Source organism: Ooceraea biroi, chromosome 13, assembly GCF_003672135.1.
Source record: "Ooceraea biroi isolate clonal line C1 chromosome 13, Obir_v5.4, whole genome shotgun sequence".
NCBI lineage: Eukaryota > Metazoa > Arthropoda > Insecta > Hymenoptera > Formicidae > Ooceraea > Ooceraea biroi.
Genome location: NC_039518.1, coordinates 3,113,714 through 3,176,290, shown reverse-complemented (window position 1 = coordinate 3,176,290; position 62,577 = coordinate 3,113,714). Strand labels below are relative to the sequence as shown.

The 62,577-nt window shown below is 44.9% G+C and overlaps 4 protein-coding genes across 4 annotated transcripts; 1 reads left to right on the top strand and 3 right to left on the bottom strand.

Annotated features, from left to right (window-relative positions):
- Positions 1–39,486: 39,486 nt before the first annotated feature.
- On the bottom strand, positions 39,487–41,216 carry LOC113563211. The gene has a single exon (XM_026974562.1). It carries the CDS (start codon positions 40,794–40,796, stop codon positions 40,188–40,190), a length of 609 nt encoding a protein of 202 aa, XP_026830363.1. The 5' UTR covers positions 40,797–41,216; the 3' UTR covers positions 39,487–40,187.
- Positions 41,217–46,977: 5,761 nt separating this feature from the next.
- Positions 46,978–49,597, bottom strand: LOC113563284 (metabotropic glutamate receptor-like). The gene is made up of 2 exons (XM_026974695.1): positions 49,347–49,597; positions 46,978–47,128 (listed from the first exon to the last, which is right to left on the bottom strand). Exons 1-2 carry the CDS (start codon positions 49,595–49,597, stop codon positions 46,978–46,980), a joined length of 402 nt encoding a protein of 133 aa, XP_026830496.1.
- Positions 49,598–49,599: 2 nt separating this feature from the next.
- LOC113563283 lies at positions 49,600–49,965 on the bottom strand. The gene has a single exon (XM_026974694.1). It carries the CDS (start codon positions 49,963–49,965, stop codon positions 49,600–49,602), a length of 366 nt encoding a protein of 121 aa, XP_026830495.1.
- A 6,118-nt stretch (positions 49,966–56,083) lies between these two features.
- On the top strand, positions 56,084–57,843 carry LOC113563212. Its single transcript, XM_026974563.1, has one exon. It carries the CDS (start codon positions 56,534–56,536, stop codon positions 57,140–57,142), a length of 609 nt encoding a protein of 202 aa, XP_026830364.1. The 5' UTR covers positions 56,084–56,533; the 3' UTR covers positions 57,143–57,843.
- Positions 57,844–62,577: the final 4,734 nt, after the last annotated feature.

The following is a 62,577-nucleotide window of genomic DNA, read 5'->3' as shown; positions in this document are numbered from 1 at the left end:
AAATAATTTTATCTTTAAACATTACTAATAAATGCATCGAAGTTGTATAATGATCCGCTGTATAGTTTTCTCCAAAAACAATTCGTAAAATTATACCTTATTTTCAGCGTTCTAAATGTAAGGTCGTCAAGTTAGGTGACTCACCCTGTATGATTCCAACGTCGTGGGTTCTACGTTCGCGTTAAGGGGGAGCCTGCTTTAGAACGTTGAAAATAAGGTATAATTTTACGAATTTTTTGGAGAAACTATACAGCGGATCATTATAAACTCTGATGCATTTATTAGTACATGTTTAAAGATAAAAAAATTATTTTTTATTTGAATATATCGCCTGTAGAGGTCGTCCTGGAGGCATCTTAGTGCAGCCGGCATTGTAAATTGGTGAGCATTCTCCCGCCTCCAAATTTCATCCAAACTGAAAAATTGAAATATTTTCTCGTTATTTATGAATTCCCATCGTCGATGAACCTTTAATATTCATAAAAACATTAAGTTAAACAATTATTTTTGCATGAAAAAGTTCAAAAACTTTGCCTAAAAATCGTACTTTTGTGTTCTAAGCTCCACCATTTTGGCACTTTTCAACTTTTTTCTTCTCTCTTTGGTTCATCGACGATGGGAATTCATAAATAACGAGAACATATTTCAATTTTTCAGTTTAGACGAAATTTGGAGGCAGGAGAATGCTCACCAATTTGCAATGCCGGCGACGCGGCTGCACTAAGATTTCTCCAGGACGACCTCTACAAGCGATATATTCAAATCAAAAAATAATTTTTTTATCTTTAAACATGTACTAATAAATGCATCAAAGTTGTATAATGATCCGCTGTATAGTTTCTCCAAAAACAATTCGTAAAATATACCTTATTTTCAGCGTTCTAAATGTAAGGTCGTCAAGTTAGGTGACTCACCCTGTATGATTCCAACGTCGTGGGTTCTACGTTCGCGTTAAGGGGGGAGCCTGCTTTAGAACGTTGAAAATAAGGTATAATTTTACGAATTTTTTTGGAGAAACTATACAGCGGATCATTATAAAACTTTGATGCATTTATTAGTACATGTTTAAAGATAAAAAAATTATTTTTTGATTTGAATATATCGCCTGTAGAGGTCGTCCTGGAGGCATCTTAGTGCAGCCGGCATTGTAAATTGGTGAGCATTCTCCCGCCTCCAAATTTCATCCAAACTGAAAAATTGAAATATTTTCTCGTTATTTATGAATTCCCATCGTCGATGAACCTTTAATATTCATAAAAACATTAAGTTAAACAATTATTTTTGCATGAAAAAGTTCAAAAACTTTGCCTAAAAATCGTACTTTTGTGTTCTAAGCTCCACCATTTTGGCACTTTTCAACTTTTTTCTTCTCTCTTTGGTTCATCGACGATGGGAATTCATAAATAACGAGAACATATTTCAATTTTTCAGTTTAGACGAAATTCGGAGGCAGGAGAATGCTCACCAATTTGCAATGCCGGCGACGCGGCTGCACTAAGATTTCTCCAGGACGACCTCTACAAGCGATATATTCAAATCAAAAAATAATTTTTTTATCTTTAAACATGTACTAATAAATGCATCAAAGTTGTATAATGATCCGCTGTATAGTTTCTCCAAAATCAATTCGTAAAATATACCTTATTTTCAGCGTTCTAAATGTAAGGTCGTCAAGTTAGGTGACTCACCCTGTATGATTCCAACGTCGTGGGTTCTACGTTCGCGTTAAGGGGGGAGCCTGCTTTAGAACGTTGAAAATAAGGTATAATTTTACGAATTTTTTTGGAGAAACTATACAGCGGATCATTATAAAACTTTGATGCATTTATTAGTACATGTTTAAAGATAAAAAAATTATTTTTTGATTTGAATATATCGCCTGTAGAGGTCGTCCTGGAGGCATCTTAGTGCAGCCGGCATTGTAAATTGGTGAGCATTCTCCCGCCTCCAAATTTCATCCAAACTGAAAAATTGAAATATTTTCTCGGTATTTATGAATTCCCATCGTCGATGAACCTTTAATATTAATAAAAACATTAAGACAATTATTTTTGCATGAAAAAGTTCAAAAACTTTGCCTAAAAATCGTACTTTTGTGTTCTAAGCTCCACCATTTTGGCACTTTTCAACTTTTTTCTTCTCTCTTTGGTTCATCGACGATGGGAATTCATAAATAACGAGAACATATTTCAATTTTTCAGTTTAGACGAAATTCGGAGGCAGGAGAATGCTCACCAATTTGCAATGCCGGCGACGCGGCTGCACTGAGATTTCTCCAGGACGACCTCTACAAGCGATATATTCAAATCAAAAAATAATTTTTTTATCTTTAAACATGTACTAATAAATGCATCGAAGTTGTATAATGATCCGCTGTATAGTTTCTCCAAAAACAATTCGTAAAATATACCTTATTTTCAGCGTTCTAAATGTAAGGTCGTCAAGTTAGGTGACTCACCCTGTATGATTCCAACGTCGTGGGTTCTACGTTCGCGTTAAGGGGGGAGCCTGCTTTAGAACGTTGAAAATAAGGTATAATTTTACGAATTTTTTTGGAGAAACTATACAGCGGATCATTATAAAACTTTGATGCATTTATTAGTACATGTTTAAAGATAAAAAAATTATTTTTTGATTTGAATATATCGCCTGTAGAGGTCGTCCTGGAGGCATCTTAGTGCAGCCGGCATTGTAAATTGGTGAGCATTCTCCCGCCTCCAAATTTCATCCAAACTGAAAAATTGAAATATTTTCTCGTTATTTATGAATTCCCATCGTCGATGAACCTTTAATATTAATAAAAACATTAAGACAATTATTTTTGCATGAAAAAGTTCAAAAACTTTGCCTAAAAATCGTACTTTTGTGTTCTAAGCTCCACCATTTTGGCACTTTTCAACTTTTTTCTTCTCTCTTTGGTTCATCGACGATGGGAATTCATAAATAACGAGAACATATTTCAATTTTTCAGTTTAGACGAAATTCGGAGGCAGGAGAATGCTCACCAATTTGCAATGCCGGCGACGCGGCTGCACTAAGATTTCTCCAGGACGACCTCTACAAGCGATATATTCAAATCAAAAAATAATTTTTTTATCTTTAAACATGTACTAATAAATGCATCAAAGTTGTATAATGATCCGCTGTATAGTTTCTCCAAAATCAATTCGTAAAATATACCTTATTTTCAGCGTTCTAAATGTAAGGTCGTCAAGTTAGGTGACTCACCCTGTATGATTCCAACGTCGTGGGTTCTACGTTCGCGTTAAGGGGGGAGCCTGCTTTAGAACGTTGAAAATAAGGTATAATTTTACGAATTTTTTTGGAGAAACTATACAGCGGATCATTATAAAACTTTGATGCATTTATTAGTACATGTTTAAAGATAAAAAAATTATTTTTTGATTTGAATATATCGCCTGTAGAGGTCGTCCTGGAGGCATCTTAGTGCAGCCGGCATTGTAAATTGGTGAGCATTCTCCCGCCTCCAAATTTCATCCAAACTGAAAAATTGAAATATTTTCTCGTTATTTATGAATTCCCATCGTCGATGAACCTTTAATATTAATAAAAACATTAAGACAATTATTTTTGCATGAAAAAGTTCAAAAACTTTGCCTAAAAATCGTACTTTTGTGTTCTAAGCTCCACCATTTTGGCACTTTTCAACTTTTTTCTTCTCTCTTTGGTTCATCGACGATGGGAATTCATAAATAACGAGAACATATTTCAATTTTTCAGTTTAGACGAAATTCGGACGCAGGAGAATGCTCACCAATTTGCAATGCCGGCGACGCGGCTGCACTGAGATTTCTCCAGGACGACCTCTACAAGCGATATATTCAAATCAAAAAATAATTTTTTTATCTTTAAACATGTACTAATAAATGCATCAAAGTTGTATAATGATCCGCTGTATAGTTTCTCCAAAATCAATTCGTAAAATATACCTTATTTTCAGCGTTCTAAATGTAAGGTCGTCAAGTTAGGTGACTCACCCTGTATGATTCCAACGTCGTGGGTTCTACGTTCGCGTTAAGGGGGGAGCCTGCTTTAGAACGTTGAAAATAAGGTACAATTTTACGAATTTTTTTGGAGAAACTATACAGCGGATCATTATAAAACTTTGATGCATTTATTAGTACATGTTTAAAGATAAAAAAATTATTTTTTGATTTGAATATATCGCCTGTAGAGGTCGTCCTGGAGGCATCTTAGTGCAGCCGGCATTGTAAATTGGTGAGCATTCTCCCGCCTCCAAATTTCATCCAAACTGAAAAATTGAAATATTTTCTCGTTATTTATGAATTCCCATCGTCGATGAACCTTTAATATTAATAAAAACATTAAGACAATTATTTTTGCATGAAAAAGTTCAAAAACTTTGCCTAAAAATCGTACTTTTGTGTTCTAAGCTCCACCATTTTGGCACTTTTCAACTTTTTTCTTCTCTCTTTGGTTCATCGACGATGGGAATTCATAAATAACGAGAACATATTTCAATTTTTCAGTTTAGACGAAATTCGGACGCAGGAGAATGCTCACCAATTTGCAATGCCGGCGACGCGGCTGCACTGAGATTTCTCCAGGACGACCTCTACAAGCGATATATTCAAATAAAAAAATAATTTTTTTTATCTTTAAACATGTACTAATAAATGCATCGAAGTTGTATAATGATCCGCTGTATAGTTTCTCCAAAATCAATTCGTAAAATATACCTTATTTTCAGCGTTCTAAAGCAGGCTCCCCCCTTAATCGCTCGCGTGCCAAGGCAGTTGATATCTGACAGGACACACGAATCTCTCTCTTTCGCGGCTTCCAATGAGCAATCTGGCAACATGATCGAGATAGTGCAAGGTTCCTCACGCCTCGCGATCATCTCCGCGGGAGTTCTTCGATCGAAAGCTACCGCGGGCTACCGTTTACGATGGTCAGATCGGAATTATCTCTCGTTTCCTCATTATTGTCTTCGAGCACGAACGAGCTCGAGCCGGTCGTTGGCCCGACGTAACTATACTCGTCGCTATTCGCGCCTTCGATCTTACCCTTTCTCCCAGTGCGATATGGCATTGCATTCCAGGCTCTTTTTCATACGCGCAGACACACGCGTGACAATTGCTCGCTCGCACGATGTCGAATTTCTGGTAACATGCATATGTAACAGGAAATATACGCGAGAAATATAATATCGCGACGTCACGAAGTAGACAACTAACGTTGTCTGATCCTGCGACACGTATGAACTATCCGAGAATTACATCGTTGCAGTATCCTCGGTACGTTCCTCTCACGACGTTCCTCATCTCCTCAGCTCATATTCATTCTTCTCGGCGTTTTATATATCGCGGAGAACTCGCGCGAGGAATGGCAGCTGACAGTATCCGCATAAATTTGATAGTCGGCACAATTTGGAAACGCGTGGAATTATTATTCGAATGCGCAATTTCGCTCTCCTATTACGATCGCCGCTCGTCTTTCTCATTATTCATTATTCTGCAAATTCTTCTGGCGGCATTCCGTTTTCGATAATAAATATTATCATTTCACGCTTGTTCATTACAAATAACATCGAGGCGCGGCGAAATTGAAGCGATGAAATGTGAAATTTCGAGGGGTATCTCGATAACCAGATTTAATTGAGTTTTCGGTCGCAATTAAGTAAATGTAATTAAAATAAAATGGTCAGATGAAAAACACGTTTTCTCTCCTTTTCCTGTTTTCATGACGATAGACGTTCTATATAACTATCTTTATCAAATTCCACGAGCGTACGCGTGAAAAAGAAGAGACGTTTTTCGACGTAGAAGCGGACGTCACGCAGTCTCCTGTTTCGTCTTTGTTGCATGACGGATTTTTTACCGGATGTAACCCCGCGGGACTAGCCATGCGACGAGAGAGGGAGGTTTTTTTAGATGGGAAGCTCTCCTTTTTTGATTCATTCCCGCTGCGCCGACAAAGGCGATTATCTTAAGAAACGATACTGTCACGGGAGAAAGAAATGAGTTTCTATTTAATCATTTCGAAACGAGTTACGAAGCCGGCGTCTTAAGGTACCCTTAAGATTCGTTCTTCTTGCATTAAAGATCGAGGAAATCGGAATATTTAAGCAGAATAAGCTGGATAAAGTAGAGATATATATTCGTAAGAATTTCATATAAAATTTCTCGCTTGTGATTAATGGCGTACTCAGTTTTATCCGTCCAAACTCGTATCACTTATGCGTATCATATGATTGAGGAAAGAAAGTAGCGAAAGTATAAGAAAGTACAAGAATATTTTTAGAAGAAAGAAAGAAACATAGTTCACGCAGATCTTTTACCGACGAAGATGCCGTACGGGAATGGATTTGACAAAGTGTTGTCGCAGAACATTCATTTTTAACAGATTTTATATTTGTAGCCGTTGTCAGATATTATTTATGTATTTTACGTGTTTTGAGAGTACCCGCGCTTGTTGTTTTAGTTTTGATTCATATTTCCAGAGGCGTATGCGTTTATGATATTTTATGGCTGCCGATAAAAATATGAGGTGCCTGCAGAAATATTGCATGTTTTGTTACGCTTTATTTATTGACGTTGCGCGGGTAGAGCGCGAATGAGCTTCTTTGTGATATTATCCCATAATGATTCCTCACTTTTGGATATATTCCGTTAGCGGTGTGAAATAAATTTTGCAAGTCACATTACACAAACGTGCAGAGTGAAATGCATCACGGCTGGTTTTTGCCATTTACGTGAAAAAGCAATACAGAAAAAACAGAATTTAAAGCCGACCTCCACTACGCAAGAGCGCAAAACAGAAGGGATATGTAGAACGGTATGTCTTGATCCAGACTGACGCAATGCAGACTATCCGTCGTAAATACGGGAACCGAATGCTTGGCAATATTAACGCTGCTAATCTGACTTGCCCAGTTAATATCAAAATTAAATTAGCGCCAATTCAGCCGCGCGCGCATCCCATCATAATAATTCCAAAGGTGAATTTCGACAGTTCCCCGAGAGTTCTGCTCGCGAAAGTGCCTTCTCTTGTATTTTGAGGGTCGGATTGATGCTCGGGACGTTCTGCATCGCAAAAGCAGCTCGAGCATTCAAGCTGCTATCGAAAACGCGAACGAAGCAGACTAGAAGTTCGGATCGCCGTCTTGAGCACAATAAGGAATTAAAGGTGATATCTTCCAACCCGGTTAGTAGTTCTGGTTTCAAGAAGTTAAAATTGGCAGTCGCGCATAAGGGGGCGGATTGTATTACTTATTGTTATTTTAAACGTCATGGAACTCTTCGGGGAACTTGAATTTTCAGTTTGAACTAATCGACTGCGAAATCGATGGCAGTAATAGTTGCAGAAATTGTACGATTGTGGAACTGCATTTAATTTCGTTCATAAAGTTTGGATAATCCTATTATAATTCTGTTGTCTCATAACGCATAATTTTGTCGAATAAACGGCAGCTGTTTAATAACTTTAATACACACAGTCGTTCGTGCAAGTTTATGCCGACGTGCATCAAATGCAGATTTAAATTATAATCAGGGTAATCGTACGATATTTAATATTCCCAACTGTTTTAAATAGATAATATGTAAATTATGTAACACCACCGTACATCGTACGCGTTGTAACATACACATACACATGCAGTGCTTGAATTTATACTTGAAAGTATCAAGAGCTCTCTCTCTCTCTCTCTTGTAAAATAAACGACAAGGTAAACGAAATCGACAAAGTAAATATTTGATTTATCGTTGCTCCATTCAAGTAAAAATGACGATCTTCCACCCACAGGCAGATTGTTCCGTAATTTCCCAGCAATTTTATAATTGTGACAGATTGTTGCCTTGTATACACAGCGCTTCGAAAAGCTGTAGCGAACCGCGCGGAACGCTCGAATCATCGTTGCGGAAAGTGGGCATCGCGAGGGAGAGCAGGTGGCCGTATTTTCGTGAATCTGATGGCGCTTACAGTAGAATCGTTCAAGTTTTCGATATTGACCACGCTGATAAAGGGAAGCGGCACAATGAGACGAGAAAGCCTACCGTGGCTCGGGGCGACGTACAAGACGCGTCGTCTCTAAGGTAGCTCTCCCAAGCGCGAAACGTTTCCCTTTTTCCCTTTTCGGTCGCAGAACTGCTGAGTGGACGGAGGAAACTAACGAGCTCTCTTTATTTAATTTTATTGAGTATGCCTTGGTCCCCTCTCTTTCTTCCGTCATCCGTCTCTTTCTTCCCTCTCTTCCATTTTTTTTCAGGCACATGGCATTTTACCCAAACTCATCGGTATTACGGGGACCCCGAATAAAATATACGCACATAACGAGCCGAATTCCTCCTCGCGGGAAACTCCGCGGGGAGCAGCTGTCCGATTTTTTACGATGCACACTATACAGGGTGTCCGAAACAAAGTGACTCAGACGGAAGGTACAGGTAGATAGGTAGGAGTAAACCGAGAAGAAAAGTCAAATACTATTTTTCGAAATTCGCAATATTAACGGAGTTATTAATTAATGAATATAAGTGAATGAGGGCGGTGCGTGCGGCGAGATAGGTCGGTAGGAGGGCCGCGCGCTCTTTGATACACCGCGAGCTGGGCGGGCGGCGCGCGGTGAGGGAGAATGGGTGTCTTAGATATTGACAATAACAAGGGGATATCGACAATATCTAAGCAACCATTCTTCCTCATCGCGCGCCGCCCGCCCAGCTCGCGGTGTATCAAAGAGCGCGCGGCCCTCCTACCGACCTATCTCGCCGCACGCACCGCCCTCATTCACTTATATTCATTAATTAATAACTCCGTTAATACTGCGAATTTCGAAAAATAGTATTTGACTTTTCTTCTCGGTTTACTCCTATCTACCTGTACCTTCCGTCTGAGTCACTTTGTTTCGGACACCCTGTATAAACGTGAAAACGCGCCCCGAAACTAGTCGTGGCCTGCCATCCTGAAATATGAAATGATATACCCGACGAAATATCGTGCGGTAGAGTAACGTGCGAAGGATCCAGAGGGTTGCGCGTGTAACCAATTCTCGTCGTCGTAATGTTCGACAGATCCGCGCGATTCCGCGCTTGATGTGCGTTCAACGACGTGCTCGGGGCACACGTCATCGTGCACCTTCGTGATGTGGGGCGGATTGCGTGCTCGTTTTATTAGGGGTGTGATTTAGTTTTGAGGGTTTTTTTGCTCAAAAACGCATGTATTTAAATATGATAATGAATGAATACCTTCATCAAAATATTTTCCTTCCTTTACTATAACTTTTTCCCATCTTTCTGGCAAGAGATGACGATAAAACGACTCTTCTTTTGAGTTGATCCATTCGTCGACGAATTTTCGCACTTCTTCGAAATTATGAAAGTGTGTATCCTCTAAAGCGTGTTGCATCGACCGGAACAAATAATAATCGCATGGAGCAATGTCCGGAGACTACGCGGGGTGCGGTAAGACTTCCCATTCGAGCTCTAATAGTGTTTGTTTCACTAATAACGCAACGTGAGGTCGAGCGTTGTCACGAAGAAGAATCACTTTCCGTCGTTTACTCGCAATTGGTGGTCGGTTTTGGTCCAATGCTTGCTTCAACTTGTACAATTGGTGTCGATAACGATCAGCCGTGACAGTCTCATGCGGATTTAACAGCTCGTAGTACACTATCCCACCAAATACAGAGCATTACTTTTGAACCGTGAATCTTGCGTCTCGGAGTGGATGTTGATGATCCACCCATGATTTTCTGCGTTTCGGATTATCAAAATAGATGCACTTTTCATCCCCAGTAACAATCCGAGACAAAAGACTCTTCTTTTTTTGCCTGGCGATCAACGAAATGCAAATGTTCAAATGGCACTTTCCGATAATTGATGTCGAACCCATTTCCCTTCCTTCTGAATTTTTCCCATTTCATGCAAATGTTTGGTAACTGTTGTACGATCGACATTTAATGCTCTGGCAAGTTCTGAATTGGATCGTGTTGGAGTTTCGTGCAATAATGCTTGCAAATCTGCATTTTCAAGCTTTCTTGGTTGTCCCGAGCGTTCTTTGTCCTTCACACGTCTTAATTGATGGGGCAGAATCACCATAAGTTTCCGCAAGAATTCTATAACCGTCAGTCGCAGTTTTCTTTTGATTAAAAAACAAAAGCAACGCATGTCGAAAATGCTAAAGAGCTTTCGGAATTTGCATTTTTACGATGATATAAACACGACTGTTATTGCATCTATTGCTATAATGCTGCTAAATGTCATGGATAATGTCAACACTGTAAGAAACAACAGTTATCGGAACAAACTGACACTACAGCCTTCTGTTGCAAAACCCTCAAAACTAAATCACACTCCTAATAATAAAGATTGAGGCACAGGAGAGAATCTCTGTACTTTGTTACACCTTTCTCTACGCTCTCCACGTTTCGCGTGTCTGTGTAGATTGTAGCCGCGGGTACTTCTCTTGTTATCATCAGCGCGAAACGCGGTTGGATGTGAACTTTTGGAATAAAATTTCACGGAGATTGGGCGGACTTGAATGTACTTCGCGTGGATGTGCGCGTTCCCAGCATGTCGTTTTCCCATCTTGACAGCGCGCCGGGAAACCTGTCGTCACGATACGATTCTGGTTTCGGCGGCAATTTTCCGCGTCAGCGTGTAAGATCAACCCGAACTATGATGAATCGCTCGCAGCTACGATGATTGTTCTCCAGGCGGACGCTTGCGTTACGATTGCGGCATTCCAATTACGGTTTTATTACAGTTTCACGATCGCGCGCAAATCGGCTTTGTTCTAATAATGCGCGGATTACACGCGCGCATTGTAACGTAACAGCGCGGAACGGCGCGAGTGACGTGAATTTTCAAATGCGCCATAAACACGCGACGCGATCGCTAAAACTTTCTGCCCGTTTTATTATCGATGGTCCTCGTGGCGACGTTTCACGTCGAACAATTTAATCGGTATTGTCCGCGTTTTAATCGCGACGCGTCGGTTTCGCGGCATTGTAACTTGCCAATTGGCGCGGACCGAACAATAACACCCGTGAAATGAGGCATATATTCCAAGCGCGATGTCACTTCACCGCTGGTAACCTCAATTTTTCTATTGCAATTTTATTGGTGGAAAAAACACACGTCGCGCTAGCCGGACGGCGAGCGAGCGAGCGAGCAAAATCGATTTTTGCTCGATATTTAACGAAACACTGTCAGCCGTCTCCCCGGGAGCACAATCGAAATTGTCCCCCGCGGGAATACGCGCCGTTTAATGCAAAGCGTCCGAAAATCTGGCAGCTGATATTTCTACAAATCGGACAACGTGCCTTTACGCGCGCGGAATGCGCGCCATATATTTTTTAATCGCCATACGCTTTGCCACTTTGTCGGCACCCTCGCCTCCCTCCTCCCTTTCCTACGGCCTGGGAAACGTTATTTTTTGCAATACCGTGCGCTCATGTAGATAACGCGCATATCTCACGAAGCGGAAGCAATTCCGCGGGCAACGAATAATTGCCGGGGCACGATGTTGGTGCGCGACGCGCGGGCTACAATTTCACCGCGTTCCTCTCAAATGAGCGCCCCGTTGGTAGACGAGTTTTTCCGGTTGCCGGGCGTTTGTTTATCGGATGCAACGCAACGCTGCGAAACAGAAAGACGGACAACTGCGAATTGAATCTGGATCCTAGATGCTTCTTCCGCGCGGAGACTCGCGCGAGATGAATACTCATGCATGTTGAAGCTTATTAATCCTTCAGTTGTATAATTATTTAATTAATTGGATCTGACATCATTTGCTGTATGTATATTAAATATTTTGTTTGCACTTTAATGTGTTTGAAGTTTAAACTTTTATTTCATATATTTTATGTATATGTGTACATATAATATTTGTGTGTGCGGAAGCGCGCTTGTATTCGGTGGGAATAAAGATTTCATCTCGTGGCTGCGAGCGAGTTGAAGCTTTCCTCTAGCTTTTGTCAAGGCTTTCCACGTTGCTGCTCTTAGATATTCTTTGTTTCATTGTTGAAATGTATAAAGAGAAAGTGCTACTTGTTATTTCCGACGACAGCGCGGTGCTGACAATTGACGCATTATATAAAGAACAATAATCAATGCATTAAAAGGCTAAAAAAAGGAGGGAAGAAAGCTGAGGCAATTCGGAAAAAAGAAAGATTCAGGGAAGAAATGAAGAGTTTTCCCGTTCATCGAGTAACTGCAATCCGCCATCACAAAGACGCCTTTTTTCATGAGACAACGAACGAAATCGTTTGCGTGACGCTCGCGCTTGTCTTAAGCCGTCAATTCGTTCGTCCGTTCTTTGTGCATCGCCTAGTCGAGGGAAATTAACCGGTGCGCAAAATGGAAAATTTTAATGAGCTCGAAGGCACTTGTGTTTCGCGCCGTTTAAAAACATTCAAAGGAAATTCATCTCGCGTCAAGTTCAGATATCATGTTTTCCACATCGCAGCCTTTATTAAAATTATCGCCCGCTCATTAATATCGATCATTGACAAATCGATAAAGAGGTGGTCACCTTACGTGGCACACACGCACACATTTTCGCGGAAGCTCAAAATAGCACCCGTACGTGATGGTCACGCACACGCGTGACCAAAAAAAGAAAATCGATCGCGCGTGCATACACGCGATGCATTACGACGAATTTAGCGTCTCCGTGTTCAATTAGAGCATTAACGAGAGACATGCAATCTGCATATTCATGTGTCGCTTTTGTAAGATCTGGAAAGATAGTCGAGACTGATAGGTCGTATAGAGGATCGGAATGAAAACAAGTTGATCACAACAGTAGGAGTATTGGCCGTACAGCCTAAGACCTAGGCGTGTGAACCAGGGATCCCAGAGAGTTCGAGTTCAAATCTAAGGCAGTCTCCTAGTTATTTTTCGCCTCTTACAATTCAGAAGTGGGATAAAATCCGCTACCCCTCGAAGACAGTTGAGATTCATCCGCTACCCCTCGGAGAGGAGGGAGTTGAGAAGCAGCTGGCCGGTAGTGAAGCCTGAACATGGAGGTCGGGACGGACTCAGAGGGGTGAACCCACATGGAGGTTGGGAGGGACTCAGAAGAGTGAACCAAAATGGATGTTGGGAGGACTCAGAAGAGTGAACAAAAATGGAGGTTGGGAGGGACTCAAGTGGAGTGAACCGACGATTTGGAGACATTCGGGGACGAATGTAATGTCAGGCTGGCCGAGCTGTAAGATCTGGAAAGATAGTCGCGACTGACAGGTCGTATAGAGGATCGGAATGAAAACAAGTTGATCACAACAGTAGGAGTATTGGCTGTACAGCCTAAGACCTAGGCGTGTGAACCAGGGATCCCGGAGAGTTCGAGTTCAAATCTAAGGCAGTCTCCTAGTTATTTTTCGCCTCTTACAATTCAGAAGTGGGATAAAATCCGCTACCCCTCGAAGACAGTTGAGATTCATCCGCTACCCCTCGGAGAGGAGGGAGTTGAGAAGCAGCTGGCGGTAGTGAAGCCTGAACATGGAGGTCGGGACGGACTCAGAGGAGTGAACCAACATGGAGATAGGGAAGGACTCAGAGGAGTGAACCAACATGGAGGTTGGGAGGACTCAGAGAGTGAACCAAAATGGAGGTTGGGAGGGACTCAGAGAGGAAAAAAAGAGTGAACCAAAAATGGAGGTTGGGAGGGACTCAAGTGGAGTGAACCGACGATTTGGAGACATTCGGGGACGAATGTAATGTCAGGCTGGCCGAGCTGTAAGATCTGGAAAGATAGTCGAGACTGACAGGTCGTATAGAGGATCGGAATGAAAACAAGTTGATCACAACAGTAGGAGTATTGGCCGTACAGCCTAAGACCTAGGCGTGTGAACCAGGGATCCGGAGAGTTCGAGTTCAAATCTAAGGCAGTCTCCTAGTTATTTTTCGCCTCTTACAATTCAGAAGTGGGATAAAATCCGCTACCCCTCGAAGACAGTTGAGATTCATCCGCTACCCCTCGGAGAGGAGGGAGTTGAGAAGCAGCTGGCCGGTAGTGAAGCCTGAACATGGAGGCAAGTTCTGAATTGGATCGTGTTGGATTTCGTGCAATAATGCTTGCAAATCTGCATTTTCAAGCTTTCTTGGTTGTCCCGAGCGTTCTTTGTCCTTCACACGTCTTAATTGATGGGGCAGAATCACCATAAGTTTCCGCAAGAATTCTATAATACCGTCAGCGCAGTTTTCTTTGATTAAAAAACAAAAGCAACGCATGTCGAAAATGCTAAAGAGCTTTCGAATTTGCATTTTTTACGATGATATAAACACGACTGTTATTGCATCTATTGCTATAATCTGCTAAATGTATGGATAATGTCAACACTGTAAGAAACAACAGTTATCGGAACAAACTGACACTACAGCCTTCTGTTGCAAAACCCTCAAAACTAAATCACACTCCTAATAATAAAGATTGAGGCACAGGAGAGAATCTCTGTACTTTGTTACACCTTTCTCTACGCTCTCCACGTTTCGCGGTTCTGTTAGATTGTAGCCGCGGGTACTTCTCTGTTATCATCAGCGCGAAACGCGGTTGGATGTGAACTTTTGGAATAAAATTTCACGGAGATTGGGCGACTTGAATGTACTTCGCGTGGATGTGCGCGTTCCCAGCATGTCGTTTTCCCATCTTGACAGCGCGCCGGGAACCTGTCGTCACGATACGATTCTGGTTTCGGCGGCATTTTCCGCGTCAGCGTGTAAGATCACCCGAACTAATGATGAAATCGCTCGCAGCTACGATGATTGTTCTCGCGGACGCTTTGCGTCGATGCGGCATTCCAATTACGGTTTTATTACAGTTTCACGATCGCGCGCAAATCGGCTTTGTTCTAATAATGCGCGGATTACACGCGCGCATTGTAACGTAACAGCGCGGAACGGCGCGAGTGACGTGAATTTTCAAATGCGCCATAAACACGCGACGCGATCGCTAAAACTTTCTGCCGCGTTTTATTATCGATGGTCCTCGTGGCGACGTTTCACGTCGAACAATTTAATCGTATTGTCCGCGTTTTAATCGCGACGCGTCGGTTTCGCGGCATTGTAACTTGCCAATTGGCGCGACCGAACAATAAACCCGTGAAATAAGGCATATATTCAAGCGCGATGTCACTTCACCGCTGGTAACTCCAATTTTTCTATTGCAATTTTATGGTGAAAAAACACACGTCGCGCTAGCCGGACGGCGAGCGAGCGAGCGAGCAAAATCGATTTTTGCTCGATATTTAACGAAACACTGTCAGCCGTCTCCCCGGGAGCACAATCGAAATTGTCCCCCCGCGGAATACGCGCCGTTTAATGCAGCGTCCGAAAAATCTGCAGCTGATATTTCTACAATCGGACAACGTGCCTTACGCGCGCGGAATGCGCGCCATATATTTTTTAATCGCCATACGCTTTGCCACTTTGTCGGCACCCTCGCCTCCCTCCTCCTTTCCTACGGCCTGGGAAACGTTATTTTTTGGCAAATCCGTGCGCTCATGTAGATAACGCGCATATTCTCACGAAGCGGAAGCAATTCCCGCGGGCAACGAATAATTGCCGGGGCACGATGTTGGTGCGGGTTTTTTTGCTCAAAAACGCATGTATTTAAATATGATAATGAATGAATACCTTCATCAAATTTTTCCTTCCTTTACTATAACTTTTTCCCATCTTTCTGGCAAGAGATGACGATAAAACGACTCTTCTTTTGAGTTGATCCATTCGTCGACGATTTTCGCACTTCTTCGAAATTATGAAAGTGTGTATCCTCTAAAGCGTGTTGCATCGACCGGAACAAATAATAATCGCATGGAGCAATGTCCGGAGACTACGCGGGTGCGGTAAGACTTCCCATTCGAGCTCTAATAGTGTTTGTTTCACTAATAACGCAACGCGAGGTCGAGCGTTGTCACGAAGAAGAATCACTTTCCGTCGTTTACTCGCAATTGGTGGTCGTTTTGGTCCAATGCTTGCTTCAACTTGTACAATTGGTGTCGATAACGATCAGTCGTGACAGTCTCATGCGGATTTAACAGCTCGTAGTACACTATCCCACCAAATACAGAGCATTACTTTTGAACCGTGAATCTTGCGTCTCGGAGTGGATGTTGATGATCCACCCATGATTTCTGCGTTCGGATTATCAAAATAGATGCACTTTTCATCCCCAGTAACAATCCGAGACAAAAGACTCTTCTTTTTTTGCCTGGCGATCAACGAAATGCAAATGTTCAAATGGCACTTTCCGATAATTGATGTCGAACCCATTTCCCTTCTTTCTGAATTTTTCCCATTTCATTCAAATGTTTGGTAACTGTTGTACGATCAACATTTAATGCTCTGGCAAGAGATGGATTCCACCACGATAAAACGACTCTTCTTTTGAGTTGATCCATTCGTCGACGAATTTTTGCACTTCTTCGAAAGTATGAAATTGTGTATCCTCTAAAGCGTGTTGCATCCACCGGAACAAATAATAATCGCATGGAGCAATGTCCGGAGAATACGCGGGGTGCGGTAAGACTTCCCATTCGAGCTCTAATAGTGTTTGTTTCACTGATGACGCAACGTGAGGTCGAGCGTTGTCACGAAGAAGAATCACTTTCCGTCGTTTACTCGCAATTGGTGTTCGATTTTGGTCCAATGCTTGCTTCAACTTGTACAATTGGTGTCGATAACGATCAGCCGTGACAGTCTCATGCGGATTTAACAGCTCGTAGTACACTATCCCACCAAATACAGAGCATTACTTTTGAACCGTGAATCTTGCGTCTCGGAGTGGATGTTGATGATCCACCCATGATTTTCTGCGTTTCGGATTATCAAAATAGATGCACTTTTCATCCCCAGTAACAATCCGAGACAAAAGACTCTTCTTTTTTTGCCTGGCGATCAACGAAATGCAAATGTTCAAATGGCACTTTCCGATAATTGATGTCGAACCCATTTCCCTTCTTTCTGAATTTTTCCCATTTCATGCAAATGTTTGGTAACTGTTGTACGATCAACATTTAATGCTCTGGCAAGAGATGGATTCCACCACGATAAAACGACTCTTCTTTTGAGTTGATCCATTCGTCGACGAATTTTCGCACTTCTTCGAAAGTATGAAATTGTGTATCCTCTAAAGCGTGTTGCATCCACCGGAACAAATAATAATCGCATGGAGCAATGTCCGGAGAATACGCGGGGTGCGGTAAGACTTGCCATTCGAGCTCTAATAGTGTTTGTTACACTGATGACGCAACGCGAGGTCGAGCGTTGTCACGAAGAAGAATCACTTTCCGTCGTTTACTCGCAATTGGTGGTCGTTTTTGGTCCAATGCTTGCTTCAACTTGTACAATTGGTGTCGATAACGATCAGTCGTGACAGTCTCATGCGGATTTAACAGCTCGTAGTACACTATCCCACCAAATACAGAGCATTACTTTTGAACCGTGAATCTTGCGTCTCGGAGTGGATGTTGATGATCCACCCATGATTTTCTGCGTTTCGGATTATCAAAATAGATGCACTTTTCATCCCCAGTAACAATCCGAGACAAAAGACTCTTCTTTTTTTGCCTGGCGATCAACGAAATGCAAATGTTCAAATGGCACTTTCCGATAATTGATGTCGAACCCATTTCCCTTCTTTCTGAATTTTTCCCATTTCATGCAAATGTTTGGTAACTGTTGTACGATCAACATTTAATGCTCTGGCAAGAGATGGATTCCACCACGATAAAACGACTCTTCTTTTGAGTTGATCCATTCGTCGACGAATTTTCGCACTTCTTCGAAAGTATGAAATTGTGTATCCTCTAAAGCGTGTTGCATCCACCGGAACAAATAATAATCGCATGGAGCAATGTCCGGAGAATACGCGGGGTGCGGTAAGACTTCCCATTCGAGTTCTAATATTGTTTGTTTCACTGATGACGCAACGTGAGGTCGAGCGTTGTCACGAAGAAGAATCACTTTCCGTCGTTTACTCGCAATTGGTGGTCGTTTTTGGTCCAATGCTTGCTTCAACTTGTACAATTGGTGTCGATAACGATCAGCTGTGACAGTCTCGTGCGGATTTAACAGCTCATAGTACACTATCCCACCAAATACAGAGCATTACTTTTGAACCGTGAATCTTGCGTCTCGGAGTGGATGTTGATGATCCACCCATGATTTTCTGCGTTTCGGATTATCAAAATAGATGCACTTTTCATCCCCAGTAACAATCCGAGACAAAAGACTCTTCTTTTTTTGCCTGGCGATCAACGAAATGCAAATGTTCAAATGGCACTTTCCGATAATTGATGTCGAACCCATTTCCCTTCTTTCTGAATTTTTCCCATTTCGTGTAAATGTTTGGTAACTGTTGTACGATCAACATTTAATGCTCTGGCAAGAGATGGATTCCACCACGATAAAATGACTCTTCTTTTCAGTTGATCCATTCGTCGACGAATTTTCGCACTTCTTCCAAATTATCAAAGTGTGTATCCTCTAAAGCGTGTTGCATCGACCGGAACAAATAATAATCGCATGGAGCAATGTCCGGAGAATACGCGGGGTGCGGTAAGACTTGCCATTCGAGTTCTAATAGTGTTTGTTTCACTGATGACGCAACGCGAGGTCGAGCGTTGTCACGAAGAAGAATCACTTTCCGTCGTTTACTCGCAATTGGTGGTCGTTTTTGGTCCAATGCTTGCTTCAACTTGTACAATTGGTGTCGATAACGATCAGTCGTGACAGTCTCATGCGGATTTAACAGCTCGTAGTACACTATCCCACCAAATACAGAGCATTACTTTTGAACCGTGAATCTTGCGTCTCGGAGTGGATGTTGATGATCCACCCATGATTTTCTGCGTTTCGGATTATCAAAATAGATGCACTTTTCATCCCCAGTAACAATCCGAGACAAAAGACTCTTCTTTTTTTGCCTGGCGATCAACGAAATGCAAATGTTCAAATGGCACTTTCCGATAATTGATGTCGAACCCATTTCCCTTCCTTCTGAATTTTTCCCATTTCATGCAAATGTTTGGTAACTGTTGTACGATCAACATTTAATGCTCTGGCAAGAGATGGATTCCACCACGATAAAACGACTCTTCTTTTCAGTTGATCCATTCGTCGACGAATTTTCGCACTTCTTCGAAAGTATGAAATTGTGTATCCTCTAAAGCGTGTTGCATCCACCGGAACAAATAATAATCGCATGGAGCAATGTCCGGAGAATACGCGGGGTGCGGTAAGACTTGCCATTCGAGCTCTAATAGTGTTTGTTACACTGATGACGCAACGCGAGGTCGAGCGTTGTCACGAAGAAGAATCACTTTCCGTCGTTTACTCGCAATTGGTGGTCGTTTTTGGTCCAATGCTTGCTTCAACTTGTACAATTGGTGTCGATAACGATCAGTCGTGACAGTCTCATGCGGATTTAACAGCTCGTAGTACACTATCCCACCAAATACAGAGCATTACTTTTGAACCGTGAATATTGCGTCTCGGAGTGGATGTTGATGATCCACCCATGATTTTCTGCGTTTCGGATTATCAAAATAGATCCACTTTTCATCCCCAGTAACAATCCGAGACAAAAGACTCTTCTTTTTTTGCCTGGCGATCAACGAAATGCAAATGTTCAAATGGCACTTTCCGATAATTGATGTCGAACCCATTTCCCTTCTTTCTGAATTTTTCCCATTTCGTGTAAATGTTGGGTAACTGTTGTACGATCGACATTTAATGCTCTGGCAAGTTCTGAATTGGATCGTGTTGGATTTTCGTGCAATAATGCTTGCAAATCTGCATTTTCAAGCTTTCTTGGTTGTCCCGAGCGTTCTTTGTCCTTCACACGTCTTAATTGATGGGGCAGAATCACCATAAGTTTCCGCAAGAATTCTATAACCGTCAGCCGCAGTTTTCTTTTGATTAAAAGACAAAAGCAACGCATGTCGAAAATGCTAAAGAGCTTTCGGAATTTGCATTTTTACGATGATATAAACACGACTGTTATTGCATCTATTGCTATAATGCTGCTAAATGTGATGGATAATGTCAACACTGTAAGAAACAACAGTTATCGGAACAAACTGACACTACAGCCATCTGTTGCAAAACCCTCAAAACTAAATCACACTCCTAATAATAAAGATTGAGGCACAGGAGAGAATCTCTGTACTTTGTTACACCTTTCTCTACGTCTCTCCACGTTTCGCGTGTCTGTGTAGATTGTAGCCGCGGGTACTTCTCTTGTTATCATCAGCGCGAAACGCGGTTGGATGTGAACTTTTGGAATAAAATTTCACGGAGATTGGGCGGACTTGAATGTACTTCGCGTGGATGTGCGCGTTCCCAGCATGTCGTTTTCCCATCTTGACAGCGCGCCGGGAAACCTGTCGTCACGATACGATTCTGGTTTCGGCGGCAATTTTCCGCGTCAGCGTGTAAGATCAACCCGAACTATGATGAATCGCTCGCAGCTACGATGATTGTTCTCTAGGCGGACGCTTGCGTTACGATTGCGGCATTCCAATTACGGTTTTATTACAGTTTCACGATCGCGCGCAAATCGGCTTTGTTCTAATAATGCGCGGATTACACGCGCGCATTGTAACGTAACAGCGCGGAACGGCGCGAGTGACGTGAATTTTCAAATGCGCCATAAACACGCGACGCGATCGCTAAAACTTTCTGCCCGTTTTATTATCGATGGTCCTCGTGGCGACGTTTCACGTCGAACAATTTAATCGGTATTGTCCGCGTTTTAATCGCGACGCGTCGGTTTCGCGGCATTGTAACTTGCCAATTGGCGCGGACCGAACAATAACACCCGTGAAATAAGGCATATATTCCAAGCGCGATGTCACTTCACCGCTGGTAACCTCAATTTTTCTATTGCAATTTTATTGGTGGAAAAAACACACGTCGCGCTAGCCGGACGGCGAGCGAGCGAGCGAGCAAAATCGATTTTTGCTCGATATTTAACGAAACACTGTCAGCCGTCTCCCCGGGAGCACAATCGAAATTGTCCCCCGCGGGAATACGCGCCGTTTAATGCAAAGCGTCCGAAAATCTGGCAGCTGATATTTCTACAAATCGGACAACGTGCCTTTACGCGCGCGGAATGCGCGCCATATATTTTTTAATCGCCATACGCTTTGCCACTTTGTCGGCACCCTCGCCTCCCTCCTCCCTTTCCTACGGCCTGGGAAACGTTATTTTTTGCAATACCGTGCGCTCATGTAGATAACGCGCATATCTCACGAAGCGGAAGCAATTCCGCGGGCAACGAATAATTGCCGGGGCACGATGTTGGTGCGCGACGCGCGGGCTACAATTTCACCGCGTTCCTCTCAAATGAGCGCCCCGTTGGTAGACGAGTTTTTCCGGTTGCCGGGCGTTTGTTTATCGGATGCAACGCAACGCTGCGAAACAGAAAGACGGACAACTGCGAATTGAATCTGGATCCTAGATGCTTCTTCCGCGCGGAGACTCGCGCGAGATGAATACTCATGCATGTTGAAGCTTATTAATCCTTCAGTTGTATAATTATTTAATTAATTGGATCTGACATCATTTGCTGTATGTATATTAAATATTTTGTTTGCACTTTAATGTGTTTGAAGTTTAAACTTTTATTTCATATATTTTATGTATATGTGTACATATAATATTTGTGTGTGCGGAAGCGCGCTTGTATTCGGTGGGAATAAAGATTTCATCTCGTGGCTGCGAGCGAGTTGAAGCTTTCCTCTAGCTTTTGTCAAGGCTTTCCACGTTGCTGCTCTTAGATATTCTTTGTTTCATTGTTGAAATGTATAAAGAGAAAGTGCTACTTGTTATTTCCGACGACAGCGCGGTGCTGACAATTGACGCATTATATAAAGAACAATAATCAATGCATTAAAAGGCTAAAAAAAGGAGGGAAGAAAGCTGAGGCAATTCGGAAAAAAGAAAGATTCAGGGAAGAAATGAAGAGTTTTCCCGTTCATCGAGTAACTGCAATCCGCCATCACAAGACGCCTTTTTCATGAGACAACGAACGAAATCGTTTGCGTGACGCTCGCGCTTGTCTTAAGCCGTCAATTCGTTCGTCCGTTCTTTGTGCATCGCCTAGTCGAGGGAAATTAACCGGTGCGCAAAATGGAAAATTTTAATGAGCTCGAAGGCACTTGTGTTTCGCGCCGTTTAAAAACATTCAAAGGAAATTCATCTCGCGTCAAGTTCAGATATCATGTTTTCCACATCGCAGCCTTTATTAAAATTATCGCCCGCTCATTAATATCGATCATTGACAAATCGATAAAGAGGTGGTCACCTTACGTGGCACACACGCACACATTTTCGCGGAAGCTCAAAATAGCACCCGTACGTGATGGTCACGCACACGCGTGACCAAAAAAAGAAAATCGATCGCGCGTGCATACACGCGATGCATTACGACGAATTTAGCGTCTCCGTGTTCAATTAGAGCATTAACGAGAGACATGCAATCTGCATATTCATGTGTCGCTTTTGTAAGATCTGGAAAGATAGTCGAGACTGATAGGTCGTATAGAGGATCGGAATGAAAACAAGTTGATCACAACAGTAGGAGTATTGGCCGTACAGCCTAAGACCTAGGCGTGTGAACCAGGGATCCCAGAGAGTTCGAGTTCAAATCTAAGGCAGTCTCCTAGTTATTTTTCGCCTCTTACAATTCAGAAGTGGGATAAAATCCGCTACCCCTCGAAGACAGTTGAGATTCATCCGCTACCCCTCGGAGAGGAGGGAGTTGAGAAGCAGCTGGCCGGTAGTGAAGCCTGAACATGGAGGTCGGGACGGACTCAGAGGGGTGAACCCACATGGAGGTTGGGAGGGACTCAGAAGAGTGAACCAAAAATGGATGTTGGGAGGACTCAGAAGAGTGAACCAAAAATGGAGGTTGGGAGGGACTCAAGTGGAGTGAACCGACGATTTGGAGACATTCGGGGACGAATGTAATGTCAGGCTGGCCGAGCTGTAAGATCTGGAAAGATAGTCGCGACTGACAGGTCGTATAGAGGATCGGAATGAAAACAAGTTGATCACAACAGTAGGAGTATTGGCTGTACAGCCTAAGACCTAGGCGTGTGAACCAGGGATCCCGGAGAGTTCGAGTTCAAATCTAAGGCAGTCTCCTAGTTATTTTTCGCCTCTTACAATTCAGAAGTGGGATAAAATCCGCTACCCCTCGAAGACAGTTGAGATTCATCCGCTACCCCTCGGAGAGGAGGGAGTTGAGAAGCAGCTGGCCGGTAGTGAAGCCTGAACATGGAGGTCGGGACGGACTCAGAGGAGTGAACCAACATGGAGATAGGGAAGGACTTAGAGGAGTGAACCAACATGGAGGTTGGGAGGGACTCAGAAGAGTGAACCAAAAATGGATGTTGGGAGGGACTCAGAAGAGTGAACAAAAAATGGAGGTTGGGAGGGACTCAAGTGGAGTGAACCGACGATTTGGCGACATTCGGGGACGAATGTAATGTCAGGCTGGCCGAGCTGTAAGATCTGGAAAGATAGTCGCGACTGACAGGTCGTATAGAGGATCGGAATGAAAACAAGTTGATCACAACAGTAGGAGTATTGGCTGTACAGCCTAAGACCTAGGCGTGTGAACCAGGGATCCCGGAGAGTTCGAGTTCAAATCTAAGGCAGTCTCCTAGTTATTTTTCGCCTCTTACAATTCAGAAGTTGGATAAAATCCGCTACCCCTCGAAGACAGTTGAGATTCATCCGCTACCCCTCGGAGAGGAGGGAGTTGAGAAGCAGCTGGCCGGTAGTGAAGCCTGAACATGGAGGTCGGGACGGACTCAGAGGAGTGAACCAACATGGAGATAGGGAAGGACTTAGAGGAGTGAACCAACATGGAGGTTGGGAGGGACTCAGAAGAGTGAACCAAAAATGGATGTTGGGAGGGACTCAGAAGAGTGAACAAAAAATGGAGGTTGGGAGGGACTCAAGTGGAGTGAACCGACGATTTGGCGACATTCGGGGACGAATGTAATGTCAGGCTGGCCGAGCTGTAAGATCTGGAAAGATAGTCGCGACTGACAGGTCGTATAGAGGATCGGAATGAAAACAAGTTGATCACAACAGTAGGAGTATTGGCCGTACAGCCTAAGACCTAGGCGTGTGAACCAGGGATCCCGGAGAGTTCGAGTTCAAATCTAAGGCAGTCTCCTAGTTATTTTTCGCCTCTTACAATTCAGAAGTGGGATAAAATCCGCTACCCCTCGAAGACAGTTGAGATTCATCCGCTACCCCTCGGAGAGGAGGGAGTTGAGAAGCAGCTGGCCGGTAGTGAAGCCTGAACATGGAGGTCGCGACGGACTCAGAGGAGTGAACCAACATGGAGATTGGGAAGGCCTCAGAGGAGTGAACCAACATGGAGGTTGGGAGGGACTCAAGTGGAGTGAACCGACGATTTGGCGACATTCGGGGACGAATGTAATGTCAGGCTGGCCGAGCTGTAAGATCTGGAAAGATAGTCGCGACTGACAGGTCGTATAGAGGATCGGAATGAAAACAAGTTGATCACAACAGTAGGAGTATTGGCTGTACAGCCTAAGACCTAGGCGTTTGAACCAGGGATCCCGGAGAGTTCGAGTTCAAATCTAAGGCAGTCTCCTAGTTATTTTTCGCCTCTTACAATTCAGAAGTGGGATAAAGCCGATACTCCTCGAAGACAGTTGAGATTCATCCGCTACCCCTCGGAGAGGAGGGAGTTGAGAAGCAGCTGGCCGGTAGTGAAGCCTGAACATGGAGGTCGGGACGGACTCAGAGGAGTGAATCAACATGGAGATTGGGAAGGACTCAGAGGAGTGAACCAACATGGAGGTTGGGAGGGACTCAGAGGAGTGAACCAACATGGAGGTTGGGAGGGACTCAGAAGAGTGAACCAAAAATGGATGTTGTAAGGGACTCAGAAGAGTGAACAAAAAATGGAGGTTGGGAGGGACTCAGAAGAGTGAACAAAAAATGGAGGTTGGGAGGGACTCAAGTGGAGTGAACCGACGATTTGGAGACATTCGGGGACGAATGTAATGCCAGGCTGGCCGAGCTGTAAGATCTGGAAAGATAGTCGAGACTGACAGGTCGTATAGAGGATTGGAATGAAAAGAAGTTGATCACAACAGTAGGAGTATTGGCCGTACAGCCTAAGACCTAGGCGTGTGAACCAGGGATCCCGGAGAGTTCGAGTTCAAATCTAAGGCAGTCGCCTAGTTATTTTTCGCCTCTTACACTTTTTTCTTCTCCTTCCTGCGGCGAGTATTATAGCCGTATCTGCTGATTCGGCTCTCCCGTGAACGTTCGCAAGATGAGTTAATCGCTCGGCGGCCTCTCACAGGCGAAATAGCGGGGCCACTCTTTCCGCGGTGCGGTCAGCTCCAACCCCCGGGGATTGGATTGATAAATTAGAGCGACAGCTCCCATCGGTGCTATCTTGGAATGTCCCCTGAAACTGCGGGCGTATTTCACCAACTGCGCTTTCCTGGGCTTCACCGAGAGAGTATCTCGATAAACGATGGTTGACGTAAACGCCGAAATCTCCGAAGTCTCCTCAACAAACTCTCCCCCATCTCTCTTCTCTTTCTCTGTTCTCTCTCTCTTTTTCTTGTAATCAAAGGTACTTTTATTATTCCGTCGCTGGATGCAGTCAGATAGAATTGAATAAACTTTCGCGAATGGGAAAAGACGATACGCCCCGTACAGGGGAAAGAGAAGCCCGCGGACGGAAGTCATGAAACGCGAACGGAATGCTCCCATTTTTATCGGAGTGTTATTTAAAGCGGAAGGGTGCCCTGGGATAACGATGTCAGCACCGTCGTAAAAGTATCACATTTCGCGTACATGTCCGTGGAATTTGCAAGCCGTTTTTACGTATAATCTCCCCTTTCCGAGTCGTTTAATGAAATTATGGAAGGTTATTTCTCTTTGTAACGGTGAAAATGGCTGTATTATCTCCGACAGCATTGCAAATAAAATTATGTGAAGGAGTGCGACGGAAGCGGTATCTCAATAGGTGACTGGCGGTATCCCGCGCGAGAGAGAGATGAAAGAGAGCACGACGTAAAGAGAATTATCGCGTGCACATGCTGTTTAAACTTACGTACAGTGGTGTGAATTAGACGAGTGCGGAAGGAAAATTGGCGAAATATAACTGCGACGCGCAAAAGAATCTCATTCGTTTCTTGATTAATTTATTACACCGTGCAGCACATATTGCGATCTATCGTTCGCGAGAAAATATGTTCGTTGCGTGTCATCATGGTGTTAGGCGAGTTAATTACGGCGGATATTATCCCGTTTTATCCTGCACATTAATGGACATGTAACAAAGTACTAATGTTGAGTCATTTGTTATCGCCGATTTCTCTCCATCTCGTTTGTCGACGCCTATCGTGATCATGGACCGTAATGCGGGTCGTCGAAATTTATGCGATCAAATATCTAACGTGAATGGATGTCAAAGGCGATCAAACACGTGCGGTCGCTGTCTTGTTCGGCGTAGATAAAAAAAGTGACAAATTTTGGTGACAAAGGATCCTATTTTTTACGCAGTGACTTTAGGCCGTTCGCGCGACTTTGAAATGCGATCCCATCCCTTACCTGTTTCAATTTCGCGGCTCTGCATTTATCTTTATTGATGATGAATATTCCGGATCCCGCGGACGCGCGTTGACAAAACTGTCGGGCCCGATAACGGAATGAATAGCAAGATAATAAATGAACGATAATAAATAACGTCGAACGCACACACGCGGAATTCTCTTCATATTTCAGTTAGCTGTTAATATAAAACATTACTTTTTCGTATAAAACAACTAAATATATTTATGATATTTTTGGTATTTATCATCAATTCTCTTTTAAATAGTAATGTAATAACAATATAATGTAATAAAAACATTGCATGCAACACGTTCGCGGTCGGCTCATAATTTTATTTTTGATTACCCCGACAAATTTCAATCTTCCAAGAGAATGCGTCGGAATTAGAAGAAAACTTCATGCTCGCTCACGACTATAAAGCACCCTGCAATTCCATGAAGAGCGGAACGAAGCGAGGACGTGCAAGTGTGCGACGTGGCGAACGCCACGAGAAATCTCAATTTAGACGGAAAGTTTGCTCCATCGCCCGCGATCCCGAGATCTACCCCGCCAGCAGTTGGCAGCTAAAAAGTTTCACATTTCTTCATATAAATAATTGGTGACAATGATTCGTTTTTCCCCGCGGCGTACAAAGCACGCGTGGAAACTCGAGAGTCTTGAGAAAGCATCGAGGAGGATTTTCGCGGTTCTCCAACGCGGTTATATTGCAGCGAAGGATGAAAGCGTCACGCGAAGGTGACGATTTCTTCGGCACGGCGAGTGTAGGGTTTCCTCCAAGCTACGAGGACTAGCCGTTACGACGACGGGTCCGCCCTAACTCGTGCTTACGTAATCCCGCAGCACCTTGAAATTTATACTGCTAATACGGCACGGGTACGCTTTCACCCCGTATTTATTAACGTCCAGATTATACCACCCGCATAATGGAGTCGCGCCAAGTCGTTTCAGTAACAGAATTTAATAACGGGATCGTGTGGGCACAACCCGGCCTGGACTCCGGCGATGGCGACTGCTTCTTCTCATTGCGAGAGAGGAAACGTTCAACCCTATTCACGTCTACATTTAGCTATGTGAAACTTTCGTGACACCGCTGCCCCTCGGAGCTGCCAGGCTAAGATTCTCCTATACAGGGTGATTCGTATAAAGTGACCGATTTAATTATTAGTGAAATTTGAAGACATGAAAAAAGAGTTTATACCGATATGTTCAGTACAAAGGGGGACATGAGTGGAGGCGTTGAGGACATTTCAAAGTCAACTTCTTTTTTTTAATGGGATGCTGTATTTATATTTTTATAGGATAGTAGCCCTTTTTAATATAAATTTAATGATACATTACTAAAAAAACATTCAAGGTCAATCAAGGCCAAAAATACATGATAAAACAAAATTCAAATGTATGATCTGTATTTCTGTTCTTCACAATAAATGTTCAAAGTTTTGACCTTGAACTCGACGACGCAGATGAATTGTCTTGCTCGTGATATAATCCGTAATATTGAACGGGCACTATGTCTATGTCGATCTGGATATCGTTCATTTAATACTCTTGCAGTTTCAGCTGCATTTTTTCCACGTTCACCAAAACTTATCAAAATGTCTACAATTTGTGAATTATTGTAATTAGCCATTACGTTCAGTGCTACGACTAATCTCATACTAAGGCTGCGTTCGCTTTGGCACTCACAACGTTTGTAAGCATCACTTGTCCTTACAATCTTCGTAATAATAACATTATGATAGCAGTTTCCAAAGAAAACACGGCTCATAAACATAGACCTAGACATACTGAGAGCCAAAGCGAACGACAGACGGATATACAGATCATACATTTGAATTTTATTTTATCATGTATTTTTGGCCTTGATTAACCTTGAATGCTTTTATGTAAAATGTATCATTAAATTTATAGTAAAAAGGGCTACTATCCTATAAAATAAAAAATACAGCATCCCATTAAAAAAAAGAAGTTGACTTTGAAATGTCCTCAACGCCTCCACTCATAAAATAATCGTATCCGTTATGTGGTGTCCCCCTTTGTACTGAACATATCGGTATAAACTCTTTTTTTCATATGTCTTCAAATTTCACTAATAATTAAATCGTCACTTTATACGAATCACCCTGTATACCTACTAGAGAAATGTGTTACTTGAATTACAATTAACGCACTAACGCGCGTAGGGTCATTCGTGATAAATTTCTCTCGAGTGAGATTCACTTGATCGCGCACGCACAAATAATTTGCAAGAGATTGTGCAACTTATATATTTTAAATTGATATTTGTGCGCGTTGAATCAGCAGTGATTAATTAATTCGCGGTTAATTCGCGCTCGGAATAAATGAGCTCGTCGGTAATTTCGCGATTGTTTATTATAGACGAACATACAAAGCTTCTTTGGGAAGAATCTGTCATGGTGTTGTCGGCTTCGGATTTGAATAATGCATACGTGTACACGTCGTGTTATCCACGACAGTGTGCACCACACTTTTGATCGCTTACGCGAATCGTAAGTAGTTGCGAAGTAAATTTGCTTTCCTGAATTAGCGTTTAAATTGATGCCAGACCGATGCGTAAACGTGCAGCATGGAGTTTCACACTTCACCGTTGCAGGTGGATCATATTTTCTTTTGTCTTTTTTTCCGAACAGCTATCCGTGTACAATAAACAATGCGAATTGCAATTGGTGAACGTGTGCTTTTGCGACTGTGCCGTGCGCGCGCCATGTGCTGCTTCGATATGAAACCGATACGAAGTGTCTGGATTTTCGATTAACACGAAAATAATCCAAAATGCTCCAAAATGGTGAAAGTAGCAATTGCAATCGCTGTCGCGCGTGGATAATTTCGCTGCTATTTTGGTTTCCCACTTTTCCTGTTTTCTTTTTATATTTTTTTTTCATGTGATCATGTACAATAGTTTACATGATCAAATTTCGCATGAGTGGATTAATTCGGCAAGTTTATCGAATAAAAAACAAATGCTATTCCCATTTTATTGGTGCAGGAAATACTCCAAAATTATCATAAAATTGTGTATAGAGGAGAATCCCCTATTATGAGATATGCTCCTAATATGAGATACTGGAGTTTCTGCTAAACTAGTGAGTACCATCTGTTAATTCCACCACAAACTTATTACTCTTGATGTAAAATATATTTAGTGAAAACTTCATTGTCCGTTATTGCGTTTAGCTTTTGCAAGAAAAGGTTTGTGAAATTGTGAACATGTCAAAGGAACTTGAGGTAAGTCTTTAAACCTTGTTTATTACATAATAAAGAAATGGTTGGCAATAAATTCAGTATGCAATGATAGAGTAGAATCGTAGTAACAGGAAAATACGCGATTTGTTGAATTGCTTAATTGTAGAGGTTAGATTTCATGATCGCGGAACCGCTAGGCGCGTGGCTCGTATAATGAGATATTCAGGGCACTCTTAATATGAGATAATTATTGCTCGAATATGAAGAGTATGTAGTGTAATAAAAAGAAAGAAAATACTACGTTAAGGTTAAAGAAAAGTTAATACGAATTTATATTACGAATTTTTGCGTATTTAATTTTTATAGAATCTGATTATGGAGGTTAGAGAAACGAGGAAGCGTTGACAGTGGAATCGTGAAGATTTGGCGAAGGCTGTGGCAGCAATATTTTTATAAAAATATCTAATAAAGTTTTGTACTTGCAATACTGATGTATTTTGCACTTTTAACACCGATTTCTCAAGGTATCTTATATTAGGAGCACACTTTCGCGATCTTGCGTAAAGCTCGTTTTTCAAATTTGTTTAATTTTCAGAAAAAATAATATTTAAATTAGATTTTTCATTTCACCAACCTAAAGCTTATTAAATTCTCTTCAAGAGAACGTATTACATTTTAAAATTCTGCCTATAGATTTCCTTACATTCGGCAAAATCGATATGGTATCTCATAATCGGGGACTTTCCTCTAGTAAAAAAATAGTTTTATACATATATTGGGTCATTAAGTATGAAACTTTACAAATATAAAAGCGCCATCTTTAACATTTGTTATCTCAAATTTGGCGCCAGACGTCAGTATCAGGTTAGGTTAGTGTGATAGATGTATGTTCGCTCTTCAAATGTCATATTTGTTTCTTCAAATATCTTCATTAGTTTTATTGGTGGATTCTTTTTTATAGAACTATGGAAAAGTCCAAAATTCGTGTGATTTATGAATATGAGTTCCGCCATGGAACCACAGGGTCGGAGACAGCTCGTAATATCAACGCTGTATTTGGTGAAGGTTCAACTACTAAAGCAACGGTGGACAATTGGTTCAAAAACTTCAGAGATGGAGATTTCAGCCTCGCCAATGAGCCACGTGGAAGACCAAAGACGAAGGTGGATAATGATCACTTGAGAGCCGTAGTAGAGTCCGATCCATCTCAAAGTACACGTGAATTGGCATCGATATTCAATGTTTCCATACCCACCATATTGGTTCATTTAGCTGCAATTGGTAAGATAAAGAAGTTGGACAAATGGGTCCCGCACGAATTGACCGATGCGCAGCAGGCGCAACGTCTAGAGGCTTCCCTTTCTTTGCTTTCCCGTCACAAAAATGAATCTTTTTTTAATCGAATTGTGACCTGCGATGAAAAGTGGATACTCTACGACAATCGTAAACGCTCACATCAGTGGTTGAACGCTGATGAACCACCGAGACATCACGCGAAACCCAACATTACACAGAAGAAGCTTATGGTGACTGTTTGGTGGTCCAGGTCAGGTGTTATCTACTACAACTTTATGAAACCTGGTACATCGATAACGGCTGAAGTATATTGCAAGCAACTGGACGAAATGATGCAACAACTTGCTATTAAACAACCGAAATTGGTCAATCGGTCAATGCCAATCCTGTTGCATGATAATGCTCGACCGCACACTGCACGACTGACCGTGGCAAAGCTACGGGAGTTGGAATTGGAAACTCTCCGTCATCCACCATATTCACCAGATCTATCACCCACCGACTATCACTTCTTCCGGAATTTGGACAACTTGTTGGTGGGAAAATTGTTCAATTCTCAACAGGCAGTCGAAACAGCCTTCCGCGACTTCATCGATTCCTGTACTCCTGGCTTCTATAGTAGAGGCATAGACCAACTACCACTAAAATGGCAGAATGGTAGATAACATGGGCGCATACTTCGATTGAAAATAAATCATGTCCATGTGCCAAAAAATGCAAAAGTTTATGTTCTATTTGTAAAGTTTCATACTTAATGACCCAATATGAATATGAGTTCCGCCGTGGAACCACAGGGTCGGAGACAGCTCGTAATATCAACGCTGTATTTGGTGAAGGTTCAACTACTAAAGCAACGGTGGACAATTGGTTCAAAAACTTCAGAGATGGAGATTTCAGCCTCGCCAATGAGCCACGTGGAAGACCAAAGACGAAGGTGGATAATGATCACTTGAGAGCCGTAGTAGAGTCCGATCCATCTCAAAGTACACGTGAATTGGCATCGATATTCAATTTTTCCATACCCACCATATTGGTTCATTTAGCTGCAATTGGTAAGATAAAGAAGTTGGACAAATGGGTCCCGCACGAATTGACCGATGCGCAGCAGGCGCAACGTCTAGAGGCTTCCCTTTCTTTGCTTTCCCGTCACAAAAATGAATCTTTTTTTAATCGAATTGTGACCTGCGATGAAAAGTGGATACTCTACGACAATCGTAAACGCTCACATCAGTGGTTGAACGCTGATGAACCACCGAGACATCACGCGAAACCCAACATTACACAGAAGAAGCTTATGGTGACTGTTTGGTGGTCCAGGTCAGGTGTTATCTACTACAACTTTATGAAACCTGGTACATCGATAACGGCTGAAGTATATTGCAAGCAACTGGACGAAATGATGCAACAACTTGCTATTAAACAACCGAAATTGGTCAATCGGTCAATACCAATCCTGTTGCATGATAATGCTCGACCGCACACTGCACGACTGACCGTGGCAAAGCTACAGGAGTTGGAATTGGAAACTCTCCGTCATCCACCATATTCACCAGATCTATCACCTACCGACGTATCACTTCTTCCGGAATTTGGACAACTTGTTGGTGGGAAAATTGTTCAATTCTCAACAGGCAGTCGAAACAGCCTTCCGCGACTTCATCGATTCCTGTACTCCTGGCTTCTATAGTAGAGGCATAGACCAACTACCACTAAAATGGCAGAATGGTAGATAACATGGGCGCATACTTCGATTGAAAATAAATCATGTCCATGTGCCAAAAAATGCAAAAGTTTATGTTCTATTTGTAAAGTTTCATACTTAATGACCCAATATGAATATGAGTTCCGCCGTGGAACCACAGGGTCGGAGACAGCTCGTAATATCAACGCTGTATTTGGTGAAGGTTCAACTACTAAAGCAACGGTGGGCAATTGGTTCAAACACTTCAGAGATGGAGATTTCAGCCTCGCTAATGAGCCACGTGGAAGACCAAAGACGAAGGTGGATAATGATCACTTGAGAGCCGTAGTAGAGTCCGATCCATCTCAAAGTACACGTGAATTGGCATCGATATTCAATTTTTCCATACCCACCATATTGGTTCATTTAGCTGCAATTGGTAAGATAAAGAAGTTGGACAAATGGGTCCCGCACGAATTGACCGATGCGCAGCAGGCGCAACGTCTAGAGGCTTCCCTTTCTTTGCTTTCCCGTCACAAAAATGAATCTTTTTTTAATCGAATTGTGACCTGCGATGAAAAGTGGATACTCTACGACAATCGTAAACGCTCACATCAGTGGTTGAACGCTGATGAACCACCGAGACATCACGCGAAACCCAACATTACACAGAAGAAGCTTATGGTGACTGGTGGTCCAGGTCAGGTGTTATCTACTACAACTTTATGAAACCTGGTACATCGATAACGGCTGAAGTATATTGCAAGCAACTGGACGAAATGATGCAACAACTTGCTATTAAACAACCGAAATTGGTCAATCGGTCAATACCAATCCTGTTGCATGATAATGCTCGACCGCACACTGCACGACTGACCGTGGCAAAGCTACGGGAGTTGGAATTGGAAACTCTCCGTCATCCACCATATTCACCAGATCTATCACCTACCGACTATCACTTCTTCCGGAATTTGGACAACTTGTTGGTGGGAAAATTGTTCAATTCTCAACAGGCAGTCGAAACAGCCTTCCGCGACTTCATCGATTCCCGTACTCCTGGCTTCTATAGTAGAGGCATAGACCAACTACCACTAAAATGGCAGAAGTGTGTAGATAACATGGGCGCATACTTCGATTGAAAATAAATCATGTCCATGTGCCAAAAATGCAAAAGTTTATGTTCTATTTGTAAAGTTTCATACTTAATGACCCAATATTAACGAATATTATATAAGTCGACACTTATTAAAGTCTCATTGTTAAAATATTACCCAAAATTATAAACTCACCATTTCAATAAAGCGTGATGTTACCGGCGGCTCTTGACAATTCTGTTTTGCAAGAAAAACTTTTATGAATCTCTTTAGCTTTTGGCATTATCGTAAGCATGTACGCAGTTACAGAGAGGAGACAAGATGTTCCTTTCTCTATTAAAGTTTCCGTTGCACCCTTTAGCAATAACCAGCAATGCAAGTTGGCGCAACACACTGCTGCAGACTTAACGACCAGAGGCACTAACGAGCAAATAGATTCGGGCAACTATAAAAAAATTCTCAGGCCTTGTCGTAAGACGATTCGTTAGTTGACGACATTTATTCTATTTTTTTATTTTCGCAGCTAAAAGTTAGAAAGGAAAGTTGGATAAAGGATAATTTACGGGATTAACTCACAACGGTGCCCGCCATAACTTGTGACTTATGAGCGACTGTGCAATGTGAAATTAATTAAAGTTATTATATATCTTCCGCACGTGACAAGTTTTCTTTTTGAGATATTTAAGACATATTTAAGATAACTTCACTACGTAAGAGAACATCGTACGCGAGATATGCAATATCAAGAACAAATTAATAACTCAAAAATTAATATTCCTCTAATTTCGTCTAACTTCCTTGCAAGATAATTATTTTCCCCTCAACAATCCAGAGACAAATTCTGCTCATAACTATTAAAGTTAGTTTTAATAAAGCCGACTTGGTGCTTTCGTTTCGTCTTTTGCCGCCTTCACGGATTGAAGGGAGAAAGGAACGACGAGCACGAAGACAAACCTGTAAAAGCGAATGTGCGACTTCCGCGCTTTTCCGGTAAAAGATCAACGGCAACAAGATTCCGAGTGTTTGATCACTCCGCTCGATGGAAAGTAGGACAAGCGCGGCGAAATTAAGAATGCGCGTCGCTGGCAGCAAAAAAAATTAACGTGCAGTTTGAGCGAGTTAATGCACACACGAGGCGCCGTGAAATAAGGCTAACGGCATACATCGCACGTTAAAGTTAAATAATGCCGGCCGTGTATTCTTTTAAACGGCTCTTTCGGGACGCACTTCTTGCCCGGCGCTCGAACGCGTGCAGCGACTATGAAAAACGCGTCCGCATTTGCCTTTTACAAATATCCGTATATCTTCCACGGGATCGGTTCGATATGTCATAAATGCGCGCGCGATCTTCCCCAGTGGAGAGACCAGACCTTCGAGCAATCCACTTTTATCGTTGTTAATAAAGTCGCCCGCGTTCACGTATCTCACGCGGGAGACGCGTCATTTTACCTTCCCGTAGTGCATTGAAATTCATAAGTCGAACCCTCCGTCGCCTTTGCCACTCCGCCACTTAAAGTCAACGGATGGGCCGTTGGTATTCTCTCCGCCTCGCGCACCCCCGCGCTTGATTTTTTAGCGGGAGCCCTTACATCATCCGGAAGTCACGTTCTCCCGCTTGTCTCCGCGCTCGCGGGAAGAGGGTAGACCAATCCGGTTCGGAACACCGCGGGCGTGGAATCTTCATTTAAATTCGTCCCGAAAAGAGAATTTTAAAAGAATCGCTCGCTACCGGTCTCGCGCGCGCGAAGGACCGCGCCGACTAAATATTCAGTACCTGCACTAAAGTAATTTCGCCCGGGGCGCCGTTAGCAGTAAGTAGAATATTCATACGATATGCAATGTCCATTTTTCCCGCGGCGCGGTATACGATATCGTACCGCGTACCGGGCGAAGGGGTAACGCGCAGTCTTAAGGGGTGGTGCGCGAACTCGCAGTCCAATTAGCGCACATTTTGCCAAACGCGACAACGGTCCCCGGTCCTTCTCGCGCTCTCATTCCGAAATTCACGGTAAACATAATAACCTTCGGTCGGCTATTAACACAATTCTCGGAAATAATTTCGTCTCGCGTTCATTACGTGCCGTGAGTGTACGGTTCGGTGGTTCCCTGAAAACGACAGTTTGCCGATTTAATTATAATTAATACTTGCAAATTCACAGTAGTGTCATTTGCATTTTATCCCGCGTGCGTATTTTTTTCCATCTATTTTCTCTCTAGTAATTTTCAAAGAACCGTGCTCATCTCTCGTGCGCAGACCATACAAAGGGATCATACAAAGTAGCGCTTAACGCGTCAGCTGCGATCGTGTCAGCGGGGGCGTGAATTTTCGTGCGAAACGTGCGAAACGTGCGTTGTACGACAAGTTTCCGCAGCGAATTATTCTATTCGGTTGGCCAAAAAGTAATTGCGTTTTTTTAATATAAATAAAAGGCGAATTTTTCATGGGAAACAAAAACTTTATTAAACAATATATTGTCCATTTTGTTTGATTATCTTTTGCCATTTTTCGGGCAACTTCATGATTCCGCGCTCAAAAAAGTTCTTATCTTTTTCAGCAAAAAACAATTCCAACAACGATTTGATATCCTCATCGGCAGTAAAGGTTTTACCATTCAAGGCGTTTTGCAAAGAACGAAACAAATGGTAATCTGATGGTGCCAGGTCTGGCGAATATGGTGGATGTGGTAACACATCCCATCCAAGCTGCAACAATTTTTCACGAGTGACCAAACTTGTACGTGGTCTAGCGTTATCATGGTGAAACGCAACACCTTTGCGATTCACCAATTCTCGACGTTTCTGTTTGATGGCATCATTTAATTTATCCAGTTGACGACAGTATACGTCTGAATTAATGGTTTGATTCCTTGCAAGCAGCTCAAAGTACACAATACCTTTAAAGTCCCACCAGACTGACAGCATAATCTTTCTTTGGTGAATATCTGCTTTTCAAGTGCTTTCAGCAGGTTCATCACGATCTTTTTCGTTTGACGTTGTTGTAGACGATCAATTTTTCGTCGCCTGTTATCATACGTTTCAAAAATGGATCATTTTCCTCACGTTTCAAAAGAGAATCGCAGATGTCAATACGCTCAGTGAGATGGATTTCTTTGAGCTCATGTGGTACCCAAATATCGAGCTTACTAATGTATCCAAGTCGTTTTAAATGGTTTTCAACACTCGATTTCGATATGTTAAGATTCTCAGCAATCTCTCGGGTCGTTAAACGCCGATTGGAATCCATCAGTGCCTTTATTTTGTCATCATCAATTTCGATTGGCCTTCCCGAGCGTGGTGCATCTTTCACATTAAAATCTGCAGATCGAAATTTAGTAAACCAATTTTGACACTGCCGCAGCTTTAAAGCATCTTCGCCATATATTGGGTTGGCCAAAAAGTAATTGCGTTTTTTTTATATAAATAAAAGGCGAATTTTTCATGGGAAACAAAAACTTTATTAAACAATATATTGTCCATTTTGTTTGATTATCTTTTGCCATTTTTCGGGCAACTTCATGATTCCGCGCTCAAAACAGTTCTTATCTTTTTCAGCAAAAAACAATTCCAACAACGATTTGATATCCTCATCAGCAGTAAAGGTTTTACCATTCAAGGCGTTTTGCAAAGAACGAAACGAATGGTAATCTGATGGTGCCAGGTCTGGCGAATATGGTGGATGTGGTAACATCATGGTAACACATCCCATCCAAGCTGCAACAATTTTTCACGAGTGACCAAACTTGTACGTGGTCTAGCGTTATCATGGTGAAACGCAACACCTTTGCGATTCACCAATTCTCGACGTTTCTGTTTGATGGCATTATTTAATTTATCCAGTTGACGACAGTGTATACGTCTGAATTAATGGTTTGATTCCTTGCAAGCAGCTCAAAATACACAATACTTTTAGAGTCCCACCAGACTGACAGCATAATCTTTCTTTGGTGAATATCTGCTTTTCAAGTGCTTTCAGCAGGTTCATCACGATCTTTTTCGTTTGACGTTGTTGTAGACGATCAATTTTTCGTCGCCTGTTATCATCCGTTTCAAAAATCGATCATTTTCCTCACGTTTCAAAAGAGAATCGCAGATGTCAATACGCTCAGTGAGATGGATTTCTTTGAGCTCATGTGGTACCCAAATATCGAGCTTACTAATGTATCCAAGTCGTTTTAAATGGTTTTCAACACTCGATTTCGATATGTTAAGATTCTCAGCAATCTCTCGGGTCGTTAAACGCCGATTGGAATCCATCAGTGCCTTTATTTTGTCATCATCAATTTCGATTGGCCTTCCCGAGCGTGGTGCATCTTTCACATTAAAATCTGCAGATCGAAATTTAGTAAACCAATTTTGACACTGCCGCAGCTTTAAAGCATCTTCGCCATATATTGGGTTGGCCAAAAAGTAATTGCGTTTTTTTTATATAAATAAAAGGCGAATTTTTCATGGGAAACAAAAACTTTATTGAACAATATATTGTCCATTTTGTTTGATTATCTTTTGCCATTTTTCGGGCAACTTCATGATTCCGCGCTCAAAACAGTTCTTATCTTTTTCAGCAAAAAACAATTCCAACAACGATTTGATATCCTCATCAGCAGTAAAGGTTTTACCATTCAAGGCGTTTTGCAAAGAACGAAACGAATGGTAATCTGATGGTGCCAGGTCTGGCGAATATGGTGGATGTGGTAACACATCCCATCCAAGCTGCAACAATTTTTCACGAGTGACCAAACTTGTACGTGGTCTAGCGTTATCATGGTAAAACACAACACCTTTGCGATTCACCAATTCTCGACGTTTCTGTTTGATGGCATCACTTAATTTATCCAGTTGACGACAGTATACGTCTGAATTAATGGTTTGATTCCTTGCAAGCAGCTCAAAATACACAATACCTTTAAAGTCCCACCAGACTGACAGCATAATCTTTCTTTGGTGAATATCTGCTTTTCAAGTGCTTTCAGCAGGTTCATCACGATCTTTTTCGTTTGACGTTGTTGTAGACGATCGATTTTTCGTCGCCTGTTATCATACGTTTCAAAAATGGATCATTTTCCTCACGTTTCAAAAGAGAATCGCAGATGTCAATACGCTTAGTGAGATGACTTTCTTTGAGCTCATGTGGTACCCAAATATCGAGTTTACTAATGTATCCAAGTCGTTTTAAATGGTTTTCAACACTCGATTTCGATATGTTAAGATTCTCAGCAATCTCTCGGGTCGTTAAACGCCGATTGGAATCGATCAGTGCCTTTATTTTGTCATCATCAATTTCGATTGGCCTTCCTGAGCGTGGTGCATCTTTCACATTAAAATCTGCAGATCGAAATTTAGTAAACCAATTTTGACACTGCCGCAGTTTTAAAGCATCTTCGCCATGTACATCGCATAACTTTTTATGAGCTTGCACAGCGTTTTTCCCTTTTCGGAAGTAATAAAACAAAATATGAGGAAAATGTTCTTTTTGATTTTCCATTTTGAAATCGACGGCAAACAAACAATTGTTAACGAAATCGTGTACTTTCTTTTTGTAAAATATGCTTGAACTGTGAGTTGTTAACCTACATAATGATTTTGCGGTTTAGAATGAAGTTAGTTACATTTCGAGACATGTATGTCCATCTATTTGAAAAAAACGCAATTACTTTTTGGCCAACCCAATAATATGCCTTATTCGGTCACGTCACAGACGTCGACAGGATAAGCCGGGGGCTTTATCGTAACGTTGTATTACTAACTACCTACTAACTACCTGCTATTGAACGTCACTATCGACGTTACGTCGCGTTGCCCTGCGAGCGAGAATGCCAGTGCGCGAACGACTCCGTTTGAATGCCACCCTTGCGATTATGTACTAATAATATGTGTCGTGTGTTAACATCGTATCAACCTCTCGATGAAAGTGTATTATGTCGCGGCATATTATTGACCGCGAGTCAGTTGGAGGTATAGGCTTTCTCTGCACGCTGAATCGCAAAGATGAAAGGAAAGCGTGACTCTACTCGTCAAACACTACGACGGACGCTGTGCAATTCACCCCGAGTCTCTGCATCCCCTGACAATAAACGCCGGTCTCCGACTGGTGGGCGACGGCGACTCTCATCGATCGTACAGTTGGATGATAGGAGTACAAAAATAAAAGGATAGAAATAGAAGGGTCTCAAAATGAGCTCAACCTGTCTCACCTCGTTTCTGCATTCAGGTGATTCGCAACATCAGACGTCGTGTCACGTCGCGTTACATTACGTTAGATTACATTACGTAACGTTACGTTACGGAGCGGAGGCCCCGGTAACGTCAGGATCGCGGCACGTTGACGTCGAGGTACGTACCCTTGATGAAATCCACCGCCATCTCGAGCCCGTACGTGTCCTTGTCGCAGTCGTCAAGAATGTGCGCCCCGATCTTGACGCCCGGCACGATTTCCCGCTCGTTCAGGATATCCAGGGTGTAGAGCATCGCCTCTAACGCCTGCACGCCGCCCTGCGGCATCACGGGCCCGCACGTGACCGTGTCCTCCCTCTCGTGGACCATCATCAGGCCGCCCAGCACGAGATCACCTTCCACCACCGCCTCCTTCTTCACCGGCCAGTTCTTCATCGCGACGTAGCCGTTCGATTCCATCGATCGGAACTGCCGGTGTCGATGTCGGATCGGATGACGCACTTCTACTCGATCCCCGATGTGGTCCTCGTGGAATCTGCCGGATACTGGATCGAAGTTGTACCGATGGTGTCTGGCGGTCGCAAACGCCATCCAGTCCGCGTATCGATTCCACGTTGAGACGATCGGTTCCTCGATCTTCGGGACGCTGTCGATCCTCCTGGCCCATTGCTTCGTGTATCTCGAGCGTCGATCGTCGGCCGAGCAGATGCAGCTCAACAGTGCCAGGAGCAGAAACTTCATGACGTCATAATCGGTAAGTTATGGGCGCTTTGTTACTGGTATCGGGTTTCCTGGCCCGGCCGCGCGTTTATATGTGGTCTCTCCGAGCCGGTCTCGGCCTCTCGCTTGGCGGAGTCCTCGGGCTCTGTATTCGCGATGATTTACGTCGCCCTCTTCCTCGGCAATGCGGATAGCGAGCGGTATCAGCCTCGTGCGGCTCGCAGATCGGATGCTTCGCGCACGATCGACGAGAGAGAGACGTGCCGGCGCGTAGGGGCGTTTCGTGGGGACTCGATTGATCCCCAGTTTCTATACGTCATAGACGGTCGAGAATTGATTCGCGAGTTGAACCTCGCGCTATGCTGTCGGTTTTCGGATGCGTCGAGACAGAGACGTTACGCTATTGTAAGATCTGGAAAGATAGTCGAGACTGACAGGTCGTATAGAGGATCGGAATGTAAACAAGTTGATCACAACAGTCGGAGTATTGGTCGTACAGCCTAAGACCTAGGCGTGTGAACCAGGGATCCCGGAGAGTTCGAGTTCAAATCTAAGGCAGTCTCCTAGTTATTTTTCGCCTCTTACAATTCAGAAGTGGGATAAAATCCGCTACCCCTCGAAGACAGTTGAGATTCATCCGCTACCCCTCGGAGAGGAGGGAGTTGAGAAGCAGCTGGCCGGTAGTGAAGCCTGAACATGGAGGTCGGGACGGACTCAGAGGGGTGAACCAACATGGAGGTTGGGAGGGACTCAGAAGAGTGAACCAAAAATGGATGTTGGGAGGGACTCAGAAGAGTGAACCAACATGGAGGTTGGGAAGGCCTCAGAGGAGTTAACCAACATGGAGGTTGGGAGGGACTCAGAGGAGTGAACCAACATGGAGGTTGGGAGGGACTCAAGTGGAGTGAACCGACGATTTGGAGACATTCGGGGACGAATGTAATGTCAGGCTGGCCGAGCTGTAAGATCTGGAAAGATAGTCGAGACTGACAGGTCGTATAGAGGATCGGAATGTAAACAAGTTGATCACAACAGTAGGAGTATTGGCCGTACAGCCTAAGACCTAGGCGTGTGAACCAGGGATCCCGGAGAGTTCGAGTTCAAATCTAAGGCAGTCTCCTAGTTATTTTTCGCCTCTTACAATTCAGAAGTGGGATAAAATCCGCTACCCCTCGAAGACAGTTGAGATTCATCCGCTACCCCTCGGAGAGGAGGGAGTTGAGAAGCAGCTGGCCGGTAGTGAAGCCTGAACATGGAGGTTGGGAGGGACTCAGAAGAGTGAACCAAAAATGGATGTTGGGAGGGACTCAGAAGAGTGAACAAAAAATGGAGGGTGGGAGGGACTCAAGTGGAGTGAACCGACGATTTGGAGACATTCGGGGACGAATGTAATGTCAGGCTGGCCGAGCTGTAAGATCTGGAAAGATAGTCGCGACTGACAGGTCGTATAGAGGATCGGAATGAAAACAAGTTGATCACAACAGTGGGAGTATTGGCCGTACAGCCTAAGACCTAGGCGTGTGAACCAGGGATCCCAGAGAGTTCGAGTTCAAATCTAAAGCAGTCTCCTAGTTATTTTTCGCCTCTTACAATTCAGAAGTAGGATAAAATCCGCTACCCCTCGGAGAGGAGAGAGTTGAGAAGCAGCTGGCCGGTAGTGAAGCCTGAACATGGAGGTCGGGACGGACTCAGAGGAGTGAACCAACATGGAGATTGGGAAGGACTCGGAGGAGTGAACCAACATGGAGATTGGGAAGGACTCAGAGGAGTGAACCAACATGGAGGTTGGGAGCGACTCAGAAGAGTGAACCAAAAATGGAGGTTGGGAGGGACTCAGAAGAGTGAACAAAAAATGGAGGTTGGGAGGGACTCAAGTGGAGTGAACCGACGATTTGGAGACATTCGGGGACGAATGTAATGTCAGGCTGGCCGAGCTGTAAGATCTGGAAAGATAGTCGCGACTGACAGGTCGTATAGAGGATCGGAATGAAAACAAGTTGATCACAACAGTAGGAGTATTGGCCGTACAGCCTAAGACCTAGGCGTGTGAACCAGGGATCCCGGAGAGTTCGAGTTCAAATCTAAGGCAGTCTCCTAGTTATTTTTCGCCTCTTACAATTCAGAAGTGGGATAAAATCCGTTACCCCTCGAAGACAGTTGAGATTCATCCGCTACCCCTCGGAGAGGAGGGAGTTGAGAAGCAGCTGGCCGGTAGTGAAGCCTGAACATGGAGGTCGAGACGGACTCAGAGGAGTGAACCAACATGGAGATTGGGAAGGACTCAGAGGAGTGAACCAACATGGAGGTTGGGAGCGACTCAGAAGAGTGAACCAAAAATGGATGTTGGAAGGGACTCAGAAGAGTGAACAAAAAATGGAGGTTGGGAGGGACTCAAGTGGAGTGAACCGACGATTTGGAGACATTCGGGGACGAATGTAATGTCAGGCTGGCCGAGCTGTAAGATCTGGAAAGATAGTCGCGACCGACAGGTCGTATAGAGGATCGGAATGAAAACAAGTTGATCACAACAGTGGGAGTATTGGTCGTACAGCCTAAGACCTAGGCGTGTGAACCAGGGATCCCGGAGAGTTCGAGTTCAAATCTAAGGCAGTCTTCTAGTTATTTTTCGCCTCTTACACTATTTTTAATTAAATTCCGACGTCCGGCTCTCTCACGGATTTGTAGCATCGTTCATCCGAACCGAATGTTCCTCCAATTACGTGAAACGATTTTACGTAATTCAATATGTGCGGCTGGTTGTAGGGAATGTTTAATTTGGAGGGTATCGACGAGAAGAAAATACATCTACAATAGAGAGAAACATTAATGAGATTAGGCAGAGACTAAGATTAGCTCGAGTTGAAACGAAATTTATACAAGATCTCCGGTGATTGCGGTGTATCTCGTGGTTTGCACAGGAGACATGATAATATTGGCGCAAGGGAGGGTATGTCGCAATATGTCGCCAGTGAATGGCAGAAACTAGCTGCGAGGAGATCTAGAAACACACACAGAGCCGACATGTACGTGTGACACTGCGTGCGTGATCCTCCGCCTGCACTATTATGCAGCGTCTGTCTTTTCTCGTGTTCCAGCGACTTCCCGCATGGAGTTTCACGTGCGACCTTTGCACTGCCACGACGTTCTTCAGCGTGCCTCGAAGGGTAAAACGCGAGGGTGAATTAACGCGGCCGGATCGTCGAGACGTTTGCCGATTTGAGCGGCGTTATTTGCGCGCTAAAGTCGGAATTTATCGCCGACCTGGATCTCGCCATTGTTTTCGCGCGATAACTTATCACGTTCCCGAAAATAAAGAAAAAGGGTTAATATTTATTGCCCGTTATCCAGCAACCCTCTTCTTCTTCTTCTTCTTCTTTTTTAACGTTCCGTGTTTAATCGGGCATTAAACGGGGTATTTTACAGGGGGAGAATGATGGCTGACTGTGACCAATGTTCATCTTATCTGCAAATTCATCCTGTGTCGATGTTGAAGCAGGCGATGACGCAACGTTACGACAGTAATGATCTCTGACTTCCAATGGTTTAACGGCGCGTTCTTCGCCCGCCAGGACGGACATTTGCGGACGTTTCCAGCATACGTCGAGCGCGGTGGCGAGCGACAGAACCGGAAACCCTCTCTAGCGAGGCGATCGTTATCCCGAACGCCGTCAGGTCCGGGGCAACCGCACTGTCGTACTTTGATAGCGGGCCTCCCGAGCTTCGTATCCGCAGGTGTTCGCGCGAGCCGCAAGTTTAAATTGCTCGGTCACAAAGTGCTCGAGCACGGGATAGAGGGATGGCAAACGTGAGGGGGTGCGGTCGCGCGTCGATAACAGCTCTCCAGCCGCCAGTAATTAAAAACTTGGACGCGGACGCCGGAAGTTGCCGCGGCAACCTTGTCGAACTTCCGCCGCGGAAAGACGATGACAACGACGACGGCAGCGAAGGAACCGCGAGATCCGCGAAGTTTGATGGTTCGTCGACGCGATGCGTGTACCTGTTGCTCGGCTTCTGGCGGAAGCTTTGCTTCGGCCTTGCCCTCGCGCGACTTCTTCGCCCGGTCGCGCGCGTGGACGTGCGTTTTCCCGAGCCGGCGGCTGGAAATGCTTCGTAATCCCACGCGTGATCGTTCGATATAAGCACGGCCGAGTGTCACCCCACGCGACCTGTTGCTCGCTATCCCTGCGTTGGCCGTTGCCGTACTCGTGCAATGAAGAGAGAGAAAGAGAGAGAGAGAGAGAGAGAAAGAGAGAGAGAGAGAGAGAGAAAGAGAGAGAGAGAGAGAGGGTGACCGCTGTCAAAAGCAGAAACGACGCGGTTCTCGCACGAATTTCCCGTTGACGTTTCCTCGACGGAAATCTTGCGACTTGACGCAGCTGTTTAATGTGCATCACACGATGTTTGTGGGGACAAATGCGGACGGCTAGATTAATCGAGTTTCACAGTCATGCGAGAGGCCAAGTATTGCCTCCAGTATTTCGATAAAGTATTCGCAATTTCAAGAGAAAATGCGTGACAGTTGATGTGCTGATTCGTTATATCTTCATCCCGGTGATCCCACTAGTGAAACAGTGGTATATGTCATTACGTGTCATGTTTTCGCTACAAATTTTGCAAACGATTGCGAATTATTTTCGTTACAAACAATAGAATTGATGTAGTGCCCATACGTTATCAGCGAGAGCTCAATAGTCCTGTTCTTTTGATATTGTCAAATAATATTGATACATATCATTGTGAATTGATTGCGTTGAGCTCGCCACTCACGCAAGTGCATATCCGTCGTCGACCGTGCTCTTTTAATTCTATCTGGCAATATTTTGCAAACGACTTTATTTACGGCCCGAAAATTCGGTAATACGCAGAGCGCCGCGTCTGGCAGCGTGTACGTCGAATAAACTACTAAATAACGATAACGACGCGGTGGTGATATATCGAGGTGCATAGCAAAATCGATTTAGATTTGAACTCGAACTCTCCGGATCCCTGGTTCACACACGCCTAGTCTTAGGCTGTACGGCCAATACTCCACTGTTGTGATAATTGTTTTCATTCCGATCCTCTATACGACCTGTCGGTCGCGACTATCTTTCCAGATCTTACAGCTCGGCAGCTGACATTACATTCGTCCCGAATGTCTCAAATCGTCGGTTCCTCCACTTGAGTCCCTCCAACCTCATTTTTTGTTCACTCTTCTGAGTCCCTCCAACATCCATTTTTGGGTTCACCCTGACGTCCCCCTCCATGTTGGTCCACTCCTCTGAGTCCACCTCCATGTTGGTCGATCATTAATTATGGCACTCCTCTGAGTCCGTCCCCGACCTCCATGTTCAGGGCTTCACTACCGGCCAGCGCTTCTCAACTCTCCTCCTCTCGCGAGGGGTTAAGCGGATTTTATCCACTTCTGAATTTGTAAGAGAGGCGAAAAATAACTAGGAGACTGTTTAGATTTGAACTCGACTCTCTCGGGATCCCTGGTTCACACCGCCTAGGTCTTAGGCTGTACGGCAATACTCCTACGTTGTGATCAACTTGTTTTCACATTCCATCCTATACGACTGTAGTCTCGACTATCTTTCCAGATCTTACAGCTCGGCCAGCCTGAATTACATTGTCCCCGAATGTCTCCAAATCGTCGGTTCACCTCCTCTTGAGTCCCTCCACCCTCCATTTTTTGTTCACTCTTCTGAGTCCTCCCAATACCATCTTTTGGTTACTCTTCTGAGTCCTCCAACCTCCATGTTGGTTCACCCTGATCCTTCCAATCTTATGTCTCTGAGTCCGACCTGCTTCATGGCAGCTTTAACTCCCTCCTCTCCGAGGGGTAGCGGATGAATCTAACTTCTTCGAGGGTAGCGGATTTTTCACTTTGAATTGTAAGAGGCGAAAATAACTAGGAGACTGCCTTAGATTTGAAAACTTCGAACTCTCCGGGATCCCTGGTTCACACGCCTAGGTCTTAGGCTGTACGGCCATACTCCACTGTGTGATCAAACTTGTTTCATTCCGATCCTCTATACGACTGTCAGTCTCGACTATCTTTCCAGATCTTACAGCTCGGCAGCCTGACATTACATTCGTCCCGAATGTCTCAAAATGTCGGTTCACTCCACTTGAGTCCTCCCAACCTCCATTGTTTCGTTCACTCCTTCTGAGTCCTCCAACCATCCATGTTGGTTAACTCCTCTGAGCCTTCCCAACCTCATGTTGGTTCACGTCCTTCTGAGTCTTCCAATTCCATTTGGTACTCTTCGAGTTCCAACTCCATGTTGTTCACTCTGAGTCGTCCCGACCTCCATGTCAGGCCTTCACTACCGGCCAGGCTCTTCTCACTCCTCCTGCTGTATCGAACTCTGCTTCGAGGGGTAGCGGATTTTATCTACTTCTGAATTGTAAGAGGCGAAAAATAACTAGGAGACTGCTTTAGATTTGAACTCGAACTCTCCGGGATCCCTGGTTCACACGCCTAGGTCTTAGGCTGTACGGCAATACTCCGCTGTTGTGATCAACTTGTTTTCATTCCGATCCTCTATACGACCTGTCAGTCTCGACTATCTTTCAGTCTTAAATAGCGTAACGTCTGTCTCGACGCATCCGAAAACGCGACAGCAATAGCGCGAGTTCAACTCGCGAATCAATTCTCGACGTCCTATGACGTATAGAAAACTGGGATCAATCGAGTCCCCACGAAACGACCCTACGCGCCGGCACGTCTCCTCTCTCGTCGATCGTAGCGCGAAGCATCCGATCTGCGCAGCCGCACGAGCTGATACCGCTCGCTATCCGCATTTGCCGAGGAAGAGGGCGACGTAAATCATCGCCGAATACAGAGCCCGAAGATCCGCCAAGCGAGAGGCCGAGACCCGGACTCGAGAGACCACATATAAACGCGCGCGCGGGCAGGACACCGATACCAGTAACAAAGCGCCCATAACTTACCGATTATGACGTCATGAAGTTTCTGCTCCTGACACTGTTGAGCTGCATCTGCTCGGCGGACGATCGACGCTCGAGATACACGAACATGGCCCAGGAGTGACAGCGTCCGAAGATCGAGGACCGATCCGTTTCACGTGGAATCGTAACGCGGACTGGATGGCGTTTGCGACCGCCAGCACGCCTCGGTACAACTTCATTCCAGTATCCGGCAGATTCCACGAGGAACGACATCGGGAGAGTATTCTCGGGGCGAGAGCGGTCACGAAGTGCGCTCGGTGGGACTGTCATGAGGAAGGTGCATTCACCGAGAGGTGATTCGTCGGCATACGGGACGTTGGTACAGTCGACGGCTCACGGGATCGGTTCTGCCATGAGACCGAGAGTTGCGCCGGTGGCAGTGACAACGAGTAGGAAGGTGCGGTACTTTACGCGTGCGCCATGCTCGGGTCGCCTTGGGAGACTGATTGGCTGTCGGTCCAGCGCGAGTGTGATAGGGACGCATGAGCGTATGGGCTGGCCCCGGTGTGAGTGGACCGCTTCACGCTGGAGAGCGGCCTCTGCGAGATGCGTCTCACGAGCAGCGAATACGTGCTCTATAATTGGAGCCACTCAGGAGGTAACCTCCCTGGGTCCGTGAGATGCTTCTGCGGCACGCGCGCGGCTCAACGGCTCATGATGCGCCGGCCCGTCCGCGATCCGGGCAGGCCGGGCGGTCGGTGCCGCTGACGCGGCATTGCGCGTGCGCGCTTGTCGGATTGGGGCATGCGGGCTCCCTGCATCTGCAGGAGGAACGAAAGCGGGAAATCGTGCGGGCGTAAGATCGGGGCCACATTCTTGACGAACTGCGACAAGGAACGTACGGGCTCGAGATGGCGTGGATTTCATCAAGGTACGTACTCGACCTCAACCGTGCCGCGATCCTGACGTACCGGGGCTCTCCGCTCCGTTAACGTATAGTTAACGTAATGTAATCTAACACGTAATGTAACCGACGTGACACGACGTCTGATCGTTGCGAATCACTGAATGCAGAACACGAGGTGAACAGGTTGAGCTCATTTTGAGACCCTTCTAATTCTATCGCTTTTATTTTTGTATCTATCATCCACTGTACGATCGATGAGAGTCGCCGTCGCCCACCAGTCGGAGACCGGCGTTTATTGTCAGGGGAAATGCAGTGAACCTCCGTTTGAATGCCACCCTTGCGATTATGTACTAATAATATGGTGCGTGTGTTAACATCGTATCAACCTCTCGATGAAAGTGTATTATGTCGCGGCATATTATTGACGCGAGTCAGTTGGAGGTATAGGCTTTCTCTGCACGCTGAATCGCAAAGATGAAAGGAAAGCGTGACTTACTCGTCAAACACTACGACGGACGCTGTGCAATTCACCGAGTCTCTGCATCCCCTGACAATAAACGCCGGTCTCCGACTGGTGGGCGACGGCGACTCTCATCGATCGTACAGTTGGATGATAGGAGTACAAAAATAAAGGATAGAAATAGAAGGGTCTCAAAATGAGCTCAACCTGTCTCACCTCGTTTCTGCATTCAGGTGATTCGCAACATCAGACGTCGTGTCACGTCGCGTTACATTACGTTAGATTACATTACGTAACGTTACGTTACGGAGCGGAGGCCCGTAACGTCAGGATCGCGCACGTTGACGTCGAGGTACGACCCTTGATGAAATCCACCGCCATCTCGAGCCCGTACGTGTCCTTGTCGCAGTCGTCAAGAATGTGCGCCCGATCTTGACGCCGCACGATTTCCCGCTCGTTCAGGATATCCAGGGTGTAGAGCATCGCCTCTAACGCCTGCACGCCGCCCTGCGGCATCACGGGCCCGCACGTGACCGTGTCCTCCCTCTCGTGGACCATCATCAGGCCGCCCAGCACGAGATCACCTTCCCACACGCCTCCTTCTTCACCGGCCAGTTCTTCATCGCGACGTAGCCGTTCGATTCCATCGATCGGAACTGCCGGTGTCGATGTCGGATGGGATGACGCACTTCTACTCGATCCCCGATGTGGTCCTCGTGGAATCTGCCGGATACTGGATCGAAGTTGTACCGATGGTGTCTGGCGTCGCAAACGCCATCCAGTCCGCGTATCGATTCACGTTGAGACGATCGGTTCCTCGATCTTCGGACGCTGTCGATCCTCCTGGCCCATTGCTTCGTGTATCTCGAGCGTCGATCGTCGGCCGAGCAGATGCAGCTCAACAGTGCCAGGAGCAGAAACTTCATGACGTCATAATCGGTAAGTTATGGGCGCTTTGTTACTGGTATCGGGTTTCCTGGCCCGGCCGCGCGTTTATATGTGGTCTCTCCGAGCCGGTCTCGGCCTCTCGCTTGGCGGAGTCCTCGGGCTCTGTATTCGCGATGATTACGTCGCCTCTTCCTCGGCAATGCGGATAGCGAGCGGTATCAGCCTCGTGCGGCTCGCAGATCGGATGCTTCGCGCACGATCGACGAGAGAGAGACGTGCCGGCGCGTAGGGGCGTTTCGTGGGACTCGATTGATCCCCAGTTTCTATACGTCATAGACGGTCGAGAATTGATTCGCGAGTTTGAACCTCGCGCTATGCTGTCGTTTTTCGGATGCGTCGAGACAGAGACGTTACGCTATTGTAAAATCTGGAAAGATAGTCGAGACTGACAGGTCGTATAGAGGATCGGAATGAAACAAAGTTGATCACAACAGTCGGAGTATTGGTCGTACAGCCTAAGACCTAGGCGTGTGAACCAGGGATCCCGGAGAGTTCGAGTTCAAATCTAAGGCAGTCTCCTAGTTATTTTTCGCCCTTTACAATTCAGAAGTGGGATAAAATCCGCTACCCCTCGAAGACAGTTGAGATTCATCCGCTACCCCTGCGAGAGGAGGGAGTTGAGAAGCAGCTGGCCGGTAGTGAAGCCTGAACATGGAGGTCGGGACGGACTCAGAGGGTGAACCAACATGGAGGTTGGGAGGGACTCAGAAGAGTGAACCAAAAATGGATGTTGGGAGGGACTCAGAAGAGTGAACCAACATGGAGGTTGGGAAGGCCTCAGAGGAGTTAACCAAACTGGAGGTTGGGAGGGACTCAGAGGAGTGAACCAACATGGAGGTTGGGAGGACTCAAGTGGAGTGAACCGACGATTTGGAGACATTCGGGACGAATGTAATGTCAGGCTGGCCGAGCTGTAAGATCTGGAAAGATAGTCGGACTGACAGGTCGTATAGAGGATCGGAATGTAAACAAGTTGAAAACAGTAGGAGTATTGGCCGTACAGCCTAAGACCTAGGCGTGTGAACCAGGGATCCCGGAGAGTTCGAGTTCAAATCTAAGGCAGTCTCCTATTATTTTTCGCCTCTTACAATTCAGAAGTGGGATAAAATCCGCTACCCCTCGAAGACAGTTGAGATTCATCCGCTACCCCTCGGAGAGGAGGGAGTTGAGAAGCAGCTGGCCGGTAGTGAAGCCTGAACATGGAGGTTGGGAGGACTCAGAAGAGTGAACCAAAATGGATGTTGGGAGGGACTCAGAAGAGTGAACAAAAAAGGAGGGTGGGAGGGACTCAAGTGGAGTGAACCGACGATTTGGAGACATTCGGGGACGAATGTAATGTCAGGCTGGCCGAGCTGTAAGATCTGGAAAGATAGTCGCGACTGACAGGTCGTATAGAGGATCGGAATGAAAACAAGTTGATCACAACAGTGGGAGTATTGGCCGTACAGCCTAAGACCTAGGCGTGTGAACCAGGGATCCAGAGAGTTCGAGTTCAAATCTAAAGCAGTCTCCTAGTTATTTTTCGCCTCTTACAATTCAGAAGTAGGATAAAATCCGCTACCCTCGGAGAGGAGAGAGTTGAGAAGCAGCTGGCCGTAGTGAAGCCTGAACATGGAGGTCGGACGGACTCAGAGGAGTGAACCAACATGGAGATTGGGAAGGACTCGAGGAGTGAACCAACATGGAGATTGGGAAGGACTCAGAGGAGTGAACCAACATGGAGGTTGGGAGCGACTCAGAAGAGTGAACCAAAAATGGAGGTTGGGAGGGACTCAGAAGAGTGAACAAAAAATGGAGGTTGGGAGGGACTCAAGTGGAGTGAACCGACGATTTGGAGACATTCGGGACGAATGTAATGTCAGGCTGGCCGAGCTGTAAGATCTGGAAAGATAGTCGCGACTGACAGGTCGTATAGAGGATCGGAATGAAACAAGTTGATCACAACAGTAGGAGTATTGGCCGTACAGCCTAAGACCTAGGCGTGTGAACCAGGGATCCCGGAGAGTTCGAGTTCAATCTAAGGCAGTCTCCTAGTTATTTTTCGCCTCTTACAATTCAGAAGTGGGATAAAATCCGTTACCCCTCGAAGACAGTTGAGATTCATCCGCTACCCTCGGAGAGGAGGGAGTTGAGAAGCAGCTGCCGGTAGTGAAGCCTGAACATGGAGGTCGAGACGGACTCAGAGGAGGAACCAACATGGAGATTGGGAAGGACTCAGAGGAGTGAACCAACATGGAGGTTGGGAGCGACTCAGAAGAGTGAACCAAAAATGGATGTTGGAAGGGACTCAGAAGAGTGAACAAAAAATGGAGTTGGGAGGGACTCAAGTGGAGTGAACCGACGATTTGGAGACATTCGGGACGAATGTAATGTCAGGCTGGCCGAGCTGTAAGATCTGGAAAGATAGTCGCGACCGACAGGTCGTATAGAGGATCGGAATGAAAACAAGTTGTCAAACTTGTAACGAAAATAATTCGCATCGTTGCAAATTTGTAGCGAAAACATGACACGTAATGACAATATACCACTGTTTCACTAGTGGATCACGATGAAGATATAACGAATCAGCACATCAACTGTCACGCATTTTCTCTTGAAATTGGAATACTTTCGAAATACTGGAGGCAATACTTGGCCTCTCGCATGACTGTGAAACTCGATTAATCTAGCGTCCGCATTTGTCCCACAAACATCGTGTGATGCACATTAAACAGCTGCGTCAAGTCGCAAGATTTCCGTCGAGGAAACGTCAACGGGAAATTCGTGCGAGAACCGCGTCGTTTCTGCTTTTGACAGCGGTCACCCTCTCTCTCTCTCTCTTTCTCTCTCTCTCTCTCTCTCTTTCTCTCTCTCTCTCTCTCTCTTTCTCTCTCTTCATTGCACGAGTACGGCAACGGCCAACGCAGGGATAGCGAGCAACAGGTCGCGTGGGGTGACACTCGGCCGTGCTTATATCGAACGATCACGCGTGGGATTACGAAGCATTTCCAGCCGCCGGCTCGGGAAAACGCACGTCCACGCGCGCGACCGGCGAAGAAGTCGCGCGAGGCAAGGCCGAAGCAAAGCTTCCGCCAGAAGCCGAGCAACAGGTACACGCATCGCGTCGACGAACCATCAAACTTCGCGGATCTCGCGGTTCCTTCGCTGCCGTCGTCGTTCATCGTCTTTCCGCGGCGGAAGTTCGACAAGGTTGCCCGCGCAACTTCCGGCGTCCGCGTCCAAGTTTTTAATTACTGGCGGCTGGAGAGCTGTTATCGACGCGCGACCGCACCCCCTCACGTTTGCCATCCCTCTATCCCGTGCTCGAGCACTTTGTGACCGAGCAATTTAAACTTGCGGCTCGCGCGAACACCTGCGGATACGAAGCTCGGGAGGCCCGCTATCAAAGTACGACAGTGCGGTTGCCCCGGACCTGACGGCGTTCGGGATAACGATCGCCTCGCTAGAGAGGGTTTCCGGTTCTGTCGCTCGCCACCGCGCTCGACGTATGCTGGAAACGTCCGCAAATGTCCGTCCTGGCGGGCGAAGAACGCGCCGTTAAACCATTGGAAGTCAGAGATCATTACTGTCGTAACGTTGCGTCATCGCCTGCTTCAACATCGACACAGGATGAATTTGCAGATAAGATGAACATTGGTCACAGTCAGCCATCATTCTCCCCCTGTAAAATACCCCGTTTAATGCCCGATTAAACACGGAACGTTAAAAAAGAAGAAGAAGAAGAAGAAGAGGGTTGCTGGATAACGGGCAATAAATATTAACCCTTTTTCTTTATTTTCGGGAACGTGATAAGTTATCGCGCGAAAACAATGGCGAGATCCAGGTCGGCGATAAATTCCGACTTTAGCGCGCAAATAACGCCGCTCAAATCGGCAAACGTCTCGACGATCCGGCCGCCGTTAATTCACCCTCGCGTTTTACCCTTCGAGGCACGCTGAAGAACGTCGTGGCAGTGCAAAGGTCGCACGTGAAACTCCATGCGGGAAGTCGCTGGAACACGAGAAAGACAGACGCTGCATAATAGTGCAGGCGGAGGATCACGCACGCAGTGTCACACGTACATGTCGGCTCTGTGTGTGTTTCTAGATCTCCTCGCAGCTAGTTTCTGCCATTCACTGGCGACATATTGCGACATACCCTCCCTTGCGCCAATATTATCATGTCTCCTGTGCAAACCACGAGATACACCGCAATCACCGGAGATCTTGTATAAATTTCGTTTCAACTCGAGCTAATCTTAGTCTCTGCCTAATCTCATTAATGTTTCTCTCTATTGTAGATGTATTTTCTTCTCGTCGATACCCTCCAAATTAAACATTCCCTACAACCAGCCGCACATATTGAATTACGTAAATCGTTTCACGTAATTGGAGGAACATTCGGTTCGGATGAACGATGCTACAAATCCGTGAGAGAGCCGGACGTCGGAATTTAATTAAAAATAGTGTAAGAGGCGAAAAATAACTAGAAGACTGCCTTAGATTTGAACTCGAACTCTCCGGGATCCCTGGTTCACACGCCTAGGTCTTAGGCTGTACGACCAATACTCCCACTGTTGTGATCAACTTGTTTTCATTCCGATCCTCTATACGACCTGTCGGTCGCGACTATCTTTCCAGATCTTACAGCTCGGCCAGCCTGACATTACATTCGTCCCCGAATGTCTCCAAATCGTCGGTTCACTCCACTTGAGTCCCTCCCAACCTCCATTTTTTGTTCACTCTTCTGAGTCCCTTCCAACATCCATTTTTGGTTCACCCCTCTGAGTCCCTCCCAACCTCCATGTTGGTTCACTCCTCTGAGTCCGTCCCGACCTCCATGTTCAGGCTTCACTACCGGCCAGCTGCTTCTCAACTCCCTCCTCTCCGAGGGGTAGCGGATGAATTTCAACTGTCTTCGAGGGGTAGCGGATTTTATCCCACTTCTGAATTGTAAGAGGCGAAAAATAACTAGGAGACTGCCTTAGATTTGAACTCGAACTCTCCGGGATCCCTGGTTCACACGCCTAGGTCTTAGGCTGTACGGCCAATACTCCTACTGTTGTGATCAACTTGTTTTCATTCCGATCCTCTATACGACCTGTCAGTCTCGACTATCTTTCCAGATCTTACAGCTCGGCCAGCCTGACATTACATTCGTCCCCGAATGTCTCCAAATCGTCGGTTCACTCCACTTGAGTCCCTCCCAACCTCCATTTTTGGTTCACTCTTCTGAGTCCCTCCCAACATCCATTTTTGGTTCACTCTTCTGAGTCCCTCCCAACCTCCATGTTGGTTCACTCCTCTGAGTCCTTCCCAATCTCCATGTTGGTTCACTCCTCCGAGTCCTTCCCAATCTCCATGTTGGTTCACTCCTCTGAGTCCGTCCCGACCTCCATGTTCAGGCTTCACTACCGGCCAGCTGCTTCTCAACTCCCTCCTCTCCGAGGGGTAGCGGATTTTATCCTACTTCTGAATTGTAAGAGGCGAAAAATAACTAGGAGACTGCTTTAGATTTGAACTCGAACTCTCCGGGATCCCTGGTTCACACGCCTAGGTCTTAGGCTGTACGGCCAATACTCCTACTGTTGTGATCAACTTGTTTTCATTCCGATCCTCTATACGACCTGTCAGTCTCGACTATCTTTCCAGATCTTACAGCTCGGCCAGCCTGACATTACATTCGTCCCCGAATGTCTCCAAATCGTCGGTTCACTCCACTTGAGTCCCTCCCAACCTCCATGTTGGTTCACTCCTCTGAGTCCCTCCCAACCTCCATGTTGGTTAACTCCTCTGAGGCCTTCCCAACCTCCATGTTGGTTCACTCTTCTGAGTCCCTCCCAACATCCATTTTTGGTTCACTCTTCTGAGTCCCTCCCAACCTCCATGTTGGTTCACCCCTCTGAGTCCGTCCCGACCTCCATGTTCAGGCTTCACTACCGGCCAGCTGCTTCTCAACTCCCTCCTCTCCGAGGGGTAGCGGATTTTATCCTACTTCTGAATTGTAAGAGGCGAAAAATAACTAGGAGACTGCTTTAGATTTGAACTCGAACTCTCCGGGATCCCTGGTTCACACGCCTAGGTCTTAGGCTGTACGACCAATACTCCGACTGTTGTGATCAACTTGTTTTCATTCCGATCCTCTATACGACCTGTCAGTCTCGACTATCTTTCCAGATCTTACAATAGCGTAACGTCTCTGTCTCGACGCATCCGAAAACCGACAGCATAGCGCGAGGTTCAACTCGCGAATCAATTCTCGACCGTCTATGACGTATAGAAACTGGGGATCAATCGAGTCCCCACGAAACGCCCCTACGCGCCGGCACGTCTCTCTCTCGTCGATCGTGCGCGAAGCATCCGATCTGCGAGCCGCACGAGGCTGATACCGCTCGCTATCCGCATTGCCGAGGAAGAGGGCGACGTAAATCATCGCGAATACAGAGCTCGAGGACTCCGCCAAGCGAGAGGCCGAGACCGGCTCGGAGAGACCACATATAAACGCGCGGCCGGGCCAGGAAACCCGATACCAGTAACAAAGCGCCCATAACTTACCGATTATGACGTCATGAAGTTTCTGCTCCTGGCACTGTTGAGCTGCATCTGCTCGGCCGACGATCGACGCTCGAGATACACGAAGCAATGGGCCAGGAGGATCGACAGCGTCCCGAAGATCGAGGAACCGATCGTCTCAACGTGGAATCGATACGCGGACTGGATGGCGTTTGCGACCGCCAGACTCCATCGGTACAACTTCGATCCAGTATCCGGCAGATTCCACGAGGACCACATCGGGGATCGAGTAGAAGTGCGTCATCCGATCCGACATCGACACCGGCAGTTCCGATCGATGGAATCGAACGGCTACGTCGCGATGAAGAACTGGCCGGTGAAGAAGGAGGCGGTGGTGGAAGGTGATCTCGTGCTGGGCGGCCTGATGATGGTCCACGAGAGGGAGGACACGGTCACGTGCGGGCCCGTGATGCCGCAGGGCGGCGTGCAGGCGTTAGAGGCGATGCTCTACACCCTGGATATCCTGAACGAGCGGGAAATCGTGCCGGGCGTCAAGATCGGGGCGCACATTCTTGACGACTGCGACAAGGACACGTACGGGCTCGAGATGGCGGTGGATTTCATCAAGGGTACGTACCTCGACGTCAACGTGCCGCGATCCTGACGTTACCGGGGCCTCCGCTCCGTAACGTAACGTTACGTAATGTAATCTAACGTAATGTAACGCGACGTGACACGACGTCTGATGTTGCGAATCACCTGAATGCAGAAACGAGGTGAGACAGGTTGAGCTCATTTTGAGACCCTTCTATTTCTATCCTTTTATTTTTGTACTCCTATCATCCAACTGTACGATCGATGAGAGTCGCCGTCGCCCACCAGTCGGAGACCGGCGTTTATTGTCAGGGGATGCAGAGACTCGGGGTGAATTGCACAGCGTCCGTCGTAGTGTTTGACGAGTAGAGTCACGCTTTCCTTTCATCTTTGCGATTCAGCGTGCAGAGAAAGCCTATACCTCCAACTGACTCGCGGTCAATAATATGCCGCGACATAATACACTTTCATCGAGAGGTTGATACGATGTTAACACACGACACATATTATTAGTACATAATCGCAAGGGTGGCATTCAAACGGAGTCGTTCGCGCACTGGCATTCTCGCTCGCAGGGCAACGCGACGTAACGTCGATAGTGACGTTCAATAGCAGGTAGTTAGTAGGTAGTTAGTAATACAACGTTACGATAAAGCCCCCGGCTTATCCTGTCGACGTCTGTGACGTGACCGAATAAGGCATATTATTGGGTTGGCCAAAAAGTAATTGCGTTTTTTTCAAATAGATGGACATACATGTCTCGAAATGTAACTAACTTCATTCTAAACCGCAAAATCATTATGTAGGTTAACAACTCACAGTTCAAGCATATTTTACAAAAAGAAAGTACACGATTTCGTTAACAATTGTTTGTTTGCCGTCGATTTCAAAATGGAAAATCAAAAAGAACATTTTCCTCATATTTTGTTTTATTACTTCCGAAAAGGGAAAAACGCTGTGCAAGCTCATAAAAAGTTATGTCATGTATAAGGCGAAGATGCTTTAAAACTGCGGCAGTGTCAAAAGTGGTTTACTAAATTTCGATCTGCAGATTTTAATGTGAAAGATGCACCACGCTCAGGAAGGCCAATCGAAATTGATGATGACAATTATTGTGTATTTTGAGCTGCTTGCAAGGAATCAAACCATTAATTCAGACGTATACTGTCGTCAACTGGATAAATTAAATGATGCCATCAAACAGAAACGTCGAGAATTGGTGAATCGCAAAGGTGTTGCGTTTCACCATGATAACGCTAGACCACGTACAAGTTTGGTCACTCGTGAAAAATTGTTGCAGCTTGGATGGGATGTGTTACCACATCCACCATATTCGCCAGACCTGGCACCATCAGATTACCATTCGTTTCGTTCTTTGCAAAACGCCTTGAATGGTAAAACCTTTACTGCTGATGAGGATATCAAATCGTTGTTGGAGTTGTTTTTTGCTGAAAAAGATAAGAACTGTTTTGAGCGCGGAATCATGAAGTTGCCCGAAAAATGGCAAAAGATAATCAAACAAAATGGACAATATATTGTTTAATAAAGTTTTTGTTTCCCATGAAAAATTCGCCTTTTATTTATATAAAAAAAACGCAATTACTTTTTGGCCAACCCAATATATGGCGAAGATGCTTTAAAGCTGCGGCAGTGTCAAAATTGGTTTACTAAATTTCGATCTGCAGATTTTAATGTGAAAGATGCACCACGCTCGGAAGGCCAATCGAAATTGATGATGACAAAATAAAGGCACTGATGGATTCCAATCGGCGTTTAACGACCCGAGAGATTGCTGAGAATCTTAACATATCGAAATCGAGTGTTGAAAACCATTTAAAACGACTTGGATACATTAGTAAGCTCGATATTTGGGTACCACATGAGCTCAAAGAAATCCATCTCACTGAGCGTATTGACATCTGCGATTCTCTTTTGAAACGTGAGGAAAATGATCCATTTTTGAAACGTATGATAACAGGCGACGAAAAATTGATCGTCTACAACAACGTCAAACGAAAAAGATCGTGATGAACCTGCTGAAAGCACTTGAAAAGCAGATATTCACCAAAGAAAGATTATGCTGTCAGTCTGGTGGGACTCTAAAGGTATTGTGTATTTTGAGCTGCTTGCAAGGAATCAAACCATTAATTCAGACGTATACTGTCGTCAACTGGATAAATTAAACGATGCCATCAAACAGAACCGTCGAGAATTGGTGAATCGCAAAGGTGTTGCGTTTCACCATGATAACGCTAGACCACGTACAAGTTTGGTCACTCGTGAAAAATTGTTGCAGCTTGGATGGGATGTGTTACCACATCCACCATATTCGCCAGACCTGGCACCATCAGATTACCATTCGTTTCGTTCTTTGCAAAACGCCTTGAATGGTAAAACCTTTACTGCTGATGAGGATATCAAATCGTTGTTGGAATTGTTTTTTGCTGAAAAAGATAAGAACTTTTTTGAGCGCGGAATCATGAAGTTGCCCGAAAAATGGCAAAAGATAATCAAACAAAATGGACGATATATTGTTTAATAAAGTTTTTGTTTCCCATGAAAAATTCGCCTTTTATTTATATAAAAAAACGCAATTACTTTTTGGCCAACCCAATATATGGCGAAGATGCTTTAAAACTGCGGCAGTGTCAAAATTGGGTTACTAAATTTCAATCTGGAGATTTTAATGTGAAAGATGCACCACGCTCAGGAAGGCCAATCGAAATTGATGATGACAAAATAAAGGCACTGCTCGATTCCAATCGGCGTTTAACGACACGAGAGATTGCTGAGAATCTTAACATATCGAAATCGAGTGTTGAAAACCATTTAAAACGACTTGGATACATTAGTAAGCTCGATATTTGGGTACCACATGAGCTCAAAGAAATCCATCTCACTGAGCGTATTGACATCTGCGATTCTCTTTTGAAACGTGAGGAAAATGATCCATTTTTGAAACGTATGATAACAGGCGACGAAAAATTGATCGTCTACAACAACGTCAAACGAAAAAGATCGTGATGAACCTGCTGAAAGCACTTGAAAAGCAGATATTCACCAAAGAAAGATTATGCTATCAGTCTGGTGGGACTTTAAAGGTATTGTGTACTTTGAGCTGCTTGCAAGGAATCAAACCATTAATTCAGACGTATACTGTCGTCAACTGGATAAATTAAATGATGCCATCAAACAGAAACGTCGAGAATTGGTGAATCGCAAAGGTGTTGCGTTTCACCATGATAACGCTAGACCACGTACAAGTTTGGTCACTCGTGAAAAATTGTTGCAGCTTGGATGGATGTGTTACCACATCCACCATATTCGCCAGACCTGGCACCATCAGATTACCATTTGTTTCGTTCTTTGCAAAACGCCTTGAATGGTAAAACCTTTACTGCCGATGAGGATATCAAATCGTTGTTGGAATTGTTTTTTGCTGAAAAAGATAAGAACTTTTTTGAGCGCGGAATCATGAAGTTGCCCGAAAAATGGCAAAAGATAATCAAACAAAATGGACAATATATTGTTTAATAAAGTTTTTGTTTCCCATGAAAAAATTCGCCTTTTATTTATATTAAAAAAACGCAATTACTTTTTGGCCAACCGAATAGAATAATTCGCTGCGGAAACTTGTCGTACAACGCACGTTTCGCACGTTTCGCACGAAATTCACGCCCCCGCTGACACGATCGCAGCTGACGCGTTAAGCGCTACTTTGTATGATCCCTTTGTATGGTCTGCGCACGAGAGATGAGCACGGTTCTTTGAAAATTACTAGAGAGAAAATAGATGGAAAAAAATACGCACGCGGGATAAAATGCAAATGACACTACTGTGAATTTGCAAGTATTAATTATAATTAAATCGGCAAACTGTCGTTTTCAGGGAACCACCGAACCGTACACTCACGGCACGTAATGAACGCGAGACGAAATTATTTCGAGAATTGTGTTAATAGCCGACCGAAGGTTATTATGTTTACCGTGAATTCGGAATGAGAGCGCGAGAAGGACCGGGGACCGTTGTCGCGTTTGGCAAAATGTGCGCTAATTGGACTGCGAGTTCGCGCACCACCCCTTAAGACTGCGCGTTACCCCTTCGCCCGGTACGCGGTACGATATCGTATACCGCGCCGCGGGAAAAATGGACATTGCATATCGTATGAATATTCTACTTACTGCTAACGGCGCCCGGGCGAAATTACTTTAGTGCAGTACTGAATATTTAGTCGGCGCGGTCCTTCCGCGCGCGAGACCGGTAGCGAGCGATTCTTTTAAAATTCTCTTTCGGGACGAATTAAATGAAATTCCACGCCCGCGGTGTTCCGAACCGGATTGGTCTACCCTCTTCCCGCGAGCGCGAGACAAAGCGGGAGAACGTGACTTCCGGAGATGTAAGGCTCCCGCTAAAAAATCAAGCGCGGGGTGCGCGAGCGGAGAGAATACCAACGGCCCATCCGTTGACTTTAAGTGGCGGAGTGGCAAAGGCGACGGAGGTTCGACTTATGAATTTCAATGCACTACGGAAGGTAAAATGACGCGTCTCCCGCGTGAGATACGTGAACGCGGCGACTTTATTAACAACGATAAAGTGGATTGCTCGAAGGTCTGGTCTCTCCACTGGGAAATCGCGCGCGCATTTATACATATCAACCGATCCCGTGAAGATATACGGATATTTGTAAAAGGCAAATGCGGACGCGTTTTTCATAGTCGCGCACGCGTTCGAGCGCCGGGCAAGAAGTGGTCCCGAAAGAGCCGTTTAAAAGAATACACGGCCGGCATTAATTTAACTTTAACGTGCGATGTATGCCGTTAGCCTTATTTCACGGCGCCTCGTGTGTGCATTAACTCGCTCAAACTGCACGTTAATTTTTTTTGCTGCCAGCGACGCGCATTCTCTAATTCCGCCGCGCTTGTCCTACTTTCCATCGAGCGGAGTGATCAAACACTCAGAATCTTGTTGCCGTTGATCTTTTACCGGAAAAGCGCGGAAGTCGCACATCGCTTCGCTTTTACAGGTTTGTCTTCGTGCTCGTCGTTCCTTTCTCCCTTCAATCCGTGAAGGCGGCAAAAGACGAAACGAAAGACCAAGTCGGCTTTATTAAAACTAACTTTATAGTTATGAGCAGAATTTGTCTCTGGATTGTTGAGGGGAAAATAATTATCTTGCAAGGAAGTTAGACGAAATTAGAGGAATATTAATTTTTGAGTTATTAATTTGTTCTTGATATTGCATATCTCGCGTACGATGTTCTCTTACGTAGTGAATTATCTTAAATATGTCTTTAAATATCTCAAATAGAAAACTTGTCACGTGCGGAAGATATATAATAACTTTAATTAATTTCACATTGCACAGTCGCTCATAAGTCACAAGTTATGGCGGGCACGTTGTGAGTTAATCCGTAATTATCCTTTATCCATTTCCTTTCTAACTTTTAGCTGCGAAAATAAAAATAGAATAAATGTCGTCAACTAACGAATCGTCTTACGACAAGGC

What these genes read in the sequence shown, in the direction of transcription:
- LOC113563211 (XM_026974562.1), bottom strand. Translation starts at nt 40,796, where the DNA reads ATGAAGTTTCTGCTCCTGGCACTGTTGAGCTGCATCTGCTCGGCCGAC.
- LOC113563284 (XM_026974695.1), bottom strand. Translation starts at nt 49,597, where the DNA reads ATGGTCCACGAGAGGGAGGACACGGTCACGTGCGGGCCCGTGATGCCG. An exon ending in ACGTTACGGGCCTCCGCTCC is followed by an intron (nt 47,129 to 49,346) that starts GTAACGTAACGT and finishes CCCTCGAAGCAG; the next exon opens with AGTTCGATACAGCAGGAGGA.
- LOC113563283 (XM_026974694.1), bottom strand. Translation starts at nt 49,965, where the DNA reads ATGAAGTTTCTGCTCCTGGCACTGTTGAGCTGCATCTGCTCGGCCGAC.
- LOC113563212 (XM_026974563.1), top strand. Translation starts at nt 56,534, where the DNA reads ATGAAGTTTCTGCTCCTGGCACTGTTGAGCTGCATCTGCTCGGCCGAC.